The sequence below is a fragment of the Melitaea cinxia genome, chromosome 6 (genome assembly GCF_905220565.1).
Source record: "Melitaea cinxia chromosome 6, ilMelCinx1.1, whole genome shotgun sequence".
NCBI lineage: Eukaryota > Metazoa > Arthropoda > Insecta > Lepidoptera > Nymphalidae > Melitaea > Melitaea cinxia.
The window spans coordinates 15,428,647-15,489,594 of NC_059399.1; the positions used below are offsets into that span (position 1 = coordinate 15,428,647).

Sequence of the window (60,948 nt, forward strand, 5' to 3'; positions counted from 1 at the left end):
ATTATTTTGTTAGAACCGGTTAGAAATAAAGCAAAATATTAAAAATATATATTTTTTTATTTGTTTTATAAACTAAATTAAGTGAAAGTTTTAAAACGGTGGTATTGAAAATACTAAAATACTGACGAGAACAAGACTGAGAAAAGAAAAACATGCCATTGTTTCGGTCACTAATGATACTTACTAAATTGTAAAACTGTTGTCGAGTGTGTTTTCGTTAACATACAAATATATTTCAATGCTCAAAACACACGACACACACGAAAACTACCAACAGCCTTATAACATCACCAATGAACAAAATATGAGTCAGTTTTCTTAGTCGATTGTTAATTCTTTTTGACTATTTTTGGTTTTTGATTATTTATTTATCAATGCATACTATTATAATAGCTTGCTGTTTTGAAGTAGTTTATTTCATGGCAGGTAGAGTTTCAGTACAGTGTCGATGGAAAGAAGGCATTTAAGGCGTCCTCTGAAAATTTTCTAGTATCAACGATCTAACTTTCTAGTATCAATTAAGAAATCAACAATTTACAGGTAACGAAACAATCCATGTTTTCTTCTGCCAATTAATACCAAACAGATTAACCAAACTCGACTGGCAACGTATTTTCTTCGACGTGACTGTTACATCGGTGGCTTTTTTTTCGATGTTCTGTTAGGCAAATTTAAATTATGAATTCCCTTTGTTTTTGTTCGCAAGTCCCTATTGAGTTATTTATTATTTATGTAAGATTGATTGATACGAAAATTCTTTTCTATAACTTTTTAATACAGTAAATAAAAAAAGTTACCTCGCGTAACAAAGACAAATAGAAAAAATCCTATATTTAAAAGAAAGTTGTTAAATTATTAATTAAGGAGCCGTGGTCCCGGCTTTAACTTCCTAAATATTTTGTTTTTATCAATTACAAAAAATATACTAGACACACATCAGATACGTGAAATTCATTATATATATATATATATATACAGATATATTTAGATGCACAGGCTAGAAATTCCGCTCCGTCTCTCGGTCTCTCTCTCTCTCTTCCTGGCTCTCCCTCTCTCTCTCCCCTCTCTCTCTCCCCTCTTTCCCTCTCTCTCTCCCTCTCCCCCTCTCACTCTCTCTTTCCCTCTCTCTCTACTCTCTCTCTCTCTCTCCCTCTCTCACTACTCTCTCTCTCTCTCCCTCTCTCACTCTCTTTCCCGCTCCCTCTCACTCTCTCTCTCCCTCTCTCTCTCTCTCTCCCTCTCTCTCTCTCCCTCTCCCCCCTCCTCTCTCTCTCCCTCTCTCTCTCTCTCCCTCTCTCTCCTATACAGGATAATAAAGATATTATTTTCTTATATAAGATTTCTACTACTCCTCCCCTCTTACAAATTGTAACATTATGTTTACACTTTTCTCAGTTAAGAATCACTCTAAAGCCCATTAGTAACAGTAAACATCATCTTAACTTATCCTATTGACGTTTCCGACTGTGCAAAGTAAACGTCTCCTTTTTGGGTTATGGTTCACATGAATAATAAGATTCCACAAACGATATTGAAATTGTCTGAGAATAAATTTAAGTTTTGTTTGAAAAAGAAATTAATAGCTAAAGCTTATAATTCGGTGGATTATTACTGATGCTGTATTTCATGCAAGATATTACCAAATTTGTATAAAAAACACTGCGGGTTTTTTTTCTGGTTCTTCTGTATAGAATTTGCATTTCGAACCGGTGGTAGCATGTAAAATGACGATTCAAATGTGCTTTTGAAGCCTATTTGAAAAAAGATATTTTTAATATTGATTTTGATTGTAAAATATGAATATTTATTACTTTAGTGTATAAGTAGATACTTCAATATAATACTAAATATATTTGTGAAGACTGATAGAACATTTAGAGTAATTTTATTAAATGTTGATTGAAAATACTCAAGCAACATCAAATAAAACTCCTTCGTATGTTAAATTAGGCGTTAATAAATAACTAAACTTAAACTTTATTTTTAAAAAAATGTGTGTATCGTAGCTAATGACTGTCTGAGCCCAGATGATTCAGAGTATAAAATATGTAAATCACAACTGGAAGGTATTGAGCTCAAATTCGAAAAAACAATTATAATATACACACATATATTATAATCAAAATAGCACAAAGTTGAAAGTGTCTGACCAATTTACACACGGTAGAAGTAAAACTTTGGAAAAGTCGTAGGAAGGTAGGCCGTTGCGTTCTATAGACGATGATCACGGTCCTCTGAAAAATGTCGTAAGCGCCATGCAAAACACGTTGTTTACGCGTTTTGAGCAATAATTATTCTATCTCATCATCCTATATATTTATAAATTTGCATATTTATCGTGACGCATTATCGTTTCATCGAGTTTCAAATCACAACAATTTTAAAGAAATTTCACTTCAAAAAGCCTTACCTTTATCCAACTAATATTTACTTACAAGTTTAATAAGTACAAAATAATAATATAGACGAAGACAAGGAGGCTCAAGATTCACGACAGCGTCTCGCACGCTGTAGTCGCGGTGACTAGGCACACCAACACCTGTGTCTACTACACCGACGACCGTGATGACGCAATTGGTCGCTTTGTGGCGAAGGCAGCGGAAACTTCTGAAAAAGACATCCTCGAGCACAGCCTCAGGATGGCGATTCACCACAGGGATGCCGCCGTCATTGAGGGTGTGCTCGAAATGTTAAAATTGTAGCACACCTTATTTGTAGGAATAAATTGTAATTTAATGTAAGGAAAAAACTTAGGAGTAAGTTAAAAAAAAATATATATATATATATATATATATATATATATATATATATATATATTACTAACGATAACATAGGTTAAGTGTATATTGTAAGTAGGCCAAGTAGGCCATAAGTGTACATATACGTTAGCTAGACAATAAATGTACATATATTATAGATAGCAAGTAAGTGTATATATAAACATAGATAATAATTATTATTATAATAGTGACAACAATAATTAAAGTAAGGCGCAATATAATTCTATGTCTTTTTGCATGTAAGATATCAATTAAGTTTAGCATTTTGGTCGGTGGACTCACGTCTGCATTAGGGATACTAAGATAGAATAATTAGGTCTCTTAATGTAAGCTGCAGTAGTGTAACAAGTAAACGATCAGTAATAAAACTAAAAATCGGAATAACAAAAGCATGGGCACTTTAAGCCTGTGGACATAACTTTATTAAAAAAAAAAAAATAATAATAATATAACGCAAATATAAAATTCAATAGTTTAAAATTAACTAAGAAGATAAGGAACAACTTGCTTATCTAATTATTTCCAAGCCTTATAAGAGCAGCAGAGCAGCCGTCAGGAGCAAAACTTCTTAAAGACGATAAACTTAAGAAAAAAACATTGTATACAAGATGCTAGTTTCTAAAAGTCTGGAAATGAAACTCTCTGTGAACACACGGCTCTATTTACGGTGTTGCCCTATCGATTAACAGGGCGTACTTGTTTATTACATTAAGCCCTGTTTTACCGCTTATGGATAACGCTATTGAAGATACAGTATTCGAAAATTAAACTTTTTGGTACGTTTTACCATCCTTACCTTTTTACTATCGAATCCAACGATAATTGTGAGATATTACTATTCCAAATATGAATCTAAAAGTTGTAGTTTATTAATTGAGGAGTTTTAGGTCTTAATGGCCTATTCTACTTTCTGTTGTTAAAATATTTTCGTAACTTATTTGCAGGATTTTAACTTTGCCCACAACTTGTGAAACAGAGACTAAATTTTTTGAATCTGAAATTTTGTTCAAAGACCAAATTGAAAAACGGCGTTAATTTTTCGAAACTAAAAATTTCTTTATTCAATTAGGCTTCAAAAGAACTTTTGTATCGCCTTTTTGCAATTATAATCAAATTTAAAAAATTTGTCACCTTTTTTATAAAAAAAAAAATACTATCAGACCAAATGACAAATTTTGAAAGGCGTTAACTTAATCTAATTCACATATAGAAAGTTTCTAAGGTCACATTTGAAGTGAAACACAATGAACCAAGAAATAGCTACGTGTTTGTGCTCGTTTTGGGATCTTTGGGGTAGACATTGCGGACTAGGTCCAATTTCGAGGTCCTTTGGAAAGCAAAATAAGCTGAACAGGGCGAGCCAGTACTTCACATCGGGATAACGGTTACTGCTTTGTAAGGCTCAGGTCCGTCCCCTTGTTGAGTATTGTTCGCGTCTTTAAGCAGTTGCCTCTCTATACCAACTCCACCCTTTTGACTCTATCCAACACCGATCAGTTCGCATTGTCCTAAACTCACGGACGTTTTATAGCCTCTTAGTATAAGCAGAGAGTGACGTTGGCTCACTGTATTTTACCGTCTGTATGGTGAAATTTGAGTGTCACACGCGACTGTCATGTTTTTACCATAACACCCTTCGCCGAAAGACTAAGTTTCATCCACAGCACTTGGATGATTGGTTTGCAGCTAATATGCGAGCTTCGCGCACATTCTTTTCGCGTACATGCAAACTGTGGAATAGTCTTCCTCCTGAGGTTTTACCTGAGCACTATAATTTAAGGGTTTTCAAGCGTTGAGTGTACAGACATCTTTTCCCTAAAGGCCAGCAACGTACCCGTAACTCCTGTTATATTGCAGATATCCATGGGTGATGGTAGCCATTTAACTTAAGATGGCTGCGTCAGCTCATCTGCCCCCATTGTTATAAAAAAAGAATATAGAAGTCTTTCTCTCTGCAGATGAAGGGTCGGAGACTAATCCAGCACGCTGCTCTATTGAGAATATGTTCTCTTCTATGACTAACGATCGCTGTACAAAATATTATTATTCTTATATATTTTATATAAGAAAAAAGTAATATGTCCAAATATATTATGAAAAAATAACTTGTCATCGTCTTTTTAACATCAGTGACATTAGATTGATGTTGAAAAACGTCTCCAGAGAGTAGACGGTGAAGATGACGGCCGCAGCGGTGAACTTGTTTGAAGATAAGGCGGAAACTATAAGTAAATAATTTATATCCTTAAGCAATTGTTAGTTTAGTTTTTAACCGACTTCAAAAAAGAGGAGGTTCTTTCTATTAAAGAAACTTACTAACTACCATTCTATTAACCTAATAAAAAAATGAGTCGTATTTGCACATATAAATAATTGTAAGTGAAAAAATGGATTTTTAAGGATGTCAAGATTACAAGTTCAAGCTATACATGAAATTTCAGAGTTGTTTTTATTTTATTTTATTTTATGTGTAACAGTTGACACGTAAACAAGTTCATATATTTTATCGAATAAATACATAAACGTACATAATGTTTTAATACAACTCAGGACGGGAATCCACGACTCTGAAGCGGAAAACAGGGTTACAGCTAACTGTTCTATAACAAAGCAATAATATTCAAGGAAAAATTTTGTATATACATTTATAGATATATGATGAATATAAATGAATCGCCTTTACTTTCTGAAAGACTGCATCAAATTGGATTATACTTTTTGGAGCCTGCTCCTTAAGAATCCAGGTGGTGAAAAAATATCAGGTGTAAAATCTACTGAACGAATGACCTGGTTACGTTTCTCGTAACGCCATCTACCATCGACCGATAGATGGCGTTATTTGATTCGTTTATTTACCATTTGATCTGGTATTAGTCTTTTTTTTTAGACTAGTAAGCCTTTTTTGTGCCTATTTAGACAGTCGATCTGAAGGAATAAGCTCCAGTCGTGCGTCAGATCTGACACACACACACTTTTTTTGTGTTCGTTGGTATAAGGACAAGCTTTGTATAAAGTAAAATAAAAACAATATCGATATAAGAATGAAAATGGCGTTTCGAAGTTCACTGGTTCAGCTAGTTGAAATAAATTTAATGTTGCTACAAAATATTATCTTAACAGATCAATAAAAAAAACAAGGCACGATATAAAATTAAAAGAAAAAGTTTTTATATAATTGAATAATTAATTAAAAACGTTTCAATATGAAACACACTGACTAAGTCACCTTTGACTTTTAGCGAAGTTGCCGAAAACAAGTTGCAAATAAAGAAATAACACACGAAACTTAGTAACTGTCAACTTTTGTATCCGAGACGAAAAACATCACAGGGGATACATCAGAAACCGAACTAACTGACACCGGAGTTCTTTTGGGATTACATGCTATATGTAAAATAAATATTATTTTCTTTTACGAGAATCAAATGTGGAATTTTATTTATTTATACTTTATTATACACCACGACAAACACATTAAACATATTTTAAGACAGTTACTGACTGTGATGTACAATGGGCGGACTTGGAGCTATTTAGCCATTTCTTCCAGACAATCCCAATCATCATCATTATAACCTATACAATCCACTGCTGGACATAGGCCTCCACAAGTTTACGCCAAAAATAGCTTGAACTCATGTGTTTTGCCCATAGTCACCACGCTGGGCAGGCGGGTTGGTGACCGCAGGGCTGACTTTGTCGCACCGAAGACGCTGCTGCCCGTCTTCGGCCTGTGTATTTCAAAGCCAGCAGTTGGATGGTTACCCCGCCACCATTCGGCTTTTTAAGTTTCAAGGTGGTAGCGGAACTATGTTATCTCTTAGTCGCCTCTTACGACACCCACGGGAAGAGAGGGGGACAATCCCAGTAAAGTAAGAATAAATTTATTATTAACACGAGACAGGGTATGTGGTGCAGTTATATAATAAACTTACATGTAAATATATACATACTAATACTTATACAAAATATATATATATATATATATATATATATATATATATATATATATAAATGCATACATACATAATACATAACCTTATTATAAACTAGTAAATAAATAGAAAAAAATTATTAATATACATAATAAAATCTTTAATCTCTTATTTAATACTTTATTGAATATTTAGAATTACATTAAAGAAAATAACAACATTCTAACTTAATAAAAGTGGAAAGGCGGTCTTATTACTACTTCTGAGCTCTTGCACGCAACACTGAGGGGTAGTCAGCTATAGAGGAAATGTTGGTAACATGACACAAAGCAAGGAAAAGGAAGCAAATGGGTTATAATCTTATCTATGAAACATAGTAAAGTACAATACTCGTATATAAAGCAAAATGTAATTGTATAGCTATGACATTGGTATTTTGATGTTGATAAAAGTAGAAGCCACAATTTATTTATTTATTTATTTACACTTTTCGCACACCAACACAAAAGTAACATAAGTTTAATGAGGTTAAAAAAAATAATAAATTTGCATTAATTGCAACAGGCGGCCTTATCGCTAAAGCAGCGATTTCTTCCAGGCAACCTCTTTCACAATCACAATCTTTATGTAAAGAGGAAAAATGTATTTATTGTTTTATGAAATTTAAAAATTGTTTATTCAAATAATTGTAGTCTAATAACGCTCTTGTATTTTGGACCTAGCCTTGCCATTTTATAGTTTTCCAATAAAAATATACCGAACGAATACCAAATAAATAATTTATTTACAATTGAGAACGATATAAAAACATTTTCTAATGAAAGCGTGTTAAGTAATGCTAATGTTTTTTTCTTTAAACGACTCCAAAAATTTAGGAGCTTCTTAATATGACTGTATTTTTATACGTGTTATTTTGTATCAACCTCATCCTCATAACTTTTTACTGGATTTTTCGATTTTGATGATTCTTTTTATGATCAAAAGCGGGTCTTCATGTGGTCCCATTTATATGGTTCTATTTAATATATTGATAGTTAGTAGTTTTTGAGTTTTGCTTGATAATGCATTAAATTGGCTTCGACCACGTTGATGACGATCTCGTTCTATTACGTGTAAATAAATCGTTACGTTAATCGTTATCATTATACGATGTAAATTGATCGTTTTTTTTTTTGTTTGATTGAAAAAATTTTATAATTTATTTAAAATTTCAATACTAAAAATTAATATAATACGACTAAAAATAACTTTACTGATGAGATGAATGAGACTTGACTTTTACGAAAGCAAGTTTGTTGAACAAAGGAAAGAATATAATTTTAATAACATTGTAAATACGATAGTTTTTTTATAGTTACGCACGCAGAAAGTGGAGATTTAGAAGAGCAAATAGGTTAATTTTATACCGCCCTACATGTCACTGAATCGACAGAAAAAAAAAAAAAACAAGACCCAATTAGTTCTGATATAACGTTCTGATTAATATTATGAGTTGTCTTTAATACTGTAACAAAACAAAAATCTCATATCGTTTATTACCTGTAACGTGGTACGAAGCAAAATATGACCATTTCGCAGAATTGTTCCAAGTCTATGGCCGATGTTTACGACGTCCACAGATGGTCAACTCCTTTAGGACTAGTTGTAAACTTTATTTTAACCATCTCTAGTAGTTTTACTTTTCCCATTTCGTGTTTTATGTTTATTTTCTTAATAATATAAGGAACCAAGACTTATTTTGAATTATTGTAAGAGTTATCGTAAATCTGATGTTTTTGAAGAATTTTCTTGAAGGATAACGAGTTGCTATCGTTTGTACACTGTATATTCCGCTGATCACAATTTATATTAAAATTTTCCGTTTTAAATACATTTGATGAGGTACAGCAGAAAATATAAAATTTTGCAACAGCCTTTGGCGAAGCCTACTGGGTCAATTAGGCGTACAGATGTCACTACCACTAATAATACTGCGCTCAAGTGTGAAAGAAAATGTTCTTGTGGCGAAAAAGTTAGTTAGAACAGGAGTTAGAAAGAGCTAGAAGAGGAGCTAGGAAGCTATGATCGTGTGTAGGATTGGGTATTGCGTTTGCGATGTTTTTTGTGTTTCAAGCACCTTTAGGCTACGGTAACCGCCTTACCATCAGGTAGACCATACGCTTGTTTGCCGACCTAATCGTATAAAAAAAATATGTTTTATACTAATTCGTCAAACTTCGGCGGACAAGCATGGTGGATTAACCTCCGATCCTTCTTCTATATGGAGAAAAAAGCCAATGTCTACCAGTAAGATGTTACAGGCTTAATCGTTTTATACTAATTACTATTTTTGCAAATAAATATTACCCATAAAGGTACGATTTGCAATTCCCTCGACCGAGGACAAAAGCTGTCCGTGCTAAAGTTCGTTCGTACAATAATGTTTCCAAATATTATGTGATATAATCAACATCTGTTTCAGTCAACGCGGTTTAAACGCAAACTATCGTTAACGCTACAATTTTATACGGCAAATCTATTTTTTTTTAAATATTTTTTTTTTTACTTAAACCGCAATTAGTGTCTTATTCACTTAATTTTCATTAAAATCACTAATTCATTTTCATAGAGAATTTAGAAGGAAATAACATGAAAAGATAGAAACATTAGGATAACACAATAGATAAATTTATATTATAAAGAATAAATAGTTATGCTTTTGAATGTTTTAACAGATAAACCCAAAAACAACGGGACCTGTTTTATAACTTCTTTCACCAGGAGAAAACTGGGTTATCGCTGAGTGACAGTTTATATTTGTTATATATGAAACTAGCTGTGCTCGCAACTTCAGTTATAAAAAAAACTCAAATAAAAGTAGCCTAAGTTACTCTTTTTTACATCAGCTATCTGCCAGTAAAAGTCCCGTCAAAATCGGTCCAGCCGTTTCAGAGATTAGCCGGAACAAACAGACAGACAGACAATGATTGAAAAAAAATGATATTTTGGTATATGTACCGTGTGTACATATGAATTGTGTTGTGTATACATATGAATTATGATTATACATATGAATTTAGTTAAAAGTGGTTATTTTAATATTACAAACAGACACCCCAATTTTATTTATTTGTATAGATGACGATCCAAAAGTACCTTTGAAGCTTTATAATTTTGATATTAATTGTAACGAGAGGAAACAGCCAAAATCGTGCAGTACGCGCGGGCCGCTAGTCGCGTAAAGCTAATTTAAAATAAATACATTTGAGATACATAAAATGCAAATAAAACATTAGCAATAGTATTACAAAACTTTTCAAATATTTCACATAAAGAACGGAGCTCCATTATAGTCTCATCATAAAAACAAACGTGAATTACTGAGCGTTTTATTACGAACAAATTAAAGATTCATTATACTACTTTGAAAGTAAATATTTAATCAGTGAATACATGAATTCAAATTCGAAGTTTCCTGGATAGAAGATGAAGTACGTTAACAAACTTCGATAACAGCATCTCCTGAAAACGCGTGCATATTAGCTGCAAGTTTAAACAATTTCTGAAGTCCTAACTTTTATTTAAGAAATACATTAAAATATGAACACATTTTACCATTATGAAGACGCGTTGGCCTAATGGTCATAGCACTGGTTTGTGGCTGTTGCGCTGGTGGTTGCGGGTTCGATCCCCGCACATGACAAACATTTGTATTGGCCATACATATATTTGTCGTGATCTGGGTGTTTGTGCAGTCCTTGTGGGTCTCCCCACCGTGCCTCGGAGAGCACGTTAAGCCGTCGGTCCCAGTTGTTATCATGTACACCTGATGGCGATCGTTACTCATAGTAGGGAATATATCCGCCAACCCGCATTGGAGAAACGTGGTGGATTAAGCTCTGATCCTTCTCCTACATGAAGAAAGAGGCCTATGCCCAGCAGTGAGATATTACAGGCTGAAGCTTACCATTATTATTTGGTTATGTATTATTCACAAACGAGAGATAACGTGATTCAAATGATTATTGTAATACAACAGTATAAAATTTTGAAATTTGTTAAATTCATAATAAAAGAATAATATAATGCCAGTAATTATTACGAAATAGTCACTTAAGAATCGGTTACTTGTTTCTTTAAGATTTACAACATTCCGTCGACTAAACTTAAAAGCGTAGTAATGAAATATCTTTAAAACGAATATTGATTTATTTTTCAAGAAAAGAACTAGCGCTTGGTTAATCCAAATAAAATTAGGAAACTACAGGTTCACGGGTGAGATGGAGCCGAATTCCTCGAGAGTCCGCCGACGTGAGGTCGGGGAGGTGATAGTAGAAAATTTGTCTTTTTATTTTATTACCTTTAATTTTTTTTTTTTACTTAGCTTTGCATATTTCACATTTGTAACCATCGCCTTTTTTAAGAATACGGCTTTCATTATATATAAAAATTAATTAAATATATTTGTACAATTAACTTTATCACACAACTTCACATATTTTGCGCTACAGGCGATTTTAAAGTCATTCCGTATCAACCAATCGCCTACAACAACACAAGTACTACACGGTGTAGTACAAGAAGCATAGTTGAAGTATATACAGATGTATATACCACATGACACACACACACACACTTTTTTTAATGACACATACATATCCATCTGTATCAAATTCAAAAAAAAAGTGTGCTGCAGACCACACGACTGAAGTAAAACTTCTTTGGTTGCTCCTACAGTAACATACAAAACTTAACTCTCTGTCTTTTTATATTCACTAACTTATATCTCTCTCTGAACTTCCAATCACACCGTTCGGAACACTCTCGTCACACATTTACCAGCCTACTCACCAAGTCAAGCGTGCGTAAAGAAGTTTTACTTCAAAAAGTGAAGCATGTTAATATTATGGGCTATAAAAATAAATCACAAACATCCAAACAAACTGTACTATGTGGCTACGTATGTACTGTATGGCTACGGTACTAAAGAATATAGCCACCCCCTCTCTTCCCGTGGGTGTCGTAAGAGGCGACTAAGGGATAACACAGTTCCGCTACCACCTTAGAACTTAAGAAGCCGACCGGTGGCGGGATATCCATCCAACTGCTGGCTTTGAAATACACAGGCCGAAAACGGGCAGCAGCGTCTTCGGTGCGACAAAGCCAGTACTGTTGTCACCAACCCGCCTGCCCAGCGTGGTAACTATGGGCAAAACACATGAGTTCACGTTATTTTTGGCGTAAACATGTGGAGACCTATGTCCAGCAGTGGACTGTATAGGCTGTAATGATGATCCAAACAAATTTTTACGTATACTAACACTATGACATCTTTATACGTAAAATTTATTAGGTACTACAATAATAGGTGTAAGATAATAGGTTATTATAAACCAAGTCTAAATATTATTCTTTGTAAATATATAACACCAATTTTCCTCACAATTTTCCTCACAAAACGCATATAATTTTACAATGAGCTCCCAGCCTATGAAGTCAGGTGGTGGGGTCTTAAAAGACGGCAGTTTTAATTACGTGCGACTATCGACATTCCGGCCCGGATCCGGACGGCATTGCTGTCGTACGGAATCCGTTCGATTAGCAGTCGGCAAACTTGTAAGATTCTTTGACTTCGAAACCTGAATTCCAGCTACGGTTAATTAATCTGAATTAGCTGTCTTTAAAACAATATGAAGGAAATTTTTCGATTGTAATATTTAAGAATTTTTTTAATTAGGAGGATTTAAAATTTTGAATGTAGTCACGTTGGAGTAATTAATATATATTATATGTAAAGTATCCGTTATACTGAAAGGTAAAAATATTTTAAGTAGTAATGAGATACGAAAAATTTTAATATAAATTTTGATCAGAAGAGTTTACTTAACTTGATATAAGTAATCAAAATCAAAATCAGAAATTACTTTATTCAAATAGGCTCCAAAAGTACCTTCAAATCATCATTGTACAAATTAAAATTTTTATATTGATTATTGTTTTTAAAAATGAAACTACCACCGATTCGGAATGTAGATTCTGCTGAGAGGAATCGGCAAGAAACTCCGCAGTTACTCTTTTGAAAATAATATATAAACCGTGTTTTATAATAAAATTAGTAATATCTTGCATGTAATATAGCATCACTAAGTCCACACATTTTTATCAATTATATAATCCTGAACCGAATAACGCTTTATCTTTTAATTTCTTTTTAATAAAAGCTTTAAATTTATGTTGAAACATATGCAAAATTGTTTATGGATTTTATTATACATGCGAATGACATATCCCAGAAAGGAGACATTTACTATGCGCAGTCGGAAACTTATGAGTAACAATATTGTTATTCTTTCTCATGTTTACACTGCGATTATTATTATCAATCAAAAGTAGCAATAGTTAAATTAAGGTACTTATTAACGTTAAAATGACTCATTATCATTATAATTATCAAATAAGATCTCGTCTATTATAAACAACTTTGTCAGACTAACAGTGTGAAGAAAAGCTTCAAATCGAGTCCAGGGAATAATGAACAGAAGTTCTAACAACGCTAAGTCAATTATTAAAGTTAGCACTTTGTTCAGCTTAAACTCTCGAGTTCGCCCTACGTGCGAGGGGGTTCGAGATAATTTTATTCTTCGGTAACCCACCTTTAAGCGTCGGATTAAAGTAATCTTGCTTCGCCATAAAAATGAGGTAACTGTTGATTGCATTGAGTTTTAATGTACAAGTGATACGTAATGTTAACATAAATACCTTTGTTTCGTTTTCAAAACTTTTTTTCTTACTTTACTCCTAATCTGGGACGAGGATTTTGTAATAATTTTTATTTATTATAAAACGATCAGTCAAACTCTTTTATCAATAACTTTTTTCATTGTTTTCAAAATTAATCTTAGTACACTTACAAATTAGTCGATGTCTGCAGAAAAAAACCATGTTTTAATTCGTTAGGAAAATAATGTAAATAAAGTAACAAGCTACAATATAATTAATATCAATTTCAAAGAAAACTAGACCAAGAAAACTATTTATAAACTAAACAAAGAATAAATAACAAGACGGGCTAACCCAAATAGTTTTAATGCGCTCCAAATATTTTTAAAAATTTCGGAATTTCTGGAGTAGCACTTAATTTTTCAGCGGACAGTACAAAATTTTTAACAATAGGCTCACCGGTTGCCCTCATCACAGAATCTTTAACTCTAAGAGTCCTGAATAGAAAACCGAGTAATCTTTATGGCGGGGCATTTTGTTAGTTTGTTATCTTTTTTAATGGAAGGGGCAGTCCAGAAAGTTTTTAATGAAGGCTCTCTTGGCTAATCACGGAAGTTTCCTCGCTAAACGTGATTTTTCAAAGGTATGCCTTGGTCGCATCTCACGATCTAAAATAAAATACAAAAGATGCTTTAAATTTATTCGCAAATCTTGTAACAAAATATATAGTAATAATCAACTATGACGTATAGATATTACCATCACCATTTTCAAATACAGATCTCCATGTGTTAAATGTAGCTATGATGTTTCATCTAGTTTTGTTTTTATTATCTTCTGTGTTTATCTATCTTCTGTTCTGTGTTACTAATAACTTCATATACCTGCCATATCTTCATGCCGTAGAAATTTCAGCTTACCTAACAATGTATGACTAAATCTAAATTGAAATTTGTCGCAGAGGCTTTTCCGAAACCTATAATTTAGAATTTTGACAACAATTAAAAATTGTGTTTTAATATTTTCATAATTATAAGCTTTTAAGTTATTAATGTGATATTTGAGCAATGAACTTCTGTTTTAGAAAACTGGTTTGAGGTAGGTACTGCGGTTAAAACCGTAGACCGCCTGTTAATTAATTTGATTTGACATCTTAAGTTCAACTTTATAATAATTAACTATTTATTTATTTTTAACTATTATAATCATATTTACTTATAATAAACATTAATACAATATTTTCACATCAGAAGACAAGAGAGAGGAAAATCTTAGAATATTCCATACCTAAAGCTACTTAACTCGTGTAATAAACTGACAACCACAAGGAGTATCAAGATGTTAGGACCGGGGCATTACCGCGTCTACGGCTACCTAATATCGTTAAGAAAATTTACAAAAGCCATAAGGGTACTCTTACAATACGATTTAGAATTAAGGCTAACCCAGTTTCTATAAAGGATCGTTTACACGAACTAAAGCAATATAACACCGCATTCATTCCGCTGGCTATTATTTGTTCTACAAAGACCGTACTTGCATTAAAACCCGTTCGTAAACGAATCACGTCCCCAACCCATTTTAATTACTTAATTCACAATTGTCTGGATATATGTACAATGTTTTTTTTTTTTCTTTTTTTAATAAGACAGGCGATTTTACGTCGAATGCATTGTTCTACAATTCGTGATTTGTACAATTAAGAATAATCTAATTTCATTTAAAATCAAGAATAACTTTATTCAAATGTTCTTTAAAAGCACCTTCAAATTGTCATTTGACAAATTAAAATTTTCTACTGATTTTTATTTTTTTTAAATAAAAAAAATTGATTAAAAAATCGACAAGCGTCAGTCACGCACGAAGATTTCCGTACCATTGAACTTAATATACGTAAATTTTCTGTAAAATATTTAATTGTTAAATAAACCTAAATATTTTGTAAATATTTCAAGCGTCTACCTGGTGCTGATTTTAATATCGGGCAAAAAGCGGCATAAAAATCACTTTTGTCGTATGTGAGCCAGCCAGAGAAATATTTATTTTATTTTGATTTTGTTATTTATTATTAAAGTAAAAATACAACTGAGTATTGTGTGAATATTTCAAGTTCCTACCTGGTGCCATATTGATATCGAGCAAAAAAAGCCAAAAAAAAATCGCATTTGTTGTATGGGAGCCCCCCTTAAATATTATTTTCTTTTGTTTTTAGTATTTGTTGTAAAGCGGCAACAAAAATATACAATTTGTGAAAATTTCAACTAGCTATAGCAGGTTTTTGAGATACAGCCTGGTGACAGTCAGGCGGACGGACAGATAGTGACGTCTTAGTAATAGGATCCCGTTTTTACCCTCTGGGTACGAAACCCACTAGAACCCACAACTAGAAACGAAGAAAAAGACTGCAATTAGATTTTACTGTTGAAGTTAGTTTAAGTTATACTTCATACACAAAAAAACGAGTGTGCTTTATACCACACGACTGAAATAAAACTTGCGAAACGTAACTCCCTCTCTTTCTATTTTCTCCCTCTCAACTTCCGGTTACCTCGGCCGATCGCACTTTTCGTAGCGCTTTCGTCACGCATTCACTAGCTTACTTCACAAGTCAAGCGCGCGTAAAAGTTTTACGTCAAAAAACGTTATATCCTATATTATATATTTACATGCATAGAACAGGGTCATTACAGTGGATGAAAGTTTGTTTTAAAAGCTTTCAAAAGAAGGATAAGGTTCTTAATTCGACTGTAATATCCTCATTGTGTACTCGTCATTTTATACATGGTGTACCGATATTGCTGTTTTTTTTTTTTAATTTGAAGGTGATGCTTGTGAATTGGACCCATTTAAATTTGATAGAGATCTGATTAATAATTATTCAGTTGTATTAATTTTCCATGTAATTGAAATCGTTTTTTTTTTGTGGTTTGTAACGTGTAAATATGTGTAAGAACTGACAAAGATCGTATTATTATATTTGTCGGCTAGTTATAATATTATAAACCAAACAAATAATCTTAAATTGTTATAAAATTTACGCTCCTCTTTTATAACATGATGTTTGTAAAACGTCTAATTACTTAACTCCTAAGATGTCAGTATTTGTAATCACGAAACACTTTCTATTTCCCGTTTCTTCGAACTCCAAAAAGTTTCTTGGAAACTCTAAAAAGGTCATCTATAATGTTGTACAATGGTATTAAAGAAAAACACACCAAAGAGGTGTAATTTTCTTTGCCAAAGAAACAATACCTACATTATTTTGTTTCAGGGAGACTTCTAACGAGGTTAAGGGCCTATTTTGCCAGTTGTGGAAGAATTTTAGTGTGCAGGCACATAAGTAAACATTAGCAGCAGGAGGTAGAATAGGACATTAGAACCTGTTTCGCCTCAAAAAGCTACAACTTTCAGATACACAATTAGAAATAGAAATATGCCATGAATATAGTGGAATTCAATCTCAAAAAAGAATAATAATTATATCAAAAAATTTTATCCGTTGGATATCGTCATTCATTAAATAGCCTTATCTAATACCGGTGAAAAAGGATTTAAAGGTTTTAAACGCGAATTTATTACTATGTTTCACACACAGTGTAAATTAAGAGTCACATATTCCTTTATAATAAACTGCCGCTTCTATTACTAAAAAAATTGTTGGAATTTAATCTTTGCAAACGGGCCTGAAGACTACTTATTAAGGTTATTAATAAAAATATATATATTGTACTGAAAAATATATATTTCTTCTATCGCAAGAACACTCAGTTACAACCAAACTTCATAGATACATAAAAGATAGCGTTGCCAACACTTGACAAGTATTTAAAAGTTAAATTTTTCTTCTTTAATTATCTATTGTTGCAACACTACTGAGCCAGTATCCTTCCAGTATTATACAAGAAAAGTACATTAATTTAATTTAAATTATTTATTTCATGGATTGTATGTGTGTGTCTGTAATTGTTGTTGTGTTTATAATTGTTGTACTAAAATGTACCGAAGCCAGGCCGTGCTAATCCCGTTTCCAGGGTAAGGCATGGTGTAGTTTGGTTTTATTTAATGCCCCTGGCTTGTATCGATCCTGTACAAATATAAGATATACTCATTAACGTAACATTTTTACGGCATTAAATGGTAACACTGTATACAAAAGTTTTAGGTTATATTTAATGAATGAAATTAGTATAAAAATTAAAAAAAAATGAGTTTGTTTTACATCTATATGTATAGTTTATTTTTCGGTGTCAAATAATTATATACAATTAAGTTAATTAAAATAATTCTTAAAATAAATTTATCGTTATAAACTGCCCTACTATATTAATTATCTTCGTCCCCGTGATTTTAAAACCAATAAAATTGAAACTTTAAGTAAATCTAGACTAAGGAGAATACTGAAATAAATGAACTTATACTCAAGAAACTATCAACTAACCCACCCGCCAAATTTATGTTGTCCCAGTACACAGCTCGTTACAAGCTCAAATTTAATAATCTCTTAACTGTATCACACCAGAATGTCTGTCACCTATATAGCAGATTATGAAACAATTTAAGCCTCGCTTGGTTGCGCAAATCAATTACCGAGGACAAGGCGACCGCCGGGACGGGAGTCCATTTCTGGGACATCTATTTCGACAACAGCCGCGGGCCGATGTAATCGTCTATGCTTTAATTCAAATATTACTTGTGGAATTGGAAACTTGGTGGAGTTACCAGATACGCGATTAACTAATACATATATTTACATTTCCCTAAAAATATTATTATATTGTTATATAGAAGCAATTCTTGTCAAGATATAATCCTTCTCTTCATAATATAATCCTGGCGCTACTGATCTTACCGCTTTATAGCATAATCTTCCAAACATAGGAAAAAGAATTTACTAGATAAATGGTAAGTGGTGTAAATAGGTAAAAAAAATGTAACATACCTATTACATACATATACTTAAATAAACGACCGGTGGCGCCAAATCAATTAGTAACACAGAGTGATGACATATTAAGATATGCATGACGTATTTTTATTTAATTTTTTGATTTTTGGAACGAAGTTCTTTAAAACCTATTTTAAAATAAAATTTTACATAGGTATTATAGTTTCCAACAAATATTTAAAAATAAGTGAATATAATTTCCGACTTTATATCTATACAAGATTTTTGTTATTTTATTTTTCAATTTGAAACATTTATGCAACTCTCTTTTGAAATATTTTCATATAACAATTTACTGATTTTTAGAAGCACGGTTTTTTATATAAAGCTACACTGTGTTGCAGCGGAATAAAAATAAATACAAGGGAATTTAGACATTTTTCCTCCTATAACGCTGTACAATTTCAAATATTGGTGAACATAATATTTTGACAAAGCAGTATTCTAATATAAAAGATGCCTTTCCATTACAACTATTAAATACTTATGTTTTGTTAGTATGATAAGAATAATAGATACTTTTTATATTAATATAATTTTTTCTAGGCTCAAAATAATGTATATACTAGGTTTAACTTGAGATTGACCTAACCGATTTTACTCAGTTTTTTTTTTACTTCGTATAGAGTTCTTACGGAATGAAAAATATGAACATTTTACACAAAATTAAAAAAAAATAGAAAACTTAGCAACTATTTAAACTTTGCTTTGTTTAGATGTTTACAGCATTAATAATGAAAATATTTTTATATAGTCAAGTACGTCGCCTGTTTTCGTGTTGGAAAACCATAGACAATATTTATTTACGCGTCAAAAAACAAAACTAACAATGTTGTCTATCGAACAGTAAGTACTACGGCGAATACTATGTTTTTGAAATATCTTATTTTATATTTGTTACAGATAGAATTGAATACTCATAGGCAAAACCGGCCAACAACGTCTAGTCTAGGTTAGCTAATAATTAAAACAAATAAATGGAGAGTCTGTTTGTAATATTAAAATAACCGCTTTTTACTAAATGTATATGGATGTAATATCATGGTTGATGTATGTGTGTGATGTATGATATTATTATTATTGTATATGATTCCGGCTAATCTCTGAAACGGCTGGACCGATTTTAACGGGACTTTCACTGGCAGATAGCTGATGTAATAAGGTGTTAAAAACTTAGGCTACTTTTATTTTAAAAATTTGTTTATTGTGTAACTCAGCGAACTGACCATTTTTTTTAAAATTCCACACGGACGAAGTCGCGGGCACAGCTAGTAGTAAATGTATAGTAAGAATTTTTAGTTCTACTTTGGTCAATATTTATGTCACAAACTTATTTTCTAGCAACTGATAAGGCAAGGCGTGACACTATCAATCCAACAAAAAACTTCTGACGTGACGTCATCGCGTTCGCTTTACGCGTGAATTTTTAAACAGGAAAACTTGGAAGAAGTCCAAATCTCTCTTACTATTTATTAATCAAAGAAATTGATTTTGAACAACAACTAAATATTATTTCCTTTATAGCTACAAATTTTGATTGTAAAATGAAATCTATTATTAATTTATTATAACATCGATTTAAGCGAAACACATATACATCAAAATGCACTAATCGTAGACAAAGTCATTTCAATAATTTTTGCCGCCATTTTAGTGGCTTTCAAATTCCACAGTTCGTTCCGTATTTACATAAAACCAATTACGGAAGGGCACAGACTCGAGCCGCGTCGTCCGACAGTTAATGTTAAAAATCAAAGCAAATAAATTGACTTCGAACACTCACATTAGAAGAGGTGTTTTTTTTTTCAAAGCAAGAAAATCTATAGGGTAATGTAAATAACAAATTACGTTTCAGCCTGTAATATCCCACTACTGGGCATAGGCCTCTTTCCCCATGTAGGAGAAGGATCAGAGCTTAATCCACCACGCTGCTCCAATGCGGGTTGGCGGATATATTCCCTACTATGAGTAACGATCGCTATCAGGTGTACATGATAACAACCGGGACCGACGGCTTAACGTGCTCTCCGAGGCACGGTGGGGAGACCCACAAGGACACAAACACCCAGACCACGGCAAACACCCGTATGGCCAATACAAATGTTTGTCATGTGCGGGGATCGAACCCGCAACCGCCAGCGCAACAGATAAAATCCATGGCTGTAACCGTTGCGCCAACGCGGCGTCAACAATAACAATAACAAATTATTGTTATTTTACTAACGATTTCTTATATTTAGTTATTTATTGTAAACATTTAAAAAAAAAGATTGGATTAGTGAAGAAAGGTAAGTTGTGTGCATCAGCGTGGATTAAAGCAGAATTTCATAGCTTTAAGTAATAATGTGGTTGTCTCTATAATCAAGTAAAAAATATATATCTAATTTCGGATTTATCGATTAGCTTTCTTCCACATTTTGAATATTTTTAGTACCATTTGGTGTTTGCGACAGATCTTCTAAAATTCCAATAAAATATCTTAATTATTATATGAAATAACATAAATAATTAATCGTCCCATACTTACCGACAGTAGGATAAAATGTATCCAAAGTTAGGTTGACGTTGTTCATATCCAACATAAACACCACAACTACGATAAATATTTGCTTAAGATTTTTTAGTCAAAGGTTAGGATCTAGTGAGATAACCCTCGCGCCATATTCGCTTCAGTAAAATACTGAGATTTTTTTTTTCGAAAGTAAGACCTAAATTATATTAACTTCTAAGAATCAGAAAAAAGAAATTCTTTAAAAATTAATAGAATGGGATATTTAATTACAGTAAATTATATTTTACTTTACTCTTTTATAATGGAAAATAAGAATAATTAGTTTTCTGATTGAATAGAGCCACTTGATGGAAAGACGGTTAGAATTACGAGATTGGTTACTTTTGGTAACTGCTCTACGAATCTAATTGGTAGCGTTGTTAAAACCTAACCATTGCTAAACCTCAATATACAAAAACTAATTTCTGATCATTTTTTACTTAAAATATCACTTATTTATAAAAAAATTATGGAAATAGAACTTATTATTATTTTTTACGTACCTAGCTGCCAGATCAAGGCAATTTTTTTTCAATTTTTTGTCCATACTTTTTTTAGCTAACAAACTAGTTTAAAAAAAAATCTTATATATAGTTACGAGTATGTGTTATGTATTTGTTCGTATTATAGCAAACAACAATTTTTAGCCGACTTCCAAAAAAGAAGGAGATTCTTAATTCGATTGTATTTTTTATGTATATTATTACATCAGAGCTTTTGACTGGGTGGACCGATTTCGATAAATTTTATTTTAATTGAAAGGTGTTGCGTGTCATGTAGTCTCATTTAAATTTAATTAGGATCTGACAAGTACTTTTCAAGTTATATCAAATAATGCGTATTTATCTGACTATTTTTTTCATCGACCTACTTTGTATTATACCGTATAAATTTTTACTGGGTGTACCGATTTTGATGATTCTTATTTTAATCGAGAGCTAGTGCTTGTCACAAAGACTCATTAAAATTTGATCGACATCTGATGACAACTTTTTGACTAATCTTTGATAACGCATATTTACGTGACTATTATTTCGTGTACGACATTGTATTACTTGTCGATGTTACTGAAGTCGGTTTTATTAGTTTGCAAGCAAACAAAATTATATAAATTAAACTGAAATAAAATTTGCCATGCTTTTAAAGCAAATACAGGCTTTAATCGACGTAACCGTACATTCCGCTTTGGGTGTAACAGTCTCTCTTTGACTGTCTATCCTGCTATACCAAGCGAAAGCAAAAATGTCCCACGTTCACAAACACAGCACATAATAATATTGGCATTTATTTTTGGCGCTTGCAACATAGTTCCGTTTATTTAACCGGAATATAGACAAGAGCAATCACTATAACACATATGTCAGTGGTTACGTAATTTAGTCCGAATATAATGTAGAGAATATGTATATAACCTTATATTTTTATAAAGACTAGTAAACACGGTAAAAAAGACGTTTTTCATAGTTTTACAAGGAATAAAGCCCCACCTACAAGTTACCTATAAACTCCCTATAATTATGTTACAAGTACAAGTGTACAAAATAGGTATTGAATACTAGTAAAGGTGTCAACCCTAACCTCTTTTTATTTAATTTCAATATAATGTAAAGTATAAGTTTTATTTGAAAATGTTTATTTTTAATTATTATTTTTAATAAAAAACATTTATTTAATTAAAATTTCTTATTAACTGTAAGCACTCATAAAAAGCATTTAATTTCACGAGTAATAAATTAAGAACGTATAGACTACGACCGGCTCTTTCTGCGGTTTTTTGATGGACTGGCACAGCAACGACGACCGTATAAATTCACCCCATCCATCCATCCCTTTGATTATCACAAAAAGGTTACGTCACAATTAATGAATTGGAGATAAATTGAGTATTACGTTGACGAGGCGGTTTTTCGAAAGATGACAGGATTAAAATGAAAATGGATACCGCAAGGTTCAAGGTTGATCTGTTGTGAATGAAAGGTTGAAGCGTTGGGTTGATTCGTTGTTCTGTTACGCATATGTTGTTTTTTTTAACATCAGTTAAATATCTTACGTTTTACTTATTACAGTATTTCATAAATTGTAATGGAAACACGTTATCTGTAGTCTGTAATGTATTTTTAAATATTTTTAAAACTTGATTGGAATTAACATTGACAATAAGTATAAAATATTAAAACACAACAATATTTTATAAATTTACTAGCGACCCGCCCTGACTTCGCACGGGTGCAATGCTGATAATAAATATAAAATATAAATTAAATATTTGCAATTTAAGCGCAAATAAAATGTGTTTATTTACGACATCACATTAAAAACTCTAAAACTATCAGTGTTCCTCTAATATATTAAGCATGTATTCTACATATAAACCTTCCCCTGGAACATAAATATAAGTATAAATATCATGTAATATACACACACTGTCGTCTGTTCCTATGGTAAGCAACTTAATGCTTGTGTTACAGGTAACAGCCGACTGTTATAACTATATTTTTTTGATAAATATACAAAGAAATAATACATATATACATATATAAATACAAATATCACCCAGACTCAGGCGGGAATCGAGCCCGCAACCCGCAGAACAGAAAGTATACAAACAACACTACAAACTGCGCCAACGGGCTAGTCATTCGGTCTAGTCATAGGAATCACTCTATTTACTCAATAGACCGCATCAAAATCCGTTGCGTAGTTTTAAAGATCTAAGCATACAGACAGCGGGAAGCGACTTTGTTTTATACTATGTAATAATTTGTTGATAAGTTAAAATGAATTGTTAAATTTTGTTATAATAATTGTTATAATGATTTTCTGTCTGCAATAGGGAGAGATCCCTATATACCTATATATTCCCTATATACCTATATATATATTCCTTTCGTTAAATCCCCTGTAACAAAATATCATACTGCCATAATAAATAGGATACCGTGGGAAATATATTATCTACTTTGTAAAATCATACTTACGTTTATACGATCCATATATTGTAAGAAACATTTTAAAAGTTTATCATAACATACCGAAATTCAGTTTTCCAGTCTGTCGCGTTCTTCAAGCGAACGTGCTCGATCAATCTCGAACAGCAAGTCAGTGACGCTCGAAGCCCGTTTGTCCAGGGTTTGTCAAACGTTGCCAATCATACGTGAACACTGCTGGCGACTTGGAGCTAGTGCGCACTACGTTGCAGCAATGCGAATTTTTAGCGGCTGATTGTCAATAGCAATTGAATCGCTACTAACAGTCTTGATCAAAGATGAGTAGTTCAATAGGTGCGTTTCTAATTGCTTCAAACAGCGTTAGTTGTAAATCGTCCGCTGACTGATACAGCAAAGAAAATGTTGCAAACAAGAATTATCTTATGATATCTTTAAAATTGAATAGGTTTAGCTGCCTTATTCATAACTAAAAAAAAATAATAACCTATACAGCTTGCGCATAAAATATGGTAATAGATAATTTCTATTTTCATAAACTATTGACGTATTAATTAACCATGCCGTAAAATCACATCGAAAAACACATAGACCAATGCAGATATCTTTTGAAAAAAAAACACTAAGTACTATAATTTTTTTCACTTTTTACCATTTTTATATGCTAAAAGCACTAGTCTAACACTAGCTGAACCAGTGCCGGATTTATATTTTTATGAGTGTAGGCCACTTTATTTCTACCGCCCCATGTACATACCTTTCTAAAATAATAATTTTCCGTTTGTAGTAAGGGGGCCTCCTTTACTACAAATGGAAAATTATTATTTAAATAAACGAATGAAAGTTAAATAAGCGAATGAATTAGTCATTAAGAAAGAGAGCGTAAAAAAGAAACAAGATAGATAGATATACATCAAGATCTGCCGCCCCTAGGACGCTGCCGCCCCTAGGCCGCGGCCTATACGGCCTATTTATAAATCCAGGACTGACCTAAACTAAATAAGAATCAAAGTTCAAATTTCGATTCCGTTTATACACATGTGCAAATATTTCAAAAAACCGTACGGTATTTCGGCGCTGTGTGCGTTAACTCCTTCACGACCGACGTCAATCAACCGAACTACTGACATATTTACAGCTCCTGTTTCCTATTTCAACGATCTTTAAAAAGTATAGGAAATAGAAGCGTAGGACGTATTTTCTTTGTATACCAGATAAAAAATATTTCTAAAACACTTGTATGTAATCTTTATGCAATTTAACGATTATAACATTTAAAAACACAAGAAACACAAAAATAAGTTTAAAAGTAGTTGAAACTAAAAAAAAATAGGAAATCTTACAAAATAGATCTAATTACTATTCTTAAATTTAATAAAAAAAAACTAACATTTTTAATAAGTATTGCGTATGAATCTGCGATATTTTTATAAAAGACTTTAGATATATAGGTACGAAAGACGCCCGAAAAACTTGACAAAAAGTTCGATGTCGTAACATCTGGGAGATAAACACAATGTCATTTGGAATTGCTGTAATATGTCGAGCTTACAATCTACAAATAAAAAGAAAACTGATCATATCTTACAAGCGTGTTTAAAATTAGTCTGATAATATTTGTTCAAGTAGAAAGTTTATTTTTAGAAAAGCCCTATAACTCCCAGCAACCCACGTTGAACCAAAAACGCTTATATTAGAATCTTCTCATATTCAAGATGGGTAGTAATAAAACCTCCCACAAACCTTGTAAAGACGTTTATTTTTACGATGGTTAAATTGTACCTACTTAATAAAATAAGAAATGTATACCTTTTGCCACACACGGGTACTTATATAGGTACATAGTTTAAGTCAAATCAGCAACATATTGTTATGATAGGTACTGCCGTGTGGTGTCGGCCGAGTAGAATAGCACCACCCCCTTTCTTCTCGTGGGGCTCGTAAAAAGCGACCGTGGGATAAACCTGGCTTAAAAACATCAGGGTCCTGGAGAATGAAAACTTCATTTGAAACCCGGAATGGGGTCTCCGTCAAGCATTCGTGGCATAGCTCTAAAATGCGAAAGATTCCTGCAGCCGAACTGGCTCCATACGTATGGACTCGTCGTTCCTGTGGGCCTAGCCAGTGAGGTGAGGAAGTGAGGGAATTACTCTATCAAAAGTAATCGCGATTAAATTTTATATCAAAACATATAATAAAAATGTTTGTTTGTTTGTGCGTTTGTGCACGCTAATCTCAGAAACGGCTTATCCGATTTAGATGTGGTTTTCACTAATATATTGTGATAGGTTTCACTTAACATTTCATGTTTGTTTCATGTCAATCGGTTTATAAATACAAAATATATGCCAATTTAAAGAATCACGTTGGTCATACCCAAACGACGATGTTTATAATCCAAAATAAACCAAAAGATATAGAAAGAAGTCGAAGTCGTGGGCACGGCTAGTAACAAATAAAACTGACCGCTTTACACGTTCTTCACTATGTGATAGGAAAATACACTAAGAGAAATATTTAGACCATCAAATATTTGTAAAAATACACATTGAAACATACCAGCAAAAAGCAAACATACGACCGTTGGCGTTTGTGGAACTTTCTTCACGATTACTGGAAATCTTCATCACTAGATGTATGATGTATAAAAAAATTTAATGTATAATTAAAACGTATCTAGTAATCTAGTAATAATATCATATATGTGGTCAAACTAAGTCACAAACACAAAAACACAAAAGTATTGGAATGACACGAAATTACGCCTTAATAGTAGACTGTATAAAAAATCTGCCCGAATAAAACTTTTGGTGAAATAGATTGTAAACCGCAGTTTATACCCGCATGTATCTGAAAACCAAGTTTAAACGAAGAAAAAATAGTAATAAAAACCTCAGTAGAAAGAACTGGAAAGTATCCGATTTAAGTACAAAAATCAGAAGCATTGAAAATGTTTTCAAACATACACACATACATTTCAACCATCATTATTAGCAAAATTAGTTAGACTTTAACGCAATGTTATTATAATGATTTGTATTTGGGTAATAATTTGCATATTCTATTTAACTAAATCACATCAATTTTGTAAAATAGAACGCAAATGTTAAATAACAGATACGTACGTATATGGTAATTATGTTTGTCAAATTCTGAAACATCAATATTATCGTGCATCCGCGTAACGGCAGCGAAATTGTCAGACAAAATATCGACAATTATTTTAAAATTAACGTTTACAAATTTTCGTGATGTGAAACAAACAATTGACATAAAGTCATAATCGTAATTCATGCATTCCCATAATTTCCTGTTAAAAAGCAATTTACAAATGAAAATTTCTGTTTTCGTGTCCTCATTAATTATTTTTCGACGGCACGACGCGTAATCACCGCTTTATTACAATCAGGAGTTGTCAATGTATCGACTTCGAAAACATTGGATTTAATTAGTCATAAAATATGAAAATAAATTTTAATTTTGTTGTGGTATTGCCGACGCGCACATTTGTTCATATTATTAAATATACCTCGCCACTAATACCAGTCATCTTATAACTGCCTGTCGACTAAAACACATTTATTTATCACCATACTAAGATGAATATAGCCTGTATTATGTTCACACGTATCTGTTTAGCAATTAAATATTTAATAGTAGATTTATTTTCAAAATATATTACATAGCATGTTTTCTAAAATGGTAAATAATTTGAGGTATTTCGGTAAATGTGTGGTGCCTATTTATCATTAATAGCTAGAGATTGTTTGGAATTTTATTATTTTACTATTATTATTTTACTGCTTTGTCTATGTACACTAGTTTTCTTACTGGTCGTACACAACAATTCAAAATTGATAATATTATTAGCAATGAGGCACCTGTCACATATGGAGTACCACAAGGTAGTGTTCTGGGTCCGACTATGTTTTTGATTTATATTAACGATTTGTGTCAGATGACTCTAACAGCTGGCAAAGTTTTTACTTATGCTGATGACACAGCTGTTGTATTTCATGGAGCAACTTGGGAGGATGTACGGGATAGGGCTCAGGAAGGGTTACTTAGGATTACTGGTTGGCTACGGACAAATCGCTTAACATTAAATATTAAAAAGACAACGTTTTTACAATTTACTACTGCTAAAATTAGTACCCCTGACGTGGAACTTAGGGTCCATACATGCCATCCGTCAATGACTGATTCTTGTACGTGCTTGTCTATTTTGAGATCCTCTACGATCAAATACTTGGGTGTTCTAATGGATGATAAGCTTGGCTGGCGGCAGCATATTGAATTATTAACAACGCGTATTCGCAAGCTCATCTGGATTTTCAAGAAACTCAGAGATGTAGTTGACCTCGATACTTTGCGTAGCGTTTATTATGCTTTAGTACAATCTATTTTGAGCTATTGCGTGGTTGTTTGGGGGGGTGCCTCTAAATCACATATGATATTAGTTGAGAGATCTCAAAGGTCACCGCTTAAAACTATGACATACAGCCCTTACAGATTTCCTACTGTGGAATTTTATAAGAAATGCTCAGTATTAACTGTTAGGCAACTGTTCATATTGCAGTCTATTGTTCGTCAACATCAGTACACGCCGTACGAACCTAGTGTGAGCAGCAGTAAGCGCGTATTTAGGAATGTTATTGTACTTCCCAAGGTTCGCACTGCTCTGGCTAGAAAACAGAGCAATTATCTGTCCATTTATTTGTATAATCGGGCTAATAAAATATTAAATTACTATACTCTATCCCTGAAAGAACTAAAAGCGATTGTGTTCAAGTGGCTGTCCTCGCTGGACTACCAAAAAACTGAAGATCTCCTCAAGGCATGCTGGAGTTAGTATGCACTTCTTAAACAATTTTATTGCGCAGACATAAAAACATTCATACTCACACCACTCATACACACACCCACACACACACACACACACAAACACATACACACATACACATACACACACACACATATGCACACATAGAAATACACCTTATCCTGTATTATATTTTACTTTTTGATTATGTCTAGTTTGCTTAAAGGTATATTAGTTAATTTAAAGTTTGCTTTAGAAATCAATAGTGGAAGAGCACACTGGTTCATTATGGCACAGGCCTTGCCTATCACAAGAACCAGGGAACTCATTATTTTATATGTAAATATTTTTATGAATAAAGCATTATTATTATTATTATTATGAATAAAGCATTATTAATTTAGATCGATCGTTACTTTTTTGAAACAATATAACTTACTACAAATCAGTTATTCTAGTTGTGTTTTGTGATAGGGTAACACTGATTTCACAGCACGCTTTAATGTAGTAGCTAGATCATAGATAGACCGAAACGGCAAAGACGACGTTGACTAACTAGACTAGATTGTCTTTATAGCAATATAATAATACAAGTTTCTACTGTACGATTCATCATAAAACTCAATCATTTTTTGCCTCTTTAATTATTTTTATTTTATTTATTTATTTCATACATACAAGTTTACAGAGCTTTGCTCCAAACACAAGCAAGTCAATCAAAAAAAAAAAAAACACAGGTATGATAAATAAAGAAAATAATGGTAAATGTAGAATTAGAAATATACAATCTTATCAAAATAGAATAATTAAAACTTACAATGTTAATAAAAATACATTACTCTCTGTGGATAATATGACAAAAAATAAATATCTAAATAGACTCTTGCCGCAAAAAAATACGTTTTCACTTTTTAAAATTAAATTTAAATGTCAATAATGATAACAAACCCGGAATTCACCCTCGACTTTCTACCCATACATTATCTGCGCTGATAATATAAATATAAAACATTTGTATTTTTGTATTCTTGAGTATTTATAACGTCTAAACTCAACAACTGCTGGAAGGATATTAAAAGTCTTTCACCAGGATAATACTACATTATCTGTATTTTAACGGCAGAGAACGGAACAGCCAAAATCGTTTAAACAATGCGGGCAAATCCGCGGGCGGAAAGCTAGTATTACACGTAACTAATTATAGTATGAACGTATGAACGAACGAAACTTTAGTCTTATCTGCCGTGCTGTTTACAACACAAATATACAGTCAAATTGCTGCGGCAAAAATTAATTCTAATGATTTTTTATTATTTTAATTAATTATAATTTTATTAATTTATTAAAACGTTTTAGTTTTAAATATAATATTACTTGTCGATGTAATTGAAGTCGGTTTTTTTTCGATTGCGACCAAATAAAATTATTTAAAGATAATACTAATGTTCGATTTACTATGAGTAGATAAATAAAAGAATGTGTACGATACAGACCATAACAAAAGATCCTCCCTTACCATTAAATCTTAATCCTTTTATCTTACGACCACACGCGAAATGTCGACAGTTTATCACCTATACTATCTAATTACCAATTTTCCAGTTAACTGAACGGTGAGACCGAATGATTGACCGATTTAATCAGACCGAAGTGAATGAGCGGATCTGCCCGTTCAGTGTACGGTAGAAAAAATTGATTGCGTTGAATCAATTCATTTGCGGCATCGACGGACGGTTTTTGTTGACACCTTCGACCGTTTTTTTATTACCTCGAGGACTTGATCAAACTGTGGTCCGTCAAAATTAATTAAAGGACGAAATCCTGGAATATGTCTGAACGAAAATTAGAAACGTATAATTGAAACTTGTTTATTATGAATGATTATGTTAATACTGGCACGGAGCGAAAGGTGCCTAGATTCATAGCGTACCTAGAGCTGGCAGATTGCCGAAAATATGAGAAATGTTCTCTTCGCAAATGTAGGATGCAGAGCCCGAATGGACCTATCAATCATTCGAATGTAAGAGCGTACAATGTAGACAGCTCGGTGATTAAGCAGCTGTATTACGTTGGGGATCTTATTATATTTCGGAATTTTGTTTCGCTTATGAAGACATACATTTTAATATGTAATCATGAAAAGTTCACATTAAATTATTAATATTAGGCCTCACTTCTTTTAGGCTTATATAAAATAGCGTAGAAATTAAATAAATATTATATTTATATTAGCCGACTTGCGCAACCTAAGACCCCACAACCACCACCACCCGCTACGATTTTAAACCCAATAGGCTCCTTTTATCTTTTTAAAAAGACTTACTGCATAATTTTACATAAAGATACAATGTTTAAAGTACTTAATATAGGTAATTAATTTGAACTATTTTTTGTAAATTATGTTAAAAGTATACGCAACGCCACTTAAGAAAAAAAAAACCCTATTAAATTCTAAAATTAAAATAGTAAATAAATTCAATATATCCATTAAATTTCCCACAAGTTATATAATTAAACACAGTTTATTTTTATACAATATCACCTTAACTGTTCAGTGATGATTTATAGCCAGAAACATTCCCATAAAAGGCGTTGTAAATTAAAAAAAAAATGTTTATTGTGAATTTAGTCTCAACAATCACAATAAGTTGACTGCATAGTAAATAAACCAACATACGATATTTAAAAAAAATAAGTGTAGAAAAATAATAATAACTATTTATACCTAGACCTATTAAGCTGAAATCTACACCAGATTTTAAATTCCACAAGTGTGAAACTTTTATCGAAGTTTGTGGGTCAGGCATTTTCGTGATGGCAAATTTGTTTGATGCTGAAACAAACACACAGGCAGATAAATAATATAAAAATATTTTTAGGCCATTAATTTACTTACTTAGATTACTGTAGCTTATAAACACCTGTAAAATAAAAAGCATCACGTTCGCGTTGTCGACCAATGCTTCTGACAACACATCATCCTCAGGAGCTCTGACTATCTCATTCGCCACAGGAACAGAAACGCAACACTACTTGAGTGCAATATTGTTCCGCTGTTTCTTTTTTTTTTTATGCATCTAGGTCGGCAAACAAGCGCACGGTTAGTCTGATAGTAAGCGATTACCGTAGCTTATAGACGCCTGCGACACCAGAAGCATCGCAAGTACGTTGCTGACCCTATCCCCAATCCCCCCCCCCCCCCAAGAGCTCTAGTCACCTTATTTATCACAGAAACACAACACCGCTTGAAAGCAGTATTATTTAGCTGTGATCTTCTGTCAGGTCGAAGAACCTCCCAGTCAGACTGCTCCAGCTTTTGAGCAGGATATTTCCTACTGTGTCCTACCTCAGTTAATGTAGATAGATATCTTAATGAAGACTTTCAGATTGTATTTTCCCAATCGGGACTCTAGATTATAAACAAGATATTGCCTACGGTTTCGATAGAAAAAAAATTTCAATCAATATCATTCATTAGTGATTTATTGTGATACAATCTATCGATGGAAACGGTGCTCCGAGCGATGGCAGTGCAACGCCGGGTGCATTTCAAAGGGTTCAATTTGCATCGCTCGTAATTAGACAGCGTGCGAGTGGAGCGCAATTTGGTGTATATTTAATTACTGAGACTCGCACATTGGCGATTTTGTGACAAAGTCAAAGCTTCACGTCGCATGCTTTTCTAGAACTCACGATTTACGGCATGTCACAATAACCAATCTATCCCTAATTATGCTTCGTTTCGATTAGCTTCAGTCTACTGTAGTCCACTGCTAGACGTTGGCCAAATTTTACGCCAAATATCCCGAAGATTGATGAAGGTAAGTTGTCATTTATATGTGTTATGATTTTTACCTTGACCTGAATAGCTTTACGTGATCTCAAAGACACGACTGACAAATATGACAGATACCGACTCAGACCAGAAACAAGTGTGTATTAAGCTGCAATCCAAACTGGTATCCTTGATCACTACAAAAACTTCTGCCAAGACCTTCGTTCCCTAGCCAAAATCCATATGGACAAGTCCTGGAATTTATCTTGGAGTTCATCAAAATTGGTAAAGGGTAAATTTTACTCAAATATACAACCAGACATCCCAAGACGCCCTTGGTTTTCTCTTCATAGACATGCTCGTCGTTGGGTAACATCTAGCATATGTCGCTTACGTCTTGGCCATGCGTGTACACCTGTTCATCTGGCCAAAATCAGAGTTCGTGACCACTCATTGTGTGAATGTGGCCTTGACGAAGGCACGGTTTCCCACATCCTTTTTTCCTGTCCCAAACTCATCCGTCCTATATACGACATCCTTCCCCGTGATATTCCCCACCCTATAAATGTTCAATGTTTGTTAATGTTGGTGTTTAATCCCTATTGTAGATTTTTGTGTAAATATTTTGAAATAAATAAAATTAAGTTGTAAATAAATCATGTGTCTGTCCTAGTGTAATTAGTTTGTAATAGTTTAGTTACTAACAGCTGTAGTCTTAGTTTAACATTAAATGTTTGTGTTGTTTTAGGTTATGGTGTAACAATGAAAGTCTGACTATTTTGCCTGTTTTCAAAATTAAATAGAGACTGTTATCTCTACTGCACCGACCAATTAATCTCCTTCGTGTGTTCTCCACTCTACGTGACATTGGCGGAATCAACCATGCTTCTTTGGCACAACTGAAAGCCATTAAACCAATCAATCAATCAAGTGTGTATTAATATAGTTTCTACTACCTACAGGTACGCACACCTCTAAAGTACAACAGGTGCATTCGCGCAATATTGACGATTTATGACGTTCTAATATTTAGGTATACCTACTCCTTCATTGCAAATAACACCTAACATTTTATAAAAAATGGTTGCTGTAAATGCATGCTTATTTTTAGAATTAATACTGGTTCATTGTTGTAAAACATACATTGATTGGATGAATTAGTAAAACCTTTCTTTTGTTGAGTGTGAAGCATTTATTTATTATTCACTAATCTATATAATCTGTTTTGTCAGTTTCCGAACCCCACAAACAAGATTAATATCCTACTTGGATCCAGTGATTGTAAATAGTAGATATACTACTATATTACTAGCTGACCAGGCGACTTCGTACCGCACACAACAACAACACAATTAAATTACAATTATTAACACGATTTTATTTTTACATAATTTTTATCAGTCATTCACAAGCTATTTTGGGTATATATATTTCGGCAATATATTTATATTTAAATAAGCAGGGCGCAATTCAGGGAACGGCAATCGGGGCAGCCCAGACTTCGGAAAAGAAATTCAATCTAGTTAACACTAGTAAACAACTTTTCCTTTCATATTTTGTCCGCTTTTACCTTTTAAAAAAATTGTCCAATTTATTTGTAAAATAATTTGGGGCCAAGGGGTCTCCACTCCTTTGTTGACCCCCGACCCCGAGGCCTCCAGACCTCTAAATCCAGCCCTTTACATATGAATATATACAATATCTAAGCAAAACTGTCTTTTGGACAGATACTAATATGAACAGTTCTGTCTTTAGCTAAACCTTTTTAATAACATTGTATAAGTAATATGTCAAACCACGTTGTATCTTTTGTAAGTTTATTAATGAGAGTTAACAAATTGTCTGGTACATCAGAATAGGTAAGTTTCATGTTTAAAATTACTTATTTATAAATTACGCGAACTTCAAAAATAAATCATCATGTGAAATGTATGAGTATGTGAATCTAGGGATAATCAAACTAGTCCAAAAGCTCAAGAACTATTTTCTATAATAGTCGTTATATTAGAAATAGAAAACGGGATAAAAATGAAAACAAAATAACTATATGTTAAATTTTATTAAACTTTTTATGGTCACAAATAAGGTACAAAAATATAAACAATACCACATTAGGCCTACAATAACACAATACATTATCAATAAAATTTCACACATCATAAAAAAATACACACAATCAATCAGAAATATCAATTGTATTTATAAAACATTACGCCGTCAACGCTTCACATTATATTTGACATGGATGTTTTCATCTATATATCTTCTACATGAACGCCTACGCATTTAAATATATTTATATCTTATTATAGCAATAAGCAGTCTATAGACTTTATTACTTCAAAGAAAACTAGACGTAAATAGCTTATACGACCAGTCTTAGGTGGGAATTAATTACAGCTTTTGTATTTTGTATAGTGCTTTTTTTAAACTCAATTTTAATGATTGGGTCTATGCTGTTCTGTAATATAAAAAATTGTCTAACAATTGACGAATGAGTTAATATACGAGACGATATGTGTGACAGAAGTATTCTAGTTTACGTAGCGGTTTAGCTAGGCGTAGTGGAAGTAGCACGATACCCCTAGCTAGACCAGGGGTGAGCAACCCGCGGCCTGCGGGCGACATGCGGTCCGAATAAAGATTTTGTGCGGCCCGAGATTTAAAATTTTCAAAACTGTCAATTTTATTGTAATAAGGCACACCAAATTAAATACTTGTACCATTAACTCTTATTATCCATCATTTTTAGCTTTTAGCCCGAAAATCAATATTTTAATATTTTGCAGACCTCTATAAAAAAAAGGTTGCTTACCCCTGCCCTAGACAATTTAAAAGTACGTTTGTTTAGGGCTTCACAAGAAATTTCCCTAAGTGCATCTACCTTCAAGAACCGCAAGAATAAGATTGATCAATTACGATACATCGTATGGCACATTTTCTTGAGTCCCACAGCGTATTTATGACTACTCGTTAACTTTTAACTCCTTTCCACGGGAACTATTTATATGATAAATGGTCACGTGACTCATCGAAAACGTTAAGGGGCAAGTTTTACGATATATGCGATTATACAATTCGGCTGCTAATTTTATATAGATGGAAAATGTAGTACTGATTAGCTCTAAACTATATTGTGATCTTAACGTATCGTATCGCATTTAGTGGAAGTAAATTCATAAATTTTTCTTAATACTACATATTTCAGAATTGTATTAATAATTAAATGATATTTAAAATCTTATTATACAATGTGAGGCGAGACATTTATTTCACAATTTTATTTTATATCAATAAAAATTAAAAATATAATCATTAAAAATACGATACTTACCATTTTAGTACTATTATCATTAAGATAAATCGTACAAATGTTATCAAAATTAAAAAAAATGTTACGTTACAATAAAATAAGAAAATAAACTATAAAAGTTGAAAAATGTTATAGCTAGCTACAAAATAAATATTAAACAGACGATCGCTTTCGACTTTCCTCGTTATTTATTAAAGCTTAGAACCTTTACATTAAAATCATTTCATTAGTTAGTTTTTGTGAGAAAATTAGTCGTTAGAAGTGTAAGAAAGAATAGTATGAAAGAATGTCACGAACTGTCCTTTACACATTATTTACATGTACGCAAATACACTTAAATGTCTCTATAAATAGTATTTTTTTTTATGTAATTATAATTTTTATAGACTTTTTCTATCAACTTAGTTTGCTGTCTGAATTTTCAATATTGTGAAACTGCTGAAGATGTTGAATTTACAATTAAATATGAAAAAAAAAACATTATTTTATGAAAACAACGCGTAGGCACCATAAAACTTAAAATAATACAGAATAAATATTGATACCATTTCCTTCTAAATTATTATAACCGAACATACCGAAAAATTAGTTTAAAAATTTGTGGAACGTCTAATTAGAAATTAATTAATTAGTACTACAATTACTAAATTTATTTTGATATAAAAATTGTAATTACCGACAAAATACAGAAAGAAACAATACAAAACTGACTACTGGTACAAATAATAAGTAAGCTATGGATTACAATCAAGAACCGATATACCATCCGTAACCGAATTCAATAAAAAGTTCCGAATAATTTCGGATAGCGTCGGAGTTTATACATGACATTTTATTTTTGTTAGGTAAAGCTGAATCGATACTTACAAGCGTCTCTTGTGCTGTTTGAAATTTCCTCCTGTCACTGAAAATTCTTTAAAACTCCGACATCCGTAACCGAAATTTTCCGAAACTAACGGATAATCCGATATATTTCCATATCCGTAACCATATCCGAAACAGTTATAATATTATTGGTATATCCAAATATCTACAATCATATTCATTACATCTTTCATCGAAACATAAACATAGATAATTTCTCACTTTTTATGAACACTGCGATAAAAAACAATGCACATAACGAAATTTTTTATATAAAGTTTATTTTGTTGTTAAAACTACAATAACTAAGTGTCTATCTGCCTTTCTTTTTTGTAGAAGTTGGTTCCACAAAAACATTTTTTAAATATCGATTTTTAACATTCCTCTAACGACAGTATCTGACTTTAATAAAATATTACAACTATATACAAATACTTGCCAATGTATTCAATGTATACTAAATTTGATTACATACTTGAGAGACGTCCTGTCTTGCGTAGGTACTATCAAACGGGTTAGAGTTAAAATTATCGTGAAATTATCTTGAACTTTTCGATTTTAAGAGCAATTTTTATCTAAAGCATAAAAAATACGCTTAGCAACGCATTTAGCGTTTTATATCTATTTATATTGATCAATTAGCTAGCACACTATTTGTATTGTTATCACGTCCGAATATATAGTTTGGATATCTATAATATAAAAATGAGTCGCTGAATGTGTTGCTAAGCGCAAAACTCGAGAACGGTTGGACCGATTTCGCTAATTCTTTTTTTTAAATATTCCTTGAAGTACGAGGCTGGTTCTTACGGAGAGAAAAATTCTAAAAAAAAAAAATTTAATTTCCTGAAAAAGTCTAAAAACAACACTTTTCTATACTCCCATACAAAAGATTTGTGATAATACTTAAAAGTCAATTTGAACTTTAATACCATACGATAAAGTTTGTGTTAGGCGATACGAAGTTCGCCGGGTCAGCTAGTTTCCAATAAAAGAATCTCAAACAAAGCCTGTTTATAATGTTAAATCAATTGAAATATTTGAAATGATTACATCAATAATCACGACAAATATACTGTTACGATTTAACAAATCTACGTTTATCTGAAGAATTTTTTAGATTATAGTAAAACCATAATATAATCTAAAACTTCTAAATCCTTCTAGATCTTTTTAGAAGGAACATATCTTTGGAAAATTGACTGTGAGCCTAGTTATGGAGATATTCATTTGGAATTTTATTAATTGACTTAAGATACCCTGCGTGACTTTTGCGATAAAACTTAGTGCTCACTTTTGAATAAGTTGAAGCTACTAACTCACAAGTATATTATTAAAGATCATATTTGAAATATATATAGAAGGGTAACGATTTTTCAAATTTTCCAATATGTCTGAGCAAACGTGGGGAATACTTTTACAGAAGTTGTTTGACAGATTATTCCCTGGGTACAATATATAATTATATCCGGGAATGATAGATCTCCGGAGAACGGAAAAAATACTTAGCCAAAAAAAATTACCAGTAATATAGCTTTATTTTTTATTTATTTATTATTATTTTTTTCATTTTAAATAAATCAATATTTTATATTAGCTTTAATAAATAAATTCACGATTAAATTGCTCGTAAAATACTTTTAGTAAAAGTTGGGAGTGGTCGATTTATCTGTTAACACGTCGAGAGCCGCGGCAATTTCGCTAACGTTACCTTTGGGACCAATCTAACTCTTTCTTAATTTATGTTGGATTTTTTTTTTTTTTTTTTTTTTTTTTATGTTGATGACACTTTTACGGTAAATAAAACTTTACTTATGTTATTACAATAGTTGATTGTTTGCTAATTATTAAATACTTTTACATTGAAAGCAATGTCAAAACATATTTATTAGCGATTATTAATACCAACATAAGTTCACAGCAAAGCTATAAATTTAAGTTCAAGGATTGGTCAGCAGTGTAGGACGGTTTTCTCTTTTGTATTGCAATTTGACGGCAGTAATCGCAATATTATTGCTATTGTTCGGCTATTCGAAGTAATGTAAATATCCGCAAATAAGGATTTATTTATAAAAAAAAATGGTTTAAGATCTAACCAATCGAATGTTCAAATATTGTTTACGTTTTGATTTCTTAAAGTACACATTGATATTATAGTAATAAATAAATTATTTTTGTTAAAGAAAAGATGTTTAAAGTGTCGATTAGAGGTTTTATAAGGTATTTAATCATTGAGAGCACTTCCTCGTGAAACCAACTTTACACCCGCATACGTAGAAGAATCCACAGAGCCAGTGTTTCAGTTTGATCAAAGTTCGCTCAAACACGGAAAACTGATCCATTGGCAAGTTTTACTGCAGATACTTCAATATTGTTAAAGTTATTTTATCTGGATTAACGTATAAAACGTAATTGAGTAATTATTCTCGATCTAGATTTTATATTCGTCTGAAATTAATGAAATCTCAAAACGAATCGTAAAATTGAATGACAGGAATAAAATATAAATTATGTTAAATATGAAAAATCTATGTTTATTGTACCAATCGAGTATATTCCTTTTGTTTTATTTATCATATATTCCAAATATTACCTTATATAATATTAACGCACTGTACAATTTCGAATTAACATTATCTTAAGCTATACTACTCAAATTAAAATCTATCAGGTTTGGAATCACTTTTAACATTATAACCATGGTTTATTTATAACTAATTATCTTAAACTCAGTCCTTATGACATTTGACACTGGTCACTAGTGGCCACTGGTAGCCACAGCTGGTTCTAGTGATTAGTGGTCACTGTTGGTCACTGGTGATCACTGTCGGCCATTGGTGATCATTGTTTGTCTCTCCCCATCACTGGCTGATCACTTCCTCGAGTTGATCGCCGCTGGTCTCGAGTACGGATGCGTCTGCACCCTGTCCCTCGCTCGTACAGCTTTAAATCCCACTGATTTTTCAGTGACAGTAGTCTTTCTCGTGCCATCTGTTAGTATGTTAACGAGACAACACAAACATTTATTACGGTGTTAGTTATAACATTTGTAAACTACACAATTACAAACACATGCTCTGTTACTTGTTATGTATGTCGTGAAATAGATGTAGTTGTATTAGCATCGACTTAAACGTCAAAACCAAACTAATAAATACATGCTGTACACGTTTGTATAACATTATTAGTTGATCAATACAACTACTAGCTGATTTTTTTAACACATATCACGTGTTATCTGTATTGTATGGTATTGAATTTATTATATGGTCGCTTTAATTTTTACGGTACTAATAGATATTTGTAATCAAAAGGTGATCCTGCTTGAGCAACTTATACATTTTATCTAAGAGATAAATGTATTACATAGATGTATATTTTTAGTGGTTAATGTTTCGGCATAAAATTATTTCCTTTATTGGTACGGAAAACCTCAAATATCATATTGTTGACCACATTTATGACACTTGCAAATGAACAATTATGTCATTAATATTTTATTTAAAAAATATTAATTACGAAATGTTGTCACAGTGTTACTTAAAAAAAAAGTTTCAAAAATTATTATAGATATGTGTTGAAACTCATGCAAAACGTTAGGTACTAATTTAAAGAACAAAGTCACGCGATTAAAAAATCCGTTAAAACCCACGTCAATTGACCTAAATACCACACAATTTCTCAATAAAGACACTTGAGTCTACAGTTGTCTGGTAGACAATGTTCAGACAATACACACGTTCCATATGTTTGATTAATATATAAGTTGGACACAAGCGAGAAGTATTCAATTAAACACTCATACCACATAATACTTCTAAACTACCTAAATATGTATAAAACAAAAATCAAAATAGCTTTATTATATAGGCCTCAAGAGTCTTTATGATATTAGTATGGATATAAAATCCGAATTTCAGTGTCAGAAATAATACGTACCCTGTATGTTCCTCTGTAAAGGAGTGCCGTCCCTTGCGAGGCTGGAACCGAACCCCGGCCCTCGAGGTACCGCCCGCCGCACTGGCAGCGCTTTACCAACCACTGGCTTCACTACCCTCGCTGTTGAGTTACGAATATGTTCAGTATTCGTATAATGTTGATTAATCTCATATATATGTCGTGTCACAGTGATTGTAACCCAACTCCTTCAAAACGGCTTTACCGGTTTTTTTTTTTTTAATTTTTCGTGTATATTTGATAGGTCTGAGAATACGTTGTAGGCTGTTTTTTATACCCCTAGTTGGTAAGGCGTCCCTATCCAGATGTCACGTTTTCCCGGTCTACCTACTAGCTAATTTACTAATGTAAATAATAACTAAAAATAAATATAAAAAATTAAATTATTTAAGTTAATCAAAATTCTACTAAAAACAAAATATAGATATAGTATACTATATATATTTTTTGAAGTAAAAATTTATTTACGCGCGCTTGATTTGGGAGTTAAGCTGGTGAATGCGTAACGAGAGAGTTACGAAAAGAGTCATCGGGCGAGGTGAACGGAAGTTGAGAGAAAGATGTTAGTTAGTGAAGATAGAAAGAGAGTGAGTTACGTTTCGTAATTTTTACTTCAGTCGTGTAGTCTAAGGCATACTCGTTTTTTTTTTTTTAAATCTTACGTTAGGAAAGTCAAAAGAAAAATAAAAAAACACAGTACGCTAAAGTTCTGCCAATGTGAAAATATGAAAGAGATAAGAAAACGTGTAAGAGATTAATTAAAAACTTATTTAATGAAACTATCGGAAAAATATACGTTTCAATTATTTTATCTCTGACTTTGCACAATTTTCTCTATAAGAACACCTAAGTAAGTATACATACCTCTGTTATCATTGAACGTAATAGTCCTGGGCATTGTATTCGTTCTGTCCACCAGACCCTTCTTCATCGGCTGTACTTCTGCCTTAATTTCAGTTTTCACCGGAACTTTCTTCCATTCATCAATTTTACCGGCAAGCACGAAAGTAGAATTCAAATCCTTTGGATCTATCGTAACATAATTCTCAATATCCAGATGAGGATTTAGATCCCTTTTAACTTTTTTCGCTGAATTCAGATTTCTCGTTGTATCTAAGCTTTCTAACGAATCATTAATGATTATAGTTTCATTATTGGACAGTTTAATTGGCGTTCCCTTACGTTTTTTCGATAGTATTGGTACACGATTCTCAATATCAGTTAAGTCATCGCTATCTGTCACTACATCGATCGTTGAATTCACATCCTCCTTTTTAATATCCGTTATGTAATCCATAGTCGTTGTTGGCTTATCCAAGTCCAAGGTTGATACGAATTTGAAGTGGCTGTCGCTCTCCATATCTTTGTCAGACCAAGTTATGCCCTTTGCTGATTTAGCCTTCTTCATTATTTCTAAATATTCGGCCGTCAGCGCTGGTGGCGCTTTGTCATAGCCTTTCAACGTCAAATACAGCTTTTTGAGCATACTGGGCATATCGCTCATGTAATCCGTGAATGCGTTTATTTCATCGTTTTCGATAGCGAGTAATTTGTACCGTAAGTCGTCTCTTGCTTTGACGTGGCGTATTTCATTTTGCAATTGAATTTTCTCTACTAAGTCTATTAACTCTGGACAGTCGGCTACGGCGTCGTTAAAAAGGATTTGCAGCTTCTTTAGGCTCTCATTCCATTTTGTCCACGCGGTCATAATTTTAGAGTCCAAATTAACAGACTGCTTCAAGTAATTTTCCGCTGCACGTTCTTGCCTCGGGATGTCTTCTGTACACATCTGGAATAAATATTTACGATTGGACTTTGTGTCTTACACTACAATTCAAAGAAATAATTGTACATAAGAATGAATCATGTCAATAAAAGAGAAAAATTATCAAAGAAGAATTATAAAAAAAGAAATCATACGCTTGAAAATCATGAGCTACAAAGAGAAGGAGGGTGCGGGAAATATCACCATCAGCACCTCTTTCACGTTCGTTTGGATAGAATCAGAGAAGAAACACTGTTAACTTACTGTAGGAAAGAGTGAGAGAGAGAAGAAAGAGAGGGGAGGGAGAGAGGAAAGAGAGGGGAGAGAGAGAAGAAAGAGAGGGGAGAGAGAGAGGAAAGAGAGGGGAGAGAGAGGAAAGAGAGGGGAGAGAGAGAGGAAAGAGAGGGGAGAGAGAGAGGAAAGAGAGGGGGGAGGGGGAGAGGGGGGGGGGGATAGTAGAGTGGAGAGGTGAGAGATAGAAGAGAGTGGAGAGAGAGGAGAGATAGAAGAGAGTGGAGAGAGAGGAGAGATAGTAGAGTGGAGAGAGAGGAGAGATAGTAGAGAGTGGAGAGAGATGAGAGATAGTAGAGAGTGGAGAGATAGTAGAGTGGAGAGAGAGGAGAGATAGTAGAGAGTGGAGAGAGATGAGAGATAGTAGAGAGTGGAGAGAGAGGAGAGATAGTAGAGAGTGGAGAGAGAGGAGAGATAGTAGAGTGGAGAGAGAGGAGAGATAGTAGAGAGTGGAGAGAGAGGAGAGATAGTAGAGAGTGGAGAGAGAGGAGGGATAGTAGAGTGGAGAGAGAGGAGAGATAGTAAAGAGTGGAGAGAGAGGAGAGATAGTAAAGAGTGGAGAGAGATAGTAGAGAGTGGAGAGAGAGGAGAGATAGTAGAGTGGAGAGAGAGGAGAGATAGTAGAGAGTGGAGAGAGATAGTAGAGAGTGGAGGGAGAGGAGAGATAGTAGAGTGGAGAGAGAGGAGAGATAGTAGAGAATGGAGAGAGAGGAGAGATAGTAGAGAGTGGAGAGAGAGGAGGGATAGTAGAGTGGAGAGAGAGGAGAGATAGTAGAGTGGAGAGAGAGGAGAGATAGTAGAGAGTGGAGAGAGAGGAGAGATAGTAGAGAGTGGAGAGAGAGGAGGGATAGTAGAGAATGGAGAGATAGTAGAGTGGAGAGAGAGGAAAGATAGTAGAGAGTGGAGAGAGAGAGGAGAGATAGTAGAGAGTGGAGAGAGAGGAGAGATAGTAGAGAGTGGAGAGAGAGGATAGTAGAGAGTGGAGAAAGCGGAGGGAAGAGAAAGGAAAGAGGAGAGAGAGAGAGAGAAGGCTTATACCTGCTCCATGGCGTCAGAGGAGGAGCGGTGCGCCAGGTCGGCCACGTGCGACAGCGCGCGCGTGCGCAGGCGCTGGCGCAGCGCCAGCACGCGCTGCTGGCTCATGAGCGCCAGCAGACTCGCCGCCAGCGCGCCATGCGCCTGCGCCGCCTCGCCCAGCCGCCGCCGCCACTCCTGCCGCTCTGCACCGACAAAAGTGTTTATATCATTTTAGCTTGTAACATCGCACTGCTCACATGGACGACTTCCTTCATGTAATTTGGAGGGTCAAAGCTTAATCCACCACGCTAATAATGTAACTTTATTGTCTTCAATATAAAAAATGTACAGCAACAAGTTTTACAAAAAAAAAAACTAGCTCCCAACAAGTTTTCCTTTTAGAGTCTCAATTTACCTTTCTCTTTAGCCGAGTTGGCCTCCTTGTTGACTGGCTTTACGACACTCAATGTAAGTTTCGCCTCTAACTCCTTAACCTTCTTCTTTAACTCTTCATTAATTTTCACATACTGAGATAGTCTCATATCACCATCAACAATGTTCTTTTTAATGCTAAGCTGTATCTTGTTAGCCCTAGCTGCGTACTTCAGAGTATTGTATGTATCTTCATAGCTGATGCTTGATGGTGAAACATTTGCAATCATAACTGTTTTGCAATTGCCACCAAGACTATCTTTTAGAAGACGAGTCAGCTTTGAATCTCTGAAAAATATGTTAAATTTCAAACACCACCTATGAGTAATTAAACAAGTAATAATACTCAAATAACTATGCTACATTTGAAATTAAACTGCTTCTACTAAACTTCTATTAATTTTTATAGCAAATTTTACTTTTAAATATCCAGCCCTATTCTTAGAATAAAGTTAATATAACAATTATTCCCATTGTAAAAACTTAAAAACAATTTTTTTTTTTTTTATTCTTTATTTATAAAGCCATACACCTATATAAGGTTAAGTCGGCTTTAAAAACAATGAGTAAAATGCATTAGAATCTAAACTAAGTTTAGAACAGCTCAGTAATACACAAAACAGACAAAAAGTGCTCACCTATAAGGTATATAACTACTGCCATCTGCTAATTTGTTGATGCAATTTCCAAGGGACAGGAGACTCTTGTTGATATTAGCCCCTTCCTTGAACCGTTCACCCACACATCCGGTAGCAGATGCTCGTTCGCTACCAGCTAAATCTATCATTGAAAGCTTCACAATTCTCAGCTGACTGCTAGTTTTGTACCTCATTTTTACATATACCTAAAAAATATGATGAATATTATCCGTTCCGCCAACCCGCATTGGAGCAGCATGGTGGATTAAGCTCTGATCCTTCTCCTACATGGGGAAAGAGGCCTATGCCCAGAAGTGGGATATTACAGGCTGAAGCGTATATGTGGTGTTGTAATTAAGATGTTTGTGATGTTGTAAGATGACTATTGACTATGACTAAGTCATTCTTAAGAGAATTAGTAACTCTATACAGATACAGGAACAAAAAGATATTAAAAAAAGGATAAAAGCACTAACATTAAGAATATTATTGTATTAAACCATCATAGATAGTTAGCTAATGTTGAACTTTTGATGATTCACAAAACTTTAAACATAATTATAGTGGTTATTCATTTTATGAATTGACAACATAATTTTTAAGACCTTATTTATACTCTAGATAAAACAAAATCACTTTTAGTAAACTACAAAATTCTCGATTGTTGAAACAATTAAATTATTTTTGATTTTGAAAACTAGTTACAATTTTATGACACGTTAAAAATATTATCAATAATGAGATGAGATGATAGATAAAGTTTTGGCAAACACAGTGAAAGATCTGGCCCGCTGAATAGACAATCAACGTAAGATCACCAGTGGAGGCTGGATGACGATTGCTGACAAACGGGATGTTTAGCAAAAACTTTGGGAGGCCTATGTCAATGGTCTGATATAAACTAAAGTGAGCAAGATAATATGATCTGCGATTAATATTTCTTAAATAACTAAAACAAACCTGAAACACTGCATGGCTCCTAGAACTCTCAGCATTAGCATCAGTAGGATGTTGAGTCCTATTCTTGTTGCCGTTTTCTAACATGTTCAAAAGTTCCCGAGCTGTCTTGATGTTGTTAAGCGTGAGGCCGGCCACCATCACACCATACTTAGAGTCCTCTCGCAGTTGGAGTGGTGTGTTCGAAGGTTTGAGCAGATCATACACATTTTCATTATATACCTATAACAAACATTATTTTAAAAGATATACAATTAATAATAAAATAATTTACATTTGTGGAGTCATTATAGTGGAGTTGTAATTTGAAATAAAAATAGTCATAATATTAAATAAGTTTAATGTTGACAATCATATAGTAAATATTTATTACATTTCACTGAACATATAAATAAATATACGTAACACTCTGGACAGAAACCGAACTCACAATCTTGGAGTTATAATGGGCCAGTCCATAAAATGTTTTATTATCAGTATCTAATTTTATTTCTATATGTTCTATGTGTTCTATTAAAATTTTATTTATGTTATAAATAATAGAAAATACTCACTTCAATATATGAAACACCAATATCAAACTCTCTCTCCTTTTCAAACGAGTTTATAGTATAGAATAAATGTTCCATAGTCAAATATGTGATGCCCGGGTTCTCCTTACTGCCGATCATGGTAAACGTCTTCCCAGCACCAGTAGCACCATACACAAACACTGAACAATTATAACCCTCCATCAAGGAAGTCAAAATATCCTTCGTTGTCATCTCAAAAACATCTTGATTGGAAGCGTTCTGTCCACATACATGATCAAAGACAAACTTTAATTCTTTATTGGCTCGCTTTAGAAAATTTTTGTTCGGTTGTTGAACGCCCTGATAGAAAAATGGTCGCATCTCCTCTTTGGGGTCAAACACCAACATTTTATCATCAACAACATCAATCACCACGCGATTATTAAGATCCTTCTCTTTTTCATTCAAAGGTCGAACCCTTACAACTACTTTAATATTAGCAGCCATATTCAGTGTTGATCCACTCTTCGAAGGTGCGAGCGCGGTGGAAGTCTTCAGCTTGCCCAAAGCTGGGCCTTTTTCAATTTTAACCATTTTTCAAGAAAGCTTTTAACATCGATATAACTAACACATCAGTGCATAAAAGAAAAACGTCTGCTTTATTCAATACAAATATCAGTAGTTTTATTTGCGTACACTTAAAAAAACACTAAACAGTAGGTCTCAATATCGTATTTTCGTTTGAAATTTTGAATCGCATTCGTAACCGTCAAAAATTTGAACTGACAAACGCTATCGGTAGCGAACGCATGTCACGGGTTGTATTCGTTCTTAAACCGGTACGATGGCAAACAAATTTTATACCAAGTAAAATTTTAATATTTTGTAGTAATAGAGTTTTTAATTTGTTCGGTAAATTTTAACATTATTCGAAAAACATAAAAAAAATTGGTTGATAACTGTTATCCTTATAAAAAGGTTATCTTGATCGATGTTTTCGTATGGTTTTTGCTAATATTTTTTATATATATATATAAATGAAAATGATATTGCTAAGCGCATAGCTCGAGAGTGGCTCAGCCAATTCGGCTAGTATATATATTTGTATCTTCCTTAAGGCCCACGGAAGGTATATATATATTACTAGCTGGCTCGGCAAACGTTGTCTTGCCGCTAAACGCTATTTAAAAATATGGGTTAATGGTAGGAGGGGGAAAATTTAGGGTTGTGTGTATTTTTTAACGCCAAATCATAATAAAATAAAAAATAAATAACTTATATAAATTTTTTTAAAAAAATAGGGGTGGACTACTCTTAACATTTATGGGGATGAAAAATAGATGTTGTTCGATTCTCAGACCTACCCAATATACACACAAAATTTCATGAGAATCGGTCAAGCCGTTTCGGAGGAGTTTAACTACAAATACCGCGACACGAGAATTTTATATATTAGGTAATATATATAATATACTTAAAAAATAAATAAAAAAATTCAAAAAATTCTATATAGTTATATAAAAATCTATTAACTTCTGACAGAATGAAGTCTGTCCGAGCAGCTAGTTGTGAAATTAATTTAAAAGCTTATCTTAGATTATAATGAGTAACTGAAGTTATAATGTGGACTCTTTTCTTTTTTTATGTCCATATCAAAAAGCTAGGTATCGAATCAATCGACTAAATATAAATTACTTAGTGAAATTTTGTTTAAATATGTCTGTGTTTTAATCTTGACAAAGACAAAGTATTAGAAATAACTTAAAAGCAATACATTTTTATATCATTATAATCATAATTGTGTTTGCAAGCAACGAAAAAAAACGACTTCAATTATATCGACAAGTGATACAACGTAGGTAGACGAAAAAATAGTCAAGTAAAGACGCATTATCAAAGATTACTCCAAAAGTTGTGATCAGATCTCGATGAAATTTAAATATGGCCACATGATAAACATCAGCTTTCGATTAACTTAATTATGTGATGTCATGAAACACCAGGTAGGAGCGAAGTTCCTTCGGATAGTATAGAAGCAACACAATTTATTTTTTATTTTTTTAATTTTGTTGATTGGTTTTTAATTAAGTACATAAAAATATTTAGGAAATTTAGTATTTTAGAAAATAAGAAATACCGTAAAACAAAATAACCAAACAAAATAATAATAATAATTCAAACTATTAAGTGAAATAAAAAAACATATTATTTTTGTCGGCAGTATAAAATTACATAAATATTTAAAAAAAGTTTACTAGTAATATTTTAGTTTTACAAGCGTCATATTATACAGTCGTGTGACTTATATTACGTCACTTCCGTTATATATTTTTCTTACGGTTTTAGTATCACATTTTTTTCAGTTCGGTCGTCCAGTCAAATGTCAAGCCTGCCGTAAGGAACTTCGTTCCAAAAATCATCAAAATTAGTACATCCAGTAAAAAGTTATGCGGATTTTCGTGAGTTTCCCTCGATTTCTCTAGGATCCCATCATCAGATCCTGGTTTCCTTATTATGGTACCATAACAGGGATATCCCCTTTCCAACAAAAAAAGAATTATCAAAATCGGTTCACAAACGACGAAGTTATCTCCGAACATACATTAAAATATATATATACTAGCTGACCCCGCAAACGTTGTTTTGCCATATATGTTATAAAGCCCCTTAATCCTCCCCCCCTCCCCCCTTATAACTGAAGAGTATGAAAAATAGATGTTGTTCGATTCTCAGACCTACCCGATATGCACACAAAATTTCATGAGAATCGGTCAAGCCGTTTCGGAGGAGTTTAACTACAAACACCGTGACACGAGAATTTTATATATTAGATATATTTTATATATATTATATATATATATATAGCAACTTTACTGAGCAACCTCCCCCTTTTTTGAAGTCGGTTAAAAATAAATAAGCCAATAGAATAGGTACCGATCAGGGCAAAGGTCTGCATCAAATAGTTATTTATATAAGCAATTTTTATAGCCAAAGGAAAGATTTACTTATCCAGCTTATCCTCATACAGAATTAACGTTTATTTATACACAGCGTGGCTAAGACGGCGTCTTTATTGCGACGACGTCGTTGTATAAGAAACAAATACAATTTCCCCTTAATTTCCGCCGCTGATCTTATCTGGACATAACGAGAACCTTAGCATTCAGTCGAGACTCTTAGTAAAACTTCGTAGAAACCGAAATTTCATTGAGCCTCTATTGTCTACAAAACATACGTCCTGAACAGATTTCGATCGCGGGAAAACATGTGGATTACAGGTTTGTTATTAAGATCAAGATTACCGTTTTCACTTTACGTTTTAATATTTTGTTACTACTTTGTTTTCATAATAGAAACTTAGGGTTGTGCAATAAAAATATATTTTTAAGATAATTAATCTTGAAGCCTAAGCACACTAAATTAAAATTATGGGTATAACATTCTTAAACAAGTTTATTTCTGTATGTTATTTATACAGTCTTAGGATACTTTATTTTCATATCATCATATCAAATCATATTATATCAAGAAATCAAAGAAAATTGGAAAATATAGATTGAATATGTTTATATTTGTACAAATATCTCTTTACGGTTCGGATGTCTGTTATTGTGGATCTCTCCACCGTGCCTCGGAGAGCACGTTAAGGCGTCGGTCCCGGTTGTTATCATAATTACCTGATAGCGATCGTTACTCAATACTCATATTAAGGAACACATCCGCCAACCCGCAGTGGAGAAGCGTGGTGGATTAAGCTCCAATCCTGCTCTTACATGGAGAAAGAGCTCTATGCCCAGCAGTGGCATGTTATATGCTGAATGTGAATATATCCATAGCGAGCAGGAATCGAACCCCCATACCGCCAGCGTTTAGGCACCTACATGCACCATTACACGCACCACATAAAAGTAGTTGTTATATTACTAATGTACTTGAATTTCCGTAAAAAAAAATCTATATAAAGAGAACCATCTGCGCATCAGGTTAATTACAGTTAACTTTTATTTTCCTTTTAGTTTTCAACTAGCGCTAATTTAATTTATTCAATATTTCTTAACACCTAATACTTACTGACATGACTTATGATTGCGAGTTACAATTTTCCAAACGATTAAGTCTCAAACAAATTTAAATCGACTTCATATTCGTAAGCAATTACCAAATTGTTCAACATTATTATAATCGAAATCGTCTCAAACTGGCAGAAGATTGAATACGATACAATCAAAGCCGTATTTAATTCTCGCGAAGTTTGAGATGGCTCCCAGTTGCCAAGAATTCGTAGTTAAAATCGATTTGAGCTTGAAATTTCTCGTTAATCGATTCTGATTCAGCGAGTTCTCGATTGAAATGGAGTTGCAGATTCCAACACGATTAAATGTTTGTAACGAAAGTACTGTTTGCGTGGCCACTTCCCATGTGAGTATTAGTTTGTTTTGCAACTGAAACATGTACGTGGAATTGGTGTTCCGAATTGACTCTTCGAGTTTTGGTTTTACATTAATGCTAAAGTTTTACTGTCAGCCAATTAAGTATAGAAATTTGTGTACATAAAAAATATTAATTAGAAAACGCATAAATCGAATCGAAATTGAAATCGAACATTGATAATCTTCTTGCCAAAAAAACAAAGAGACTTTTTTCATAATACCTCGTTCGCTTACCTTCCATCATAATCTAAATAAGGTAAAATCCGGCTGATCTTAGATTTTCATTTAGGAACTAATAGAATAGATAAGCTGTGTGGCTACGGCATTAAAGAATATAGCCACTCTCTCTCTCTTCCTGTGGGTGTCGTAAGAGGCGACTAAGGGATAACACAGTTCCACTAACACCTTGGAACTTATAAAGCCGACCTATGGCGGGATAATCATCCAACTCCTGGCTTTGAAAAACACAGTCCGAAGACGGGCAGCAGCGTCTTTGGTGCGACTAAGCCAGCCCTGCGGTCACCAACCCACCTGCCCAGCGTAATGACTATGGGCAACACACATGAGTTTGTGGTGAACTTGGGAAGGCCTATGTCCAGCAGTGGACTGCAATAGGCTGAATTGATGATGAACTATAGATTGTTATCTAAAAATCTACTGTATTGTTGAAATACACTAGATTTTATTATATAATTGAGTACGAGTATAGTTGAAACTTCGTAAGCACGTGCTCTCAGTAGCTCAAGCAGATGGACTCAGAATCCTTCTTCAAATTCAATAAACATCTTCAAATAGACCTATTTATATTAAGAAAACTTAAAAATCATCCTGCCTGTAAATGAAACCATTTTGTTGGAGTCCAGCGTTAGTTTTTAATGAAATTATACGTTGCGCTGGATCATAATCACAGGTAATATTCGTAATAATTATTCATAACTTGAGTGTTCGGCAGTATATCTGAAGAGGAGTGAAGTTGTTCGTGTACAGAAACCCAGTCCATACTAGCTGAATTAACATATAAATTGTTTTGAATCCGGCGTCTACATCCCGTTAAATTATTTCGCGAACTTTGCAAATTTACATGGTAATTGCTAAAACTCAAGACTTGTTGTAGAGCCCACGATTGTGCGGTTGTACAAATCTAAGTGAAATTAACGAGTTAAGAATAGAAATTATTTAGATTTTAGATGGATGACGATATCTTCTGCTTAATCATTTTATTTAAAATTTGGAGCTCAATAATAAGACTCTAACGCCAAGATTTTTCATCAAAAGTGTCTAACATTTAAATTATTTCAATACTAATGTAGTTAGGAATAGTTTCTTCTATAAGTAATTATACCAATTAATGATTGAAATACGTTCCTACGAATTGTATATTTGATTACACAACTTCGACATCATCTATTCTCGATTAAATCAGATCAGTTGCAACTCCATCCTGAACGAAGACAGTTCCTAGTATACTCAGCGAACTATCATGTCATTTCTAAGTTTTGCTAATCTAAATAGTATCTATCAACTACCTCAGGACCGGCTTAATCGATTTTACTCGACACTAATCTACATCTTGAAATTTACACCACTATCTTGAACCACTTAGGTATAGTTCTAACTGATAAAATATCCGCGATTAAATATTTTTAGAATATTGCTTGCTATAGTAGTCGATAAACAAAAAAAAGTCATCTGTAGCTCTATTTTACTATTCATTTGCGAAAGAAGTTATTATTTGACTTTAAAAAAAAATAAATAGTAGTTTATGCAACTGTCATATAATGAAGGGTATTAAAACACGAGTGTGAGTTTATGAAACGAGCGCAGCGAGTTTCATAATAGTAACGAGTGTTTTAATACCCGTGTTATATGCAGTTGCTTACACTACTTTATCTTCACTAATGCAATTAATCAAACAACAAGAGTAAAAGCTGACAATAGTTTATTTATAATAATTGTTCAAATTTTGGATGGTACAATTCTGAAAGTTAATGTTAATTTTCATATAATTTTCTAGATTTTTCTGGCAAAAGATTGTGAGTTAATTTTGTTGCCAATTCTAGAATATCCGGAGGCGTACAAATATCATCGTCGCTATCCATTTTTAACTTTTAATTTATTAAATTAAATTCACGCGTACGTGTATTGTCACAGTGATTTTGCCGCCATTAAAATCTAACCAATGAGAGCGCAGCTGCGCGCATGCGCGCGATGTTATAATGAGATTTTACGATATCGATGTGGATATTATACCATCATGTGAAATTGCTTAAATTGAGTGTTTTGTTGTCTGTGCTATAACAGTAGTAATTATAAGTCAAGTATTGGAAACTTAAGTAGAATGTTACAACATTAGTGTAGATAAACAATTATACAAATGACATTACTAATAAAGGTGGTTATTTGGATTTAAAAAAAAAACAAGGAGTTTAATAATTACTTTTAAGGTTTTAGGAAGATTGCATTATTTGTTACTTTCATTGTAATATTTTTGATCTACTTATAAATTTTGCGCAGTGTATTAATAAAAAGCCTACATTTTATGAATTTGCTCAAATAACAAACTAACTCATTTTTAGGTTTATTCCTCCAAAAAGATATTTCCTTCCTTCGCTGAATATCAGTGCCCAAATAAAAGCCTATTAGTTCCTTATTCCAGATATAACACAAATTTAAAAAAAAAAACATTAATTTGAATGAACTAAAAATTTTAGAACGTCATAAAATAAATTTATTTATATCATTTCTTTGATTAATGTACTTTAGCTACCTACCTTTCTTGGATTAATGTACATAAGTTACATAATAACCACTAATAAAAGATCTATTTTATAACTAAGGATGTTTATCAACATTCGGCAAAAAAAATATTACATCTCCGTTTCTTGTTAGTGTACTATTGTAAATTAATAATCTTATTTCCTGAAAATAAAGTGCTTAACTTAATTTTATTTTTTGTGCCGTACAAGTTAGTCTTTATAGTAAAAAATCGTAATACGCGATTTTACCTAACTTGACTTGTACTTCATAATTATTTTATATGTAATTTAGTGAATTCAAAATTATAAAAAAAAATTGATAGCCTGTAAATACCCTTGCCGAGCGTAATTATAATTAATGAAAATTTTAAAAATGTCTTTATTTAATTCTACCAATGAGTTCTAATCTAATAGTAGTTAGATCAAAAACTAAATTCAATTAATAATAATAATAATATCTAAAATTATACTCTTGATTGCACAACAGAAAAAAAAGTGAAAAATCTATTAAATATAGTTTCACTATATTTGAATATAGCCAGGGAAACGAAGGTAAAAACAAAAAAAGCTTGCCACGTGAAAACAAGATAACATTTACAAAAAAAAAAAAAAATCTTCGAAATATTTATTTTTCCCTCCTTAATTATTTTAGCGAAGACAGGTAAAAACCTTAAAAGAAATAAAATAACAATGGGTTTTAAGTGTCCAGCCGACTCTGGTAATTTAGTAGCTGACAATACAAATTAAGATTGCTAAAGCAAAAAGGTCGTTTCTTGTTGGTTGTAGATACAATTAAAAATAATGAGGTCGACGAATAGCTTTTGAAAAAAGAAATATTTTTGTACATTCTCATTTGTTAATATATAGTTAATTTTAATGGAAGCTATTCACTTTTTTTTTACATTAAAACGTTGTTTTCATTTTTTTTTAATTGGTTTATCTACCTGTACATATGTATATATATGAAAATGAATCGCCGACATATATGTACCCATGTTATTGTTGTATAATTCACTTTTTATTGTGATTGTTACTGTTAGAAGATGGGTATATAAAAAAGAAAATTGAAATCTTTTTTTATATATCAACAACCACTTAACTCTACGCTTCATCAACCACTAGTGTAGTGGTGCGAGTAGTTGCCTAAAACACCGCCGGTTTGCGGGTTCGATTCCCGCTCGGGATGGATATTGTACAAATATTTCTTTCCGGTTTGGATGTCTGTCCTTTTGGGCCTGCCCACCGTGCCTCGGAGAGCACGTTAAGCTGTCGGTCCCAGTTGTTATCATAAATAACCTGAAAACGATCGTTACACATGGTAGGCTACATATCCGCCAGCCCGCAGAGGAGCAGCGTGATGGATAATCCTTCTCCTACATATATTCACATTAAAAAAAACATAGCGATTCAAAGCTCGCTGCGTCAGCTAGATTGGTGTAAATTTAAACAACACATATTAAAGTAATTAGCTAATTATTATTCTACTACCATTTTATATGCAAAAGCTTGTGAGCTGCTTGCTTTCACGCAAAAACTACTTCTAGTAATGACACCTGGTGCGTCGAGTTTCTACTTTTTATCCCATTTCTACGGGTTGGAAGTTACGCGGGTAAACTGAGGAAACTGTGGGCTGCAAACAAGTTAGTATAGGTACAGAAAACCTTTACGCATTCTGCTGCTATATTCTTGATCTCATACTATCCACATACCGAGTTAAGCTTAAATTTTCAGGTGCAATAGAATTTGCGTGGAATAGAAACAAACATCCATATTCACAGACAGATACATATGTCAAATAGTCTTAATAATACTTCAAACACAACACAATCTCGGTCAATGACTCGTCACATTTTACCGTAACAAATATTCCAGCTCAATTATCAATGTTATGAAAAGCATGTAAAAACGTTCACGATCACGTCTAACGTTCTTTTTCGTAACAAATTATATTACCCGCTTGAATGTCGAGCTATTACAATTCATAAGTAGCTAATTCAGATTTTAATATCGCGAATTTTGCGAATAACTTTCGTGTGCTCATAGTAGATCACTTATTAAATTACACTTTATCCACGGCACTCGCAAATTAAATTCTAACGAGGTTATGGGGTCGATGAGATGACAGGTGACGACGGTTACTGAAGTACTTTTGGGCTGGAATCGAAAATCACCTCAACACCTTTCTCGTCCTTAACTAACGTCTCATCTGATTGAAATCGTTTCAGATGAAAATTGTACTCATTGTACCTAAATTGGAATTTGTGATTGCGAATGCATTTTTTAAGAAATAATTTATTTTAAATAATACTTATTGTTAGTTATTGAAAATAATATACGCTTCAGCCTGTAATATCCCACTGCTGGGCATAGGCCTCTTTCCCCATGTAGGAGAAGGATCAGAGCTTAATCCACCACGCTGCTCCAATGCGGGTTGGCGGATATATTCCCTACTATGAGTAACGATCGCTATCAGGTGTATATGATAACAACCGGGACCGACGGCTTAACGTGCTCTCCGAGGCACGGTGGGGAGACCCACAAGGACTGCACAAACACCCAGACCACGGCAAACATCTGTATAGCCAATACAAATGTTTGTCATGTGCGGGGATCGAACCCGCAACCGCCAGCGCAACAGGCACAATCCATTGCTATAACCGTTGCGCCAACGCGGCGTCTACTACTCAAACTACTACTCAACTATTGAATATAATATAACACAAATAAAAAACAACTGAAATGGGAAATAAAATAATCGATAGACATGGATGGAAATGATTAGATATCATACCTATACTTACATTTGATACCTACCTAATTTAAAAAAATTTAAGCTAAACAAATTATTTCTTTCATCTTTATTCGTACATAATTATGTTATACTAAACGTTTCTCTAGTTTTCAACCTTACATCTTTTAACACCTGTCTATCAAAAGAGAGGAATTTGAACTTCTTGGCTCTAAGATCTAAGATCTTTGAAAACTGTAACATACGAATGAGTTCTTCTGAGGTTCTCAATTTATTTGTATTTTTAACCGACTTCCAAAAAAGGAGGAGGTTCTCAATTCGACTGTATTTTTTTTATGTGTGTTACATCAGAACTTTTGACCGGGTGGAGCGATTTTAACAATTTTTTTTTTAATCGAAAGATGGTGTGTTTCAATTGATCCCATTTAAATTTATTCGAGATCTAACAACTACTTTTCGAGTTATATCTAATAATGCGTTTTTACTTGACGCTTTTTTCGTCGACCTACGTTGTATTATACCGCATAACTTTTTACTGGATGTACTGATTTTGATAATTCTTTTTTTGTTAGAAAGGAGATATCCCTAGTTTTGTACCATGATAAGGAAACCATAATTTGATGATGGGATCCCAGACAAATCGAGGGAAACTCTCGACAATCCGTATAACTTTTTACTGGGTGTACCGATTTCGATAATTTTTAATTTGTAGTCTTTCGACTGTTGGAAACTCCTATTCTATAGTTTCAGGGCGCGGGCGTAGGTTATACTCGCACTCTTTACAATACTATGTAGGTAGTACTTAAAATGATTATAACAAAATTGTAACGTCCACCGAACACGTGTCTATCGTGTGGCGGAGGGAATAACTCAGAGCAGTGCCTAGGACTTGCGACCCAGGTGTAGGTTTAAGGAGATCTCCTTTGAGATACGTATCAACGCTCACCTTCACTGCTCGAGTTATCCGCCATAATATGTAACAATTAATTCGTATGCACAAATTAATTATCGAATGAGTCTAGGTTAAGCTACTAGCAGGATACAACAAATGTATCGTGCCAAGCCAGAGCCAAGACTGCCTTAGCCGAGGTGACACCGTTCGTTTTATACACGTCAGAACAATTCGAGTAATATAATAAATGAGGGTAGGTGACTATCGAACGATGTGCTAGGTGGCGCGATCGTTACATCTGTTGTTTATAAATTCCTTTCTAATTGCGTATGATAGCGCTAGTATTGACAAATTTAATTAAAAGCTGATGTTTATGATGTGGTCACATTTAAATTTAATCGAGATCTGATAACTATTTTTTTGGTAATCTTTGATAACGCGCAGTTACTTGACTATTTTTTCGTCGATCTACGTTGTATTACTTGTCGATGTAATTGAAGTCGTTTTTTTTTTTTTTTTCGTTTATCTGCAAAAACAATTATTTGTTTTGTTTACTTGAGAAATTTCGACTGGGTGGGCCGATTTCGACAATTTTTTTTTAACGTTAAAATATGTTGCGTGTCACATGACACAATCACATTTAATTTTAATTAAGATTTAACAATTACTTTTCGAGTTATATCTTATAATGCATACCTATTTACTTGACAAATTTTTCGTCGACCTACGTTGTATTATACCACATAACTTTTCACTGGGTAGGTATACTGATTTTGATGATTCTTATTTTAATCAAAAGCTAATACTTGTCCTCAACAAAATTCAATGATTACATTGAAGTCAGATTTTTTTTTCGTTTGCGAGCAAACAATTATTATTTAAAACTATCTGAATCTAGTCCTGAAAATAAGAAACTCAAAATCCGATTTGGTATAATCATTCGGCATCAGCATTATACATTTCAAGGATTCATTTTCATTTACCAGGTTTGAATAAACTAAAATTAAAGGACAGATTTTTTCATAGTTATATTTACAAAAAATACATATATCATATAATAAATTGTTAAATTAACAAATGTCCCATTATATTACCCCTTAAGCAATTAGTTATGGAACAGCAGAAGCAGCTTGTTGCACTTTAGACATTTAAAAAAATACAAAGAAAAAAATGAATGAAAAATAAATGAATTTCTTAAAGTTAACGTAATAAATTTAACAGAATCTTATTGAAAACAATTTTAAAGAAAATATTCAGCCACGATATACTCATACAAGTATACTTCAGACAGCCATGTCCGTCCAATCAAAAAATCTGGCATTAGGCCAGTAAAGTAGAAAACGAATGAAATACATCCTAGATTTTAAAGGATTGTAAATTTCACGTAACAATAACTCAGAGCGAGCAACGAATAACTTAGAATGAAACGAGCTGAACTTTCAAAAGACAATGCATTGTAATATTGTGTTGAAATGTGTAAATGACTTCTTATGTAAGTAATTGTTTACAGAGTTGTACAGCGTACAATGGCGTTTCTTGTATTCAAAAACTACATGACAAACTATTACACACATTTATCTTTTTATTTAGTTTATTAAACTTACACATATTTATCTGCTGTGATTTTGTGCGGCTTATATTGTGTAGTATTTTTTAACCGACTTCCAAAAAAGGAGGAGGTTCTCAATTCGACTGTATTTTTTTTTTATGTATGTTACATCAGAACTTTTGACAGGGTAGACCGATTTCGACAAATTTCAATCGAAAGCTGATGTTTATCATGTGGTCACATATAAATTTTATCGAGATCTGATAACTACTTTTTGAGTAATCTTTGATAACGCGTAGTTGCATGACTATTTTTTCGTCGATCTACGTTGTATTACTTGTCGATGTAATTGAAGTCGGTTTTTTTTTGTTTGCGAGCAAACACAATTATTAGATTTAATTATTAATGTATTGATTCAAATGTCTGTAACATCCGACTACTGGACATAGACTTAGGTACTCCATGTCAGAGAAGGGGAACAGTTTAATACATCACGCTACCCTACTGCAGGTTGGTGGATATATTCTCTACTATGAGTATCTTTGATAACAACCGGTACCTACTCCTTTACGTGCTCTCCGAGGCACTTTGGGGAGATCCACAAGGACACAGCCAGACCGATAAGAAATATTTGTACAAACTTAAATATCTATCCCGAAAGGAAATAGAACCCGCAATCGCCGATGTGTTAGCGCCTATACGATACATACGCTACTACCAGAGCGATGGGGTTTCCAAGTCATGGAGTTTCGGAGTCATTATATTATTATAGTGAACTTTTGTAATAATTATTCGTTTTAAAATATGAAATTTTTTAGACAGCTGAATTTACCAGAGTAAGGTAACTAAACTAATTAATTCCACTGTAATTAGAAGATATGTTTACAGTAAATAATAGGCCTATTCCTTGTCTTCTTTGACAAGAAAATAAAACAGAAAAACATTTGAAGACTGATTTCTACTTTATATATTTCATAGACTTAAATGTGGTATTTTACTGGCTGCTCAGTTCCTCTGCTAAAATGCTGATATCCCAGATTACGGGCTACATGTTGCACATTACACGTAAAGGAACGATAAATTATTTATACCTACCAATTTTAGAGCGAAAACGACATTCGAAGCTCATAGCGCGTAATTTTTTAGTAAAACCTCACAAGGGATCTTGGAACGTAATCAAATAGTGAAGAAGACCAATTTTCCGTGTGGGCACCCCGAACGTCGCGGCACGATATCGACCAAATTAACTCTCTGAGGTTGTTCTACATTAGACGTATTTTTATTAAAAAAAAAAAAAAATAATAATTTACAGACTTTTTTTAGTAGATGTAGATAACATAAATCTTTTTTATCATAATTATAATTGTATTTTTAGAGTTTATTAAATGTTTACAAGCACATAATCAGTTTGGATTCCAATAAATAAATACCTAATATTGTTTGTTTAAACGCGCTAATATCCGAAAGTACTAGTTCGAACTGAAAAATTAATTTTGTGTTGGATAGCCCATTTATAGAGGAAGCTATAAAACTATTTTTTATCCTCAAATTAATGCGTGTGAAACCGCAGGACAAAGCTAGTCTTTTAATAAAAGCATATGTGTAGGTACCTGCAGTTCGAAGTGGAGAAACAGCTCACAGATAGCGAGAACACCGTCATGAACATTATATTAATAATACACTTTTATTTCTAATTTTTTAACCGACTTCAAAAAAAGGAGGAGGTTACTCAATTCGACCGTATATATTTTTTTTTTATGTATGTTCGGAGATAACTTCTTCGTTTATGAACCGATTTTGATAATTCTTTTTTTGTTGGAAAGGAGATATTCATAGTTTGGTACCATGATAAGGAAACCAGGATCTGATGATGGGATCCCAGAGAAATCGAGGGAAACTTTCAAAAATCGTAAGGGTGACTAGTAAATTTAATCATGTTTTCATTAAGCACTATAAAGCACTACTATTTAATAAAGGTCTGGAGTCGATCTGATGATGGAGAAGAAAGATAGTCGAGGGAACTCTTCAACAATTTATAGCAATTACCTTCTTTTTGAACTTAATTCGTTTCTATTGATGAGAACTTTGCACCCGTATGAGTTATAAGTGCCATTACAGTCTGATGATGGAGACAAAAGTTAGTCGAGGGAACTCTTTAACGATTTATAGCAATTACCTGCTCTTTGAACTTAATTCGTTTCTATTGATGAGAACTTTGCATATATATGAGTTATAAGTGCCATTTCAGTCTGATGATGGAGACGAAAGATAGTCGAGGGCACTCTTCAACGACTTATAGCAATTACCTGCTGTTTGAACTTAATTCGCTTCTATTGATGAGAACTTTGCATATGTATGAGTTGTAAGTGCCATT

The 60,948-nt window shown here is 33.0% G+C and overlaps 1 protein-coding gene and 1 long non-coding RNA gene across 2 annotated transcripts; both read right to left on the reverse strand.

The window, feature by feature from the left end:
* Positions 1-29,263: 29,263 nt before the first annotated feature.
* On the reverse strand, positions 29,264-34,070 carry LOC123654683. Its single transcript, XR_006743263.1, has 3 exons — positions 33,981-34,070; positions 33,158-33,159; positions 29,264-29,274 (listed from the first exon to the last, which is right to left on the reverse strand). It is a non-coding gene; the product is annotated as an uncharacterized LOC123654683 (long non-coding RNA).
* Positions 34,071-39,501: 5,431 nt separating this feature from the next.
* On the reverse strand, positions 39,502-46,792 carry LOC123654827 (kinesin-like protein KIF18A). The gene is made up of 8 exons (XM_045590710.1): positions 46,241-46,792; positions 45,690-45,908; positions 44,730-44,935; positions 44,075-44,379; positions 43,681-43,862; positions 41,451-42,375; positions 40,569-40,688; positions 39,502-39,620 (listed from the first exon to the last, which is right to left on the reverse strand). Exons 1-8 carry the CDS (start codon positions 46,790-46,792, stop codon positions 39,502-39,504), a joined length of 2,628 nt encoding a protein of 875 aa, XP_045446666.1.
* Between the last annotated feature and the right edge of the window lie 14,156 nt (positions 46,793-60,948).

Bases quoted from the DNA above. Each gene is read 5' to 3' on its own strand.
- LOC123654827 (XM_045590710.1), bottom strand. From the start codon at position 46,792: ATGGTTAAAATTGAAAAAGGCCCAGCTTTGGGCAAGCTGAAGACTTCC. The intron at 40,689-41,450 runs GTATGTATACTT...GTAACTCAACAG, and splicing joins TACGTTCAATGATAACAGAG to CGAGGGTAGTGAAGCCAGTG. The intron at 39,621-40,568 runs GTACGTATTATT...ACATACTAACAG, and splicing joins TTTACAGAGGAACATACAGG to ATGGCACGAGAAAGACTACT.